Source organism: Eucalyptus grandis, chromosome 5 (genome assembly GCF_016545825.1).
Source record: "Eucalyptus grandis isolate ANBG69807.140 chromosome 5, ASM1654582v1, whole genome shotgun sequence".
NCBI lineage: Eukaryota > Viridiplantae > Streptophyta > Magnoliopsida > Myrtales > Myrtaceae > Eucalyptus > Eucalyptus grandis.
This window is the reverse complement of record NC_052616.1, coordinates 12,403,288-12,474,282: the sequence shown is the minus strand read 5'-3', so window position 1 is coordinate 12,474,282 and position 70,995 is coordinate 12,403,288. Positions and strand designations below refer to the sequence as shown.

General features: G+C 40.6%; 5 protein-coding genes across 7 annotated transcripts; 3 read left to right on the top strand and 2 right to left on the bottom strand.

Annotated features, from left to right (window-relative positions):
• The first annotated feature begins 30,821 nt into the window (after nt 1-30,821).
• LOC104444227 (60S ribosomal protein L13-1) lies at nt 30,822-33,731 on the top strand. Of its 2 annotated transcripts, none has more exons than XM_010057870.3 (5): nt 30,822-30,919; nt 31,920-32,035; nt 32,127-32,260; nt 32,939-33,097; nt 33,183-33,731. In XM_010057870.3, the coding sequence occupies exons 2-5, from the start codon at nt 31,927-31,929 to the stop codon at nt 33,402-33,404; spliced, it is 624 nt and encodes a 207-aa protein (XP_010056172.2). In that variant the 5' UTR covers nt 30,822-30,919; nt 31,920-31,926; the 3' UTR covers nt 33,405-33,731. The 2 variants fall into 2 exon arrangements, with proteins under 2 accessions (XP_010056172.2, XP_010056173.2); XM_010057871.3 differs by having other exon boundaries at nt 30,826-30,915.
• Nucleotides 33,732-36,509: 2,778 nt separating this feature from the next.
• On the top strand, nt 36,510-37,552 carry LOC104446225 (glycine-rich cell wall structural protein-like). Its single transcript, XM_039313328.1, has 2 exons — nt 36,510-36,589; nt 36,823-37,552. Exons 1-2 carry the CDS (start codon nt 36,510-36,512, stop codon nt 37,550-37,552), a joined length of 810 nt encoding a protein of 269 aa, XP_039169262.1.
• A 4,183-nt stretch (nt 37,553-41,735) lies between these two features.
• On the top strand, nt 41,736-59,302 carry LOC104444221 (acyl-CoA-binding protein). 2 transcript variants are annotated; one of them, XM_010057868.3, is made up of 4 exons: nt 41,736-41,890; nt 42,966-43,083; nt 43,203-43,265; nt 59,058-59,302. In XM_010057868.3, the coding sequence occupies exons 1-4, from the start codon at nt 41,879-41,881 to the stop codon at nt 59,135-59,137; spliced, it is 273 nt and encodes a 90-aa protein (XP_010056170.1). In that variant the 5' UTR covers nt 41,736-41,878; the 3' UTR covers nt 59,138-59,302. The 2 variants fall into 2 exon arrangements, with proteins under 2 accessions (XP_010056170.1, XP_010056169.2); XM_010057867.3 differs by lacking the exon at nt 59,058-59,302 and adding an exon at nt 43,375-43,719.
• LOC104444222 (urea-proton symporter DUR3) lies at nt 44,793-48,890 on the bottom strand. The gene is given in 11 exon segments (XM_010057869.3): nt 44,793-45,314; nt 45,414-46,063; nt 46,219-46,457; nt 46,557-46,819; nt 46,908-47,036; nt 47,039-47,127; nt 47,229-47,262; nt 47,265-47,310; nt 47,420-47,515; nt 47,600-47,707; nt 48,655-48,890. Coding segments are annotated over 11 exon segments (2,136 nt in total). The 5' UTR covers nt 48,847-48,890; the 3' UTR covers nt 44,793-45,024.
• A 1,130-nt stretch (nt 59,303-60,432) lies between the features above and the next one.
• LOC104444219 (urea-proton symporter DUR3) lies at nt 60,433-64,887 on the bottom strand. The gene is made up of 9 exons (XM_010057866.3): nt 64,423-64,887; nt 63,283-63,390; nt 63,103-63,198; nt 62,911-62,993; nt 62,590-62,810; nt 62,240-62,502; nt 61,907-62,145; nt 61,102-61,751; nt 60,433-61,000 (listed from the first exon to the last, which is right to left on the bottom strand). The coding sequence occupies exons 1-9, from the start codon at nt 64,609-64,611 to the stop codon at nt 60,711-60,713; spliced, it is 2,139 nt and encodes a 712-aa protein (XP_010056168.2). The 5' UTR covers nt 64,612-64,887; the 3' UTR covers nt 60,433-60,710.
• Nucleotides 64,888-70,995: the final 6,108 nt, after the last annotated feature.

Here is a 70,995-nt window from a genome sequence, read left to right as displayed (position 1 = left end):
CTCCTTCGCGTGGTCTAGCCCTCTTCCTTTCCTTTCCACGCGTGGCCCAGCCCAACTTTCTTTTTCCTTTTTTTGCTTCACGCAGCCCATACCTGGCTGTCTTCCTCCTTCGCATGCAGACCTTCAAAAGAGAATAAAAACAGGGGCAGCGATAGAGGAGCAGGCGGATCAGGGTGGCAGGCAAGCGACGCAATCCGTGGGTCGGGGGCAGTCCGGCCGGCAAGCTAGCAGCTACGAAGCCATTCGCACCGGCTGGTTGCTCAAAAATGGGAGGAGAGAAAGAGGAAAGGAGGGGGCGATTTTAAAACCAAAGAGCGAGAGAAGGAGAGGGGAGAGAAGAGAGCACACAAAGAGAGAAACACAGAGCGAACCAAAGGGAGGAAGGAAGCTCGAGGGAGTAGCTAACCGTTGCCAGAGGCCCGTTCGGCCGCCGTTGTCCGTTGCAGCTCTTCCCCCCAAACGAGAACAGAAGGGGAATAGGGAGAGCTCCGGGGAGGGGAAGAAGCTCGAATCTGGCGGAGAGAGCAGACGAACGAAGAGAGCGATATGAGCAACCGAGAGCGGCTTAGTCACGCACGGGCTTGTTCGAAGACCTTCCCGGCGACGTCCTCAAGCTGACCAGGTAGGTTCGTGATGGAATTCTAGTCGGCAGAAGACGACTTACCTGATTCCGATACGCAAACTACAATTAACCCCAGAACAAACGTTGAATTGCGGATGAATCACGAACAAAACTATCTCACATTTGTCTTGATGCAAACACGAGGAAAGCACCCGATTTCCATGGCGTAAATGCCGATTGTTCTTGTAAAATTGAAATGGAATGCCTTCTTCTTCTTTGATGGAAATGGAGAGAAATTTGGTGCGTATGTTCAGCCAACCGTTCCAACGGTTGTGTTCGAGAGACTCTTATATGTCTCCGTTCGTACCCTTTCAAGAGATATATTTCCATTGTAACGTATCAAGTCAATACAATATGATTCAATCGCACCCCATCATGGACGTACTAGCTAAAGTACAACATCTCCCACTCGGACATGATGGGTTTGATAGCGCTCTATCAAGAGTATAAGGCATTCAACATTCATCAACTTTACAAAACAATTCATACTGGCAAGTAAGCCGTGCGACTAGTGAGTACACCTACACTTGGGAGCTCAAATTATGCACTTGTTAGGGATGACATAATTGCTACAACCCCGAAAAGAAATAAACAATCGATGTCTCACAGTGCCCCAGACATATTTTGTTACATCAATCCGAGTGTACCTATCCCTTAAAGGCTATACTTGACTATCCTAAAAAACATACCATGTATTTACAATTATATCAGCAACCACATAAGGCGATATAATTGGTCGACCAGTAAATACATGTGATAGATGTAAAACAACAATAGTCTTCCTTCGCACTCATGTCTCTATCCATTTCAGAACAATTGCTTTCCTAGACACGTTCCATAAGGCCATATCTATTCATGACCGCCGATAACATGCTAAAATAGCAACATTGATCTTTCACTTCAAAAACATAGTCAGAAGTAACATAGGGCACATAATGAGGTAAATTATTAATTACCTCAAGGGCTCACATGATAAGTAAATAGGGATAATTTTACTCATCTTCCCTTATTGGTCGTATAATGCACATGTAGTATGAATTACATACTATAGTGGATTACTCTTTCTATAAGAGCGTATGTCATTTATCAAAAATATCCACGATATGGATCTTAGCCTAAACATAGTCACGTGCTTCTCACGTACTCATGTTTAGCCCGAGTGCTATATCAACTCGCTTTCTATAGCACCTAATTAAGTACTCGCATCCAACATCTTTCAGGCATACGTGATTGTGAGACTATCATGTTCGGTCTTGTTATAAACAAATCACGGACCTCATCTTGACTCCAATCAATGCGACATATTTTATATACCAGACTTGCTTCTCAGCATTTATTTGTACATAACGTCTCATCTTAATGTGCTATCTATAGCACTTGAGGCGATTGCTCGTGTGAGTGAGCCAATCATTGCCTGCTGACATACTTTTCAATAATATATGTGTGTAGTGCTAGTCTCATATTGTATTCGTACTTATTGATAAAATATCAAGTCACTAATAAACAAACAAGTATAATACATATGTTCACAAATATATAAACCAATAATCATTTACAATAACACATATCACATTCTACGCAATCTTAGTGACATCCTGTGGGTCAAAAATATGTCTCTAGGAATAGCCTTCGTAAATGGATCAGCAACCATTCTATTGGTTGAAATGTATTGTAGGATCACTTCTTTCTGCGCTATTATATCTCTTATGAAGTCGTTCTTTATGTCAATGTACTTTGTTCTTCCATGATACTTGGGATCCTTCACATAGGCAATGGCTGCTTGACTATCGCAATAAACTATCACTGATCTTGGAACCTTAGTGACAGTGGCTAAATTTTCTAAGAAACGTTTTAGCCATACTGCTTCTTGCACTACGACAGAGCATGCAATAAATTCTGCCTCCATCGTAGATAAGGCAATGCATGTTTGTTTCTTGCTATTCCAAGAAATCGCACCTCCATTGAGCAAGAACGCATATCCAGAAGTTGATTTACGCTCATCCAGCTCTCCACCTCAATCGGCATCTGAATAACCCAATAGGCGTAAATCATTCCCTTGGTAACAAAGTCGATAGTCCATGGTGCCCTTTAAGTATCTCAAGATCCTCTTCACTGCTTTCCAGTGTGCTTGACCGAGATTTGATTGATATCGGCTCACCAATCCCACGACATAACATATGTCGGGTCGAGTACATATCATAGCATACATCAAACTTCCGACCGCACTAGTGTAAGAAACAGTTTCCATCACTTTGATTTCTTTTGAAGTCTTAGGACACATCTCAGTACTTAGGCCTTCATCTTGCATGACAGGGGTATCAATGGGATTACAATGCTGCATATTGAAACGCTCAAGAATCTTCATAATATAAGACTCTTGTGATAAAGTAAGGAGTTTCCTTAATCGATCTCTTTCGATCTTAACTCTTAATATATAAGCAGCTTCTCCCATGTCCTTCATTTCAAAATTAAAGGAGAATCATTCTTTTATAATGATTACCAAAACCTTGTCATTTCCAGTCAATAGAATATTATCCACATAAAGTGATAAAATCACAAATTTATCTTCGGACCGCTTGACATATACACAATGATCTTCCTCGATCATCATGAAACCAAAAGTAGTTATGGCTCGATGAAAACGAAGATACCACTGTCTAGATGATTGTTTAAGGCCATATATTGAGCGATGAAGTTTGCAAACTTTATGCTCTTGACCTTTAGCTACAAAACCTATTGGCTGCTTCATATAAATTTCCCCATCTAGTTCTCTATTGAAAAATGCCACATTTACATCCATTTGATGTAATTCAAGGTCCAAATGTGCAACGATGGCTAGGATAAGGCGTATTAAGGCAAACCTTACAACTGGTGAAAAAGTTTCCTCATAGTCTATACCCTCTTGTTGAGTATAACCTTTCGCCACAAAGCAAGCATTATACTTTTCAATAGATCCATCCACCCTTCACTTAATCTTGAAGACCCATTTGTTTCCAATGGCCTTACGATTAGATGGTAGATCAACCAAGTCACAGACATGGTTTGCCCTCATTGACTCAATTTTATCTTCCAAAACTTTTCTCCATTCTTCCTTATCTGAGCAATCATAAATGCTTCCCCTTCAATCTCAAAACGACGACGGGGAATACTTTTACGCAATTGAATTTCTCTTGAATTCAATTCGTCAGGCGATGTAACACTTCCACTAGTTCTTGTATGTTGAGGTAAATCTTCATTTCCCTCTATAACATTAGTGGGTGTGTTATTAGGATATTCTATCTCATATAATTGGAAGTCCTTATTAATCTCATCTCTACTAGGAGAATCGTTCTCCAAGAACGTGACATCTCGTGACTCAATTTCAGTCACACTTCCATCAGCTTGTTCACCTATGAACACATACCCTTTAGAGTGTTTAGAATATCTTATAAAGATATATTTCTTCCTTCTAGGACCTAATTTGTCATATTTGTGGGAAGAATCATGAACATAAGCTGCACATCCCCATGGACATAGACTACTTAAGTCTGGTTTCCTACCAGTCCATAATTCATAAGGGGTGGAAGTGATCGATTTTGAGGGCACTCGATTAAGTACATAGGCAGCAATCAATAACGCATCTCCCCAATAGGAGATAGGTAAATTTGCTTGCGCCATCATAGACTTAACAATTTCCAATATGGTTATATTTCTTCTCTCAGCTACCCCATTTTGTTGTGGAATACCAGGAATAGTCAATTAACGTACAATTCCCTTTTCATCACAAAGAGCCTTGAATTACTCCGATAGATACTCACGTCTGCGATCGGTTCTCAATGCCTTTATTATTTTGTTCAACTAATTCTCTACCATCACTATATATCGTCTAAGGCAGTCTAATGCTTCTGACTTATGGGAGATCAGAAAAACATAACCGAAACGCGTGACGTCATTTATGAAAGTGCTGAAATATGAGGCTCTATGCCTCGCCCTCACATTCAAAGGACCACAAATGTCAGAATGTATGAGTTGCAATGGAAATTCGGCTCTAGTCCCTTTACCGAATGGTTTTTTAGTTGCTTTTCCCACTAGACAATGTTCACATACGAGTAGATCAACATTAGTGAGTGATCCTAAAAGCATTCTCTAGCTAATCTTTGCATTCTTTGCAACCCAATGTGACCTAATCTAGCATGCCAAGTACTTGCATCAATTTCAACATTACTAGAAGATGCAATTAAAGAAAAACAACCATCGACATTAATTTTGTACTGATCATAGTCAATATCTAACACCATAAAACCATTCAATACATGACCTGACCAATAATAAACTATTCCATACAAAATGTCAACATAATCACCATGAAAATTCAATACATAACCTAAGCTAAGAAGAACAACTACGGAGACCAAGTTTCGTCAAATATCTAGAGCATAAAGGACATCATGTAAGAATAGGTTTTGACCACCACGTAAGATTAATTTACATGTGCCGATACCATTCACTTCAACTCTTGAGTTATTCCCAACATATATCCATCTTCTTCTAGGTTGTATCCGACGATACTCCACAAATGCTTCTCGGTCTCTAGCTACGTGGTCTATTGCTCATGAGTCTACAGTTCACATTGGATGAGATTCAACAAGTATTACAGTGCTAGAAACGAAAGCATTACTTAAAGTAATGGAGTAATAGGATACCTCTTGTTGGAGAAATCTTTCTGGAATATTTTGAAGCTGACAAAATGTTTCCATCAGTCTAGTCTGAAGATTTGCAGACTCTACTTTTTAAAGTCTGAAGACCTCCGGACTGCTAGACTCAAGACTCAAAGTTTATTCTCAGTGATAGTTTCTAATCCGTTGCTAAAATGCTATCTAGAACTAAGTGCTTCATTAAGGATTTGGCCTTATCGACTGGAGAAGATCTCTTGGCTGGATATGACATAACGGATTCATTTATTCAAATCAAGATTGATTAAGGATCCGATGATTGTCGAAGTATTCTTGGAAGGTTCTACTTATGGAAACCAAGATCCTGATTGTATGGGCGAGCAGGATTGATGGGCTATCGACATGTTCCTTTAATAGCTCGAATAATCTTCCTAATTGATTCTGTCCAACGGGAAGATTGGAAGAATTCCTTTGGTAAGTGCCAACGGGTATGATGGCACAAAGGAGTATAAAAGGAAGACGTTCCAGTTATTCGAAGGAGTGCACGATAGAAGAATTCCAAAGTCTGAAGCTCTTTGATTCTTAGTCAATTCATTTACTGAGCGAAATCTTGTACGCAAAAGAGAGTCTATATTTTGAGATACCTTGAGGAAGTGTGGTAGAATATCTACACTTTGTGGAATCAAGGGAAAGCATCGCTGTAACATCTCTTTTGTTCATAGTGAAATCCAACCGGTGGGTTGTCAATGCAGAAGAGTGGACGTAGGCTTGGAACAAGCCGAACCACTATAAACCTTGTGTTCAATTTTCTCTTCCCTACTCTCTGTTTTACCTTGATCATAGCTCGTTTTGTTAACTAAAGAAAAGCTCCCTTTCTATTGTCTGCCTAGTATTGCTTTCATATCTTGAGAAATTATTTTTACACCTATTCACCCCATTCTAGGTGCTTATACTAGCTATATCAATTGGTATAAGAACTTGTGTACTCACTTTGTTTGAAGTGTTTTACTTCAGAGTTAAAGATCCATGGCTAGTATGCTAGCTCCAGGGGCCGTGGAAGGGCAAAGCAATACTGCACCACCTTACTTTGATGGAAAGGATTACAACATCTGGAAAAACAAGATGAAAGCGTTCCTACGATCAAAGGATCCTCTGGAATGGGACGTTGTAAAAAAAGGAATCACTACTAAAGCTGCATCTGTCTTAGAGAGAGGAAAAGAAAATGTTGAGTCAAGTGAAATGACTCAGGAAGAGATAATCAAGAGACAAGCTCTTGATGCAAAATCAATTTATTCTTTATATTGTGCTTTGTCACCTACTGAATATAACATAATATCTTATTGTGTTACAGCAAAAGAAGTCTGGGATAGATTACATATCACCTATGAAGGAACATATCGAGTGAAAGAGACCAGAATCAACATTCTCCTCGGTCAATACGAAGCCTTCAAAATGAAATCAGGAGAATCTATAACTGACATGTTTAGTCGTTTTACAGAAATCGTGAATGGTCTTGAAAATCAAGGTCAACCAATTTCTGATCCCATGAAGGTAAACAAGTTTCTGCGTGGACTCTACAAGGATTGGAATCACATAAAGACCTCAATAAGAGAGACACAAAGAATCATGCCACTATCTGATGAGTTGGTTGGAACTCTTCGCCTTATGAAGTGGAGCGAATCAATGAAGACGAAGATCCTAAAGGTAAGAAATCCATTGCATTAAAATCCAATGATGATTCCGATGTCACGCATTCTCAAGACGATATGGACGATGAGGAGCTTGTTCTCATGATAAGAAGATTCAAAGCTGAAAGAAAAAAGAAAGAAGATTCAATCCAAAGAAGCAAAGTTTTCAAAAGTAACAAACCAAGTCTGTTAATGATGATGAATCAAACAAAGATTTAGTCTATTTTGAATGTAAGAAAAAAGGGACACATCAGACCCAACTGTCCTCTTCTGAGGAAGTAGAAAGGAAAAGCTGAAAAGTATCGAAAGGCTCTTAAAGCAGAAACCTGGAGTGATACATGTTGGAGAAATCCTCGTGAAGAGTTTTGAAGTTGACAAAACGTTTCCGTCGGGCCTAGTCTCGAAGGTCCTGCAGACTCGTTAGTTAAAGTCTCAAGACTTCGGGACAGCCGGACTCAAGACTCAAAGTCTATCCTCATTGACAGATCTCTAATCCGTTGAAGAAAGGTTATCCAGAACTGGATGTTCTGTTCAGGATTTGACCTTATCATTTGGAGAAGATCTCGTGGTTGGAGAAGACGTATCAAAATCCTTTGATTGATCAAGTTTGATTCAATGACTGAAGATTCGATGATTGTCTAAATATTATTGGAAGGTTCTACTTATGGAAACCGAGATCCTGATTGTATGGGCGAACATGATTGATGGGCTATCAACACGTTCCTTTAATAGCTCGAACAATCTTCCTAATTGATTCCGTCCAACGGGTAGATTGGAGGAATTCCTTTGGTAAGTGCCAACGGGTATGATGGCATAAAGGAGTATATAAGGAAGACGTTCTTGGTTGTTCGAGGTGTGCGCGATAGAAGAATTCCAAAGTCTAAAGCTCCTATTTGTTTAGATAAATCCTTTGAGTGAATACTTGTATACAAAAGAGAGTCTATATTTGTGAGAGACCTTGAGGAGGTGTGGTAGTACATCTACACTGTGGAATCAAGGCAAAGCTGTGCTGTAACTACTCTTTTGATCATAGTGAAATCCAGCCAGTGGGCTGTTAGTGCGGAAGAGTGGACGTAGGCTTGGAAAAGCTGAACCACTATAAATCCTGTGTTCAAATTTCTCTCTCTCTACCTTGATCGTATTTCAATTTGTTAAGAATTGCTTCCGTATATCGATAAATTGTTTGTGCGCCTATTCACCCCCCCTCTAGGTGTTTATACTAGCAATATCAATTGGTATCAGAGCCTGTGTACTTACTTTATTTGAAGTGTTTTACTTCATAGTAAAAGATCCATGGCTAGTATGTTGGCACCTGGGGCCGATGGAAGGGCAAAGCAATACTGCACACCCTACTTTGATGGAAAGGATTACAACATCCGGAAGAACAAGATGAAAGCTTTCCTACGATCAAAGGATCCTCCGGAATGGGACGTTGTAGAAAAAGGAATTACTCCTACCACCGCATCGCCTCGAAAGAGGAAAAGAAACCGAAGAATCCAAATGAATGTCTCGGGAAGAAATAACCAAGAGACAAACACTCGATGCAAAAGTAATTTACTCCTTATATTGTGCTTTATCACCAACTAAATATAATAGAATATCTTCTTGTGGTACAAAGAAAAGAAGTTTGGGACAGATTGCATATTACCTATGAAGGAATAGATCGAGTGAAGGAAACAAGAATCAACATTCTTCTCGGTCAATACGAAGCCTTCGAATGAAACCAGAGAATCAATATCCGACATGTTTAGTCGTTTTACGATATTGTGAATGGTCTTGAAAATCAAGGTCAACCAACTTCCGATCCCATGAAGGTAAACAAGCTACTGCGTGGACTCTCCGGATTGGAATCACATAAAGACTTCGATAAGATGCACGCAGAGAATTATGCCTCTATCTCGTTGATGAGCTTATTGGAACTCTTCAGTCCTATGAAGTGGAAAGGATCAATGAAGATGAAGATCCAAAAGGTAAGAAATCCATTGCATTAAAATCAAATGATGATTCCGATGATACTGATTCTCAAGATGATATGGACGATGAGGAGCTTGCTCTTATGATAAGAAGATTCATAAAACTAAACAAAAGGAAGAAGGTTCAACTCAAAGAAACAAAGCTTTCAAAGACAGCAGACTAAGTCTCGTTGATGATGAGGAACCAAATAAAGATGTAGTCCGCTTTGAATGCAAGAAAAAGGGACACATCGTACCTAACCGTCCTCTTCGAAGAAGAAGAAAGGAAAAGCTGAAAAATTTCGAAAAGCTCTCAAAGCTGAAACCCTGAGTGATACCGAGTGTGAAGAAAGTGATAATGAATATGCCAATCTATGTCCGATGGCACAATCGGACTCGGACTGGATCGACTTAGGATCGACTCGATAGTGAATTTGAGGCAAGTAATTTTAAAATTCCTGTTAAAGTTTCTAAATATATTGATGAACTATGCTTTAGTCTTAAGACTTCTCTCAAAAGAATTTCCAAACTGAAAAAGAAAACTCAGCTCTAAAATAAAAAGAAATTGTTTTAGAAGAAAGAGTTAAAAGTCTAGGCGTGTCTGTTTCCAATCTTAAAGAGAATGAAGAAAATATTTTAAAAGAAAATGCTTTTTTAAAAACAGATTTATCAAATATATCAAAGAAATTTTCTATAGGGTCTGAAAAACTTGAGAAAATTCTTTCAACACAAAGACCTTACTTCAATAAGTCTAGTCTAGGTATGACAAGAAACAATTCCCTTGATTGATTTTCCTAAGGTAAAAGAAAGAATTAAGAAAAGGCTTTCAAGTGAGGTTTACAAAAATCACTTCAAGAAAGTTTTTGTAAAACCCGTAGGAAGAAATGCTCTCGATGTTCTAAGTGCAACAAGCGGATCACTTTGAGAAAGAGTGTCCTATGATATGGAAACCTCGTTAAGAAAGTATGGGCTAATACCGTTTATCTTACTAACACCAAAGGACCCAAGAAAATTTGGGTACCAAAGAAAGCTTGAGACTTTATTTTAAATGCAGGTCTCCGTCAAGAAACAAAAAGTGGTATCTTGACAAAGGGATGCTCAAGACACATGACAGAGATTCAAATTGCTTTATAAAGCTTGCTCAAGTAAATGGTGGAAAAGTTTCATTTGGAGGAAACAACAAAGGAAGTATTGTGGGATTTGGAACCGTGAAAATTGGTACTCTCACAATAAGTAATGTCTCCTTAGTGGAAGGACTCAATTACAATCTTCTCAAAGATTAGTCAATTGTGTGATACTGGTTTCAAGATCTTCTTTCAAGAAGGGACATGTTCTGGAATCAAAAGACTCTACTCGCCTTTCATGGGTCGAAGACATGGAAATATCTATCTTCTGGATGTGAAACCAAATGAATCGCAATGCCTTATCTCAATTCAAGACGAAGCAAGCTTATGGCACAAAAAGCTTGGTCATGTCAACATGAAGCAATTAGCTAAAATCTCATCAAAACAGCTTGTTCGTGGTCTACCAAAATTGCCATACCAAAAGACTGATTCATGCACTCCATGTATTCGGGAAAGCAGGTAAGAAATTCTTTTAAGCCAATAAATCATGTCTCTACTAATCATGTACTACGATCGCATATGGATCTCTTCGGACCAACCGAACTCGAGTATTGGGGTAAGAAGTATTGCCTAGTAATTGTTGATGATTACTCTCGTTTTACTTGGGTATATTTCCTTGCAAGTAAGTCCGAAACCTTTTCGTATTTTGAAAAATTTGCTAAAAAGGTTCAAAATGAAAAAGGATGTGTTATCTCTAGTATAAGAACAGATCATGGAGGTGAATTTGAAAATCAAGATTTTACAAAATTCTGTGATGAATCGCTTTAAGCATGTGTTCTCCTCTCCATATACTCCTCAAGAAATGGAGTTATGGAAAGAAAGAACAGATCTCTTCAAGAAATGGCTAGAACTCTTTTAATTGAAAGTAAAATTTCTTCTCGATTTTGGGCTGAAGTCTGTTTCAACAGCTTGCTATATCATCAATAGAGTCTTCTTAAGATCTATTCTTCGAAAACCCCTTATGAGTTATTCAAAGAAAAGAAGCCTATTGTTTCATACTTTCATGTATTTGGTTGTAAATGTTTTATATTGAAAAATGCAAAAGATCGAGTTGGTAAGTTTGAAGAAAGATCGATGAAGGTATCTTCCTTGGATATTCTACATCAAGCAAAGTTTACAGAGTCTATAACAAGAAGAGCCGACCAGAGGAGTCAATGAATGTCAAATTTCAAGACTCAACGCAAGATGAATCAAGTCGACTCATCAAGAAGAGTCCGAACCTCCGCCTCCGCACCCTCTAAAGTCTACAACTCAAGAAGCATCTCGACTGAAAACCAGCATCGTGTTGTTAGTGAAGATCCAAATAAAGAAAGAGATCATCAACTGGACAAATCAACAAGTAACCGGAAGCATAAGTCCACTCATCCTAAAGATCTTATAATTGGCGAAATTAATGAAGGAATTCGCACTGCATCCAAAAGGCGAGAAGAGTCTAGTGCTTGGGCACTCGTTTCGAAATTGAACCAAAGAGCATAGAAGAAGCTTTATCTCGATGAAAGCTGGATTGAAGCTATGCAAGAAGAGTTCGGACAGTTCAAAGATAAATGATGTCCGGGAATTGACATCCCAACCAAAAGGTAAACTGTTATTGGAGCCAAATGGGTGTTCAAAACAAGATGAACGAGAAAGGAAAAGTCGTACGAAATAAAGCAAGACTCGTGGCCAAGGGATATACGCAAGAAGAAGGAATAGACTATGATGAGACTTACGCTCCAAAGGGCAAGGTTAGAAGCTATTCGACTATTACTTGCGTTTGCTGTTATAAGAATTTCAGTTATTCCAAATGGACGTCAAAAGCGCCTTCCTAAATGGATTTATCCATGAGGAAGTATATGTGGAACAACCACCGGGGTTTGAAGATCCAAAGAAGCCGACTCGCCTTCGGACCGAAAATGGCTTTGTATGGTTTAAAGCAAGCACCTCGGGCTTGGTACGACATATTAAGTAAGTTCCTAATTCAAAATGGTTTTGTCAAAGGTAAAGTAGATACGACTTTATTTATCAAGAAGGAAAACAAAAGTTTCTTACTTGTTCAAATATATGTGGATGATATTATTTTTGGATCCTCTAATGAAAGTCTCGTGCAAGAAATTTTCAAAGTCTATGCGGGATGAGTTTGAAATGAGTATGATGGGAGAGTTAACATTCTTTCTTGGTCTTCAAATAAAACAATTGAAGGAAGGAACTTTTATTTATCAAGAAAAATATGTTAATGATCTTGTCAAAAGGTTTGGACTGAGAATTGCAAAAAGACCGATATACCGATGTCAAGTTCTTTAAAGATAGACAAAGATGAAGAAGGGAAGAAAGTTGATCAAAAGCTGTCACAGAGCATCATTGGATCACTTCTTTATCTTACCGCCTCTAGACCTGATATTTTGTTGAGTGTTTGCATCTCGTGCTAGGTTTCAATCGATCCTAGAGAATCCCATCTCGTCGCCAAACGCATCATTAAATACGTCGCTTCATCATCAAGCATCGGTCTTTGGTATCCTAAGAATGGAGACTTTAAACTTCTGGGTTATTCAGACGCAGATCTGGCCGGTTGCAGAGTTGATAGAAAGAGCACTTCAGGAACTTGCCAGTTGCTTGGAAGCAAAACAGTGTGCTGGTTTTCTAGGAAACAAAGCACTGTGTCTCTTTCAACAACAGAAGCAGAGTATGTAGCTCTTGGAAGCTGCTGTTCGCAAATTCTATGGATAAAACAACAGCTAAGAGATTTTGAAATTGAAGACTCATGCACGGAGATTTATTGTGACAACACCAGCGCTATCAACCTCACCAAAAATCCAATTCTCCACTCAAGAGCGAAGCATATAGAAATTCGACATCACTTTATTAGAGATCATGTTCAAAATGGAGATGTTTCAATTCAATTTGTTGACTCAAAGAATCAACTGGCTGATATACTCACAAAGCCTTTGGAGAAAAATCAATTTGAGTCTATACGGACCAGACTCAACATTTTGAGGTATGAGGATATCAAAGTCTAAAGACTTTCGGACTCGAAGCTTACAAGACTTTATCTACGCCTTGTCTCGACCTTCGATTGTAAGTCTTTCTCTCTCCAATCTTATCTTGAAAAGGTACGATCATCGACTTGTTTAAATTGTTGCTATATTTAATTGACGTAAATATTGCATCGATTCATTTTCAAAAGGGAAGTTATTTTTGAAATAGCTATTTTTGTGGATAAAGACAATTATTTTGAAAAGGCATATTTTTATTTCCTTTGTGACGGTTCGTTTACTCTTCTTTTAACCGAACGATCACTGTCGATTTCTCTTCACTTTTCTACTCACTTTCCTCTCAAAAAACCCTAGAAAGCATCGATCCTCCATTCCCGTTTGTCTTCTTCGCTCAATCTTCAAAAAGTTGTCATCTTTTCTGGGAAAGTCAAGCAAAGGAATCTTCCAAACACTGAGAAAGTTGTCTTCTTCGCGAAAGTCCTCAAGAATCGCAAGCAGGGGACCACAGAGAATGAGTGAGGGGCCTACGCACTTCGATCTTACTGAAGATGAAGTTACTCTAGATCAGCAACCGAGCCCACAACATTCTCAGCAGCGTCATTCTCCACCATCTAGTCCTCAAGGAGTTGTTGATCAAGATCGAAGAAATCATCGAGGATGCAGACCCCGTAAGAGTTCAAAAGCCCGCTTTTATTTACAAGCTATATCGTGCTTTAAAAGGAATTCGTACTCCTTTGAACTATGTTGATGATTTCGTTAAAGAAAAGGATATAGGAACGAATATATCTTTCTTCAAAAATGGAAAGTTTGGGAATCGCTCGTAAAGGGGTGGGCCGAGGAAACCCTTGCGAATATCCCAAGTGATCCTCGTGACTCGGGGCCAAATCCTAGATGGGAATGACGATGACAATCTGTTCAATCTATTTCAACCGAAGATGGGTATTGCGGCTGAAATTCAAGGAAAAAGGGGAGATTTGTTCAGATCAAAGGAACAAAAAGATATGTACTCGAAATTGCTGAAGCGTGGGGTAATAAACCCTAGGAGTGTGGACTTTGATTTTCGGATGCCGTGAAAGTGAACTTGAGGGAAAAGTTCAGTTATCTTCAACTTGAAAAGTTATGCTCTGACTCAACAGAGGCTTATGCTGAATTGACTGCATATTTCTATTCAAATCTTAGCTTTTTAGATGCGAATAGATTTTCCTTCAGTGTTAAAGAACAAGACTTTGTTGTGGATATGAATATGCTGGCAGACGTGTTAGAAGTTGAGAGAGGCAGATATCAACCAATCAAAGTTTCCATTGCTCGGGCCACACTTGAACTGGTGAAGGACAGGAGAACGGATGAGAAGATTATCTACTCAAGGATGAATGCATTCAACATCTTGCTTCACAAGACCGTGATTAATTGCCTTCGGCCGAAATCAACTTCCAAAACCGATGTTTCAAGCTCGAGGCAAAGTTGATGTATGCCATCCTCTCGTGGAAAGAAGTTCTCTCTCCCTCATACCGTTATGTTTCACATGTATAGAGCAGTGATGAAGGACAGAGGTCAACTTCCTTACCCAAGCCTTGTTACGAAGTTATTCGGACATCTCGAATATTCAGCCTCCGCAAATCTTTTGTGTTCGACCATGCGATCATATGGTGGTAGGACTGAAAATGGTGACCAAAATGCGTCTCAAGGAACCGAGCAAGGAATTGGAGAAATTCAAGGAGAAGACTCCCGCCAAATCTCATCAACTCTCTTCGCTGCTAAGAGAAAAGGGAAGGAGCCCATGGTTGCTCCATCAAAGAGAAGAAGAGCTCTCCTTGTTGAGGATGAAGATGATGATGATGACATCACTATCTCTGCAATGGCTTTGAAGAACTTAAGTCGTCCTGTTCCACAGAAAGAATCGGAACAAAAGACGAAAGAAGCAAAGGAGAAGGAAGAAGAAGAAAGAGAAGCAGAGCAAGAAGCAGAGAAAGAAAGACCTGAAGAAGAAAGAAGAGAAGAAGGAGAACCTGAGGAAATCTCTTCTCCACCGTAGGCATGGAAACAGGGGGAGATCATGAGAAAGGAGTGACATCTTCATTTCCTGATGCAAGTGAAGGAGTCAGTCGCTCACCTACAGACCCAGAAGATGTTTATGCATCTCAATTTCCAGAGGAAGGTCATGAAGCTTCATCGCCAAACCTGCGAGATTATGCCGATCCACCATCGTCGCTTTTACTCATCGAGCCGAAGCAAGTACTCGGACCGATAATGGAGCAGATTTTCGCGAATCATGGATATTCTCTTGGAGATGAAAGGTCATATTTATGCCTTGGGATGCGAAGTTCAAAGCTTGAAGAATGAAGGTCAAGCTTCTTCCTGTTCATTGAATGAAAAGATGCAAGCCCTCTCTATTCGAATCGTGCTAATGCCAAGAGTGAGGAGGTTGTACAAATTGAAGGAAGATTTTAAAAGGCCGGAAGGCATCGTTCGCCTATGGAAGATTTCCAGCTTGTCCGCGTTCCCAAGCAATCTTAACTTCATCTCATCCTTTTTAATGATGACAAAAAGGGGGAGAGATGCGGCAAGATTTGAGATTCAAAACTTTTTATTGATTAAACTTTTTGGATTGTTTTGAGGTTTATGGTTTGAACCTCGTTTGACTTTGTTTTGTGTCCGGATAAGAACCGCCTAGACTTGGACTTGACTTTACTTGCTTCTATTAATCAATATTGATATCTTATGAATGGCTTAATCATATACCGGGACTAACCTATTTTCTGTGGTTGCAGATTCTAGTGTTATTCTATTAGCCATTTATTTCTATAAGAAATGCATATGTGGTTGAGAAATGTTTTGCGGGTCAAAGTTATCCAAATCTACATAGAAGGTTTTGTCACCATCAAAAAGGGGGAGATTGTTGGAGAAATCCTCGTGAAGAGTTTTGAAGTTGACAAAACGTTTCCGTCGCCTAGTCCGAAGGTCTCGCAGACTCGTTAGTTAAAGTCCAAGACTTCCGGACAGCCGACTCAAGACTCAAAGTCTATCTTCATTGACAGTCTCTAATCCGTTGAAGAAAGGTTATCCAAACCGGATGTTCTTCAGGATTTGACCTTATCATTTGGAGAAGATCTCGTGGCCGGAGAAGACGTATCGTAATCCTTTGATTGATCAAGTTTGATTCAATGACTCAAGATTCGATGATTGTCTAAATATTATTGGAAGGTTCTACTTATGGAAACCGAGATCCCGATTGTATGGGCAAACAGATTGATGGGCTATCAACACGTTCCTTTAATAGCTCGAACAATCTTCCTAATTGATTCCGTCCAACGGGTAGATTGGAGGAATTCCTTTGGTAAGTGCCAACGGGTATGATGGCATAAAGGAGTATATAAGGAAGACGTTCTTGGTTGTTCGAGGTGTGCGCGATAGAAGAATTCCAAAGTCTCGAAGCTCCTATTTGTTTAGATAAATCCTTTGAGCGAATACTTGTATACAAAAGAGAGTCTATATTTGTGAGAGACCTTGAGGAGGTGTGGTAGTACATCTACACTCGTGGAATCAAGGCAAAACCGTGCTGTAACTACTCTTTGATCATAGTGAAATCCAGCCAAAGGGGCTCAAGTGCGGAAGAGTGGACATAGGCTTGGAAAAGCCGAACCACTATAAATCATGTGTTCAAATTTCTCTCTCTCTACCTTGATCGTATTTCAATTTGTTAAGAATTGCTTCCGTATATCGATAAATTGTTTGTGCGCCTATTCACCCCCCCTCTAGGTGTTTATACTAGCAATATCAATACAGAGTGTGAAGAAAGTGATGATGATTATGCCAATATATGTCTAATGGCACAATCGGATTTAGATTCAAACTCTGAAACAAACTCAGACTCAGACAGTGAATTTGAGGTAAGTAACTTTAAAATCCCTGTTAAAGTTTCTAAATACATTGATGAGCTGTGTTTTAGTCTTAAGACTTCTTAAAAGGATTTCCGAACTTAAAAAGGAAAACTCGCACTAAAACAATAGGAAAATGTTTTGAAAGAAAAGCTGAAATGTTTAGACATGAATGTTTCCACTATTAAAGAAAGTGAAGACAATCTTTTAAAAGAAAATACATTTTTAAAAAATGACTTATCAAATGTTTCAAAAAGATTTTCAATAGGATCTGAGAAACTTGAGAAAATTCTTTCAGCACAAAGACCTTGTTTCAATAAATCTAGTTTAGGAATGACAAAGTAGAAACCATTCATTTAATTGATTTTCCAAAAGTGAAGGAAAGAATTAAGCAAAGACCTACAAGAAATGCTTACAAAAATCATTTCAAAAAGATTTTTGTAAAACCAATAAGTTGAAATGCTCTCAGATGTTCAAAGTGTAATAGTGCAGATCATTTTGAAAAAGAGTGTCCTATGGTTTGGAAACCCGTTAAGAAAGTATGGGCAAAAATCGCATATCATACTAACACCAATGGACCCAAGAAAATATGGGTACCAAAGAAAGCTTGAGTCTCTTTTTTTAAATGCAGTCACTATCAAGAAAAAAGTAAAATGGTATATGGATAGTGGATGCTCAAGACATATGACAGAGATTCAAATTGCTTCATAAAGCTTGTTCAAGTAAATGGTGGAAAAGTCTCATTTGGAGGAAACAAAGAAAAGGAAGAATTGTAGGATTTGGAACTGTAAAGATTGAAAACCTCACAATAAGCAATGTTTCCCTAGTGGAAGGACTCAACTACAATCTACTCAGTATTAGTCAGCTATGTGATACTGATTTCAAAATCAATTTTCAAGAGGGAATATGTTCAGGAACCAGTAAAGATTCTACTCAGTCATTCATGGGTCGAAGACATGGAAATATCTACCTCTTCGATGCGAAACCAGATGAATCGCAATGTCTAATCTCAATTCAAGACGAAACAAGCTTATGGCACAGAAAGCTTGGGCACATCAATATGAAGCAGATAGCCAAAATTTCAGCAAAGAAGCTTGTTCGTGGCATACCCAATTTATCTTACCAAAAGTCTGATCTATGCACACCATGCGTATTGGGAAAGCAGGTAAGAAATTCCTTTAAATCAATAAATCAAATTTCCACTAATCGTGTACCGCAGCCTTTCGCATATGGATCTCTTTGGACCAACCAACTCAAAGCATTGGAGGTAAGAAATATTGCCTAGTAATTGTGGATGACTACTCTCAATTTACTTAGGTATATTTCCTGGCAAGTAAGTCTGAAACCTTCTCTTATTTTGAAAAGTTTGCTAAAAAGATTCAAAATGAAAAAGGGTATGTTATTTCAAGTATAAGAACAGACCATGGAGGTGAATTTGAAAATCAAGATTTTACAAAATTCTGTGATGAATCTAGTTTTCAGCATGTGTTCTCCTCTCCATATACTCCAGAGCAAAATGGAGTTGTGGAAAGAAAGAATAGATCGCTTCAAGAAATGGCTAGAACTCTTTTAATTGAAAGTAACATCTCTTCACGGTTTTGGGCTGAAGCGGTTTCAACAGCATGTTATATTATCAATAGAGTTTTTCTAAGGCCTATTCTGGAAAAAAAAAAAACCCCCCTATGAGTTATTCAAAGGAAAGAAGCCTATTATTTCATATTTTCATGTGTTTGGATGCAAATGCTTTATATTGAAAAATGCAAATGATCGAGTTGGTAAGTTTGAAGAAAAATCAGACGAAGGCATCTTCCTTGGATATTCTACCTCAAGCAAAGCCTACAGAGTCTGTAACAAGAAGAGTCAATCTGTGGAAGAACCAATGAATGTCAAATTCCAGGATTCTATTCAAAATGAATCTATTCAGACTCATCTTGAAGAAACTGAACCTGCTCTAGACTCTACAAAGTTTAAATCTCAAGAAGCAGCTCAGACTCTGAAAGACCAGCAACAAGTGGTTATTGAAGATTCAAATGAATGAAGTGATCATCAACCTAACAAATCAACCAGTAACCGGAAGCATAAGTCCAGTCATCCCAAAGATCTCATTATTGGCGACATTAATAAAGGAATTCGCACAAGATCCAAAAGGCGCGAAGAGTCTAGTGTTATGGCTCTTATTTCTGAAGTAGAACCCAAAAGCGTAGAAGAAGCTTTATCTGATGAAAGCTGGATTGAAGCTATGCAAGAAGAACTCAGACAATTCAGCATTAATGATGTATGGGAGTTAACTCCTAAACCAAAAGGTAAATCTATTGTTGGAGCTAAATGGGTTTTTCAGGAACAAGATGAACGAGAAAGGAAAAGTCGTAAGAAACAAAGCAAGACTCGTGGCCAAGGGATATACGCAAGAAGAAGGGATAGACTATGACGAGACTTACGCACAGTAGCAAGGTTAGAAGCAATTCGGTTATTACTTGCTTTTGCTTGTTATAAGAATTTCAGGTTATTCCAAATGGACATCAAAAATGCTTTCCTAAATGGATTTATCCATGAGGAAGTCTATGTGGAACAACCACCCGGGTTTGAAGACCCAAGGAAGCCAGACTCAGTATTCAGACTGAAAAAGGCCTTGTATGGTTTAAAGCAAGCACCTCGAGCTTGGTACGATAGGCTAAGTAATTTTTTAATACAAAATGACTTTGTCAAAGGTAAAGTAGATACCACTCTGTTTATCAAAAGAGAAAGCAAAAGTTTTTTGCTTGTTCAAATATATGTTGATGATATTATATTTGGATCCTCTAATGAAAGTTTGTGCAAGAAATTCTTTAAGTCTATGCATGATGAATTTGAAATGAGCATGATGGGAGAACTAACCTTCTTTCTTGGACTTCAAGTGAAACAATTGAAGGAAGGGACTTTTATTCATCAAGAAAAATATGCTAATGATCTTGTCAAAAAGTTTGGACTGGAAAATTGCAAAAAGACTGATATACCAATGTCAAGTTCCTTGAAGATAGACAAAGATGAAGGAGGAAAGAAAGTTGACTAGAAGCTATACAGGAGTATCATCGGTTCACTTCTTTATCGTACTGCTTCTAGACCTGACATTTTGTTTAGTGTTTACATTTGTGCTAGATTTCAAGCAGACCCTAAAGAATCTCATCTAAGTGCTGCAAAGCGTATTATCAAATACATTGCTTCAACTTCAAGCATCGGCCTTTGGTATCCTAAAAGGGGAGACTTTACTCTTCTTGGATACTCAGACGCAGATCTAGCCGGTTGCAGAGTTGATAGAAAGAGCACCTCGTGTACTGTCGCTTACTTGGAAGGTGACGGTATCTTGGTTTTCAAGGAAGCAAAGTACGGAGCTCTTTCTACAAGGAAGCGAGTATGTAGCTCTTGGAAGTTGTTGTTCACAAATTCTGTGGATAAAACAACAGCTAAGAGACTTTGGAATTGAAGATTCGTGCACGGAGATTAACCGTGACAAAACCAAAGCAATCAATCTTACCAAAAATCCAATTCTTCACTCAAGAGCAAAGCATATAGAGATTCGACATCACTTCATTAGAGATCATGTTCAAAATGGAGAAGTTTCGATTCAGTTTGTTGACTCAAAGAACCAACTGGCGAATATATTTACAAAGCTTTTGGAGAAAAATCAATTTGAAATCATCCATTCTAGACTCAACATCTTGAAGCTTGAAGAAGTTAAAGTCTAGAGACTCTCGCACTGCATAATCATGGGTCATGACCGTAAGTTATTTTATTTTCTCTTATATTAAATCTCGGAAAGGTACAATCATTTATAATTGATTTATGCTATCTTCAATCTCCGTGAAAAGTGCAATTTTACCTTTTCAAAAAGAGTTAATTTTTCTTTAAAAATGGCAGTTATTCATTTTTTTAAAAGGCAGTTATTGTTAAAAGAGGCATCTTTTCACTTTCCTTTACGACGTTTAGTATTTCCCTTTCGACCGGGCTATATACGCGGTTCCTCTCCGTTTAACTCCAAAACCCTAAAAAACATCGATCTTCCATTCCTGTCTTCCTCTCTTGTTTAATCTTCGAAAAAGTTGTCATCTTTCTCGGGAAAGTCAAGCAAGAAATCTTTCAAAAACTAAGAAAGATGTCGTCTTCAAGAAAGTCTTTGAGGATCGTAAGTAGGGGACCACGGCGAATGAGTGAGGGGCCTACTCACTTTGATCTCACCGAGGAAGAGGAGTCACCAAGTTAGCAGCAGAGCTCACAACATTCTCAACAGCGTCATTCTCCACCACCTAGTCCACAAGGTGTGGGTCATCAGCAAAAGGAAGAAATCGTTGAAGACGCAGATCCTGTAAGAATTCAAATGCCCTCTTTTATTTATAAGCTTTACCGTGCTTTAAAGAGGACTGGTACTCCATTGAACTACGTCGATGAGTTTCTTAAGGACAAGGGTTATGGGAATGAGTACATCTTTTTGCGAAAAATGGAGCGTTTGGGAATTGCTCCTAAGGGGTTGGTAGAAGAAGCCCTTGCAAATATCCCAAGTGATCCGCGTGTTGGGGGATTTAATCCGACAGATGGAAATGATGATGACAAATTGTACAGCCAATTTCAACCGAGAATGGGTGTTGCGGCAGAAATTCGAGGAAAAAGGACAGAGTTGTTTCGAGCGAAGGAACAGAAGGATCTATACTCCAAATTGTTGAAGCGTGGGGTGATAAACCCTAGGAGTGTGGATTTTGATTTCCCGGATGCTATGAATGTCAATTTGAGGGAAAAGTTCAGTTTTCTTCAACTAGAATAGTTCTGTTCTGACACCACAGAGGCCTATGCTCAATTAACTGCATATTTCTATTCAAATCTTAGTTTCTTGGATGCGAATAGAATATCTTTTAGTGTCCGAGATCAGGACTTTGTGGTTGATGCGGATATGCTGGCGGATGTGATTGGGGTTGAGAGAGGAAGATATCAACACATCAATGTCTCTATTGCTCATGCCACATTGGAACTTGTTAAAGAAAGAAGGACAGAGGGAAAGATTTCCTACTTAAGAATGCGTGCGAACAACATTCTGCTTCACAAGATTGTGATCAATTGCCTCAGACCGAAATCAACTTCCAAGACTGATGTTTCAAACTCAGAGGCAAAGTTGATGTACGCCATCAATGTTGGGAAAAAGTTTTCTCTTCCTCATACTATTCTCTTCCACATGTATAGAGCAATGGTGAAGGACAAGGGCCAACTTCTTTAGCCAGGTCTTGTGTCAAAGATATTTAGACATTTGAATATTCAGCCTCCACAAATTCTTTGTGATCGACCGTGTGACAAAATGGTGGTAGGACTGAAAATGGTGTCCAAAATGCGTCTGAAAGAACTTGACAAGGCGTTGGAGAAATTTAAGGAGAAAACCCTTGTCAAAACTCATCAAGTCTCTTCTGCAGCGAAACGAAAAGGGAATGAGCCCATGGTTGCTCCATCCAAAAAGAGAAGAGTTCTCATCATTGAGGATGAAGATGATGAGGATGACCTCACCATTTCTGCTATAGCATTGAAGAAGCTAAGTCGTTATGTTCCAGAATCAATGGAACGACAGGAAAAAGAAGCAGAGGAGAGAGAAGGACAGGAGAAAGAAGAAGAAGAGAAAGAAGAAGAAGAGAGAGAAGCAGAGGAAATAGAAGCAGAGGAGAAGGAAGAAGAGGAAAGAGAAGCTGAAGAAAAAGAAGCAGAGGAGGAAAGGTTTGAAGAAGAAGAAGAAGAAGAAGAAGAAAGAGAAAATCAAGAGGAAGGAGAGCATGAGAAACACTCTTCTCCACCCGAAGCCATAGAAACAGGGGGAGATGGGGGAGCAAAGAGGAATATCCTCTTATCCTGTTACCAGTGAAGGAGTCAGCCGCTCTCCAGCAGATCCAGAGGATATTCATGCCTCTCAATTTCCTGAGGAAGGACATGATGCTTCATCGCCAAATCTGTGTGATTATGCTGATATACCATCGTCTGCCTTTACTCCATCAGATCATGCCAAAGCCAAAAGACGCAAACCGATAATACAAATGGATTTTCGCGAATCCTTGATGTTCTCTTGGAAATGCGGGATCAAATATATGCTTTAAAGTGCGAGGTTCAGAACTTGAAGAATGCTAGACAAGATTCTTCAGTTTCCTTGTCTAATCAAATCCAAGCCCTTGCTCTTCAAATTCAAGCCAATGCTAAAGGTGAAGAGGTGGCTCAACGAGGAAGACTTGAAAAAGCCGGAAGGCATCGTTCGCCTATGGGAGATTTCCAACTTGTTCGCGTTCCCAAGCAAACTTGACTCCATTCTATTCCCATCTCAACCTTTTTTATGATGATAAAAAAGGGGGAGAGATGCGAGATTTGATCTTTGAACTTAACTTGTTGAATTTTTAGTTTGTTTTGATGTTTGACTTGTGTGTCTGGATGAGAACTGAATGTGGATTTGGATTGATTTGACTGCTGCTTTTATATTAAGTATTATTGATATCTTATGAATGACTTTACTCTCATGCAAGACTAACCTATTTTCGTGGTTGCAGATTCTAGTGTTATCATTAAGCCATTAATCTTTATGAGATATCCATATTTGCTTGAGTAATGTTTTGCGAGTCAAAGTTATTCAAATCTGCAGGAAAGTTTTGTCACCATCAAAAAGAGGGAGATTGTTGGAGAAATCTTTCTAGAATATTTTGAAGCTGATAAAACGTTTCCATCAGTCTAGTCTGAAGATTTGCAAACTCTACTTTTTAAAGTCTGAAGACCTCCGCACTGCCAAACTCAAGACTCAAAGTCTATTCTCAGTGATAGTTTCTAATTCGTTGATGAAAGGCTATCCAGAACTAAGTGCTTCATTAAGGATATGGCCTTATCGACTGGAGAAGATCTCTTGGCTGGATATGACATAACGGATTCCTTTATTCAAATCAAGATTGATTAAGGATCCGATGATTGGCGAAGTATTCTTGGAAGGTTCTACTTATGGAAACCAAGATCCTGATTGTATGGGCGAGCAGGATTGATGGGCTATCGACATGTTCCTTTAATAGCTCGAATAATCTTTCTAATTGATTCTGTCCAACGGGAAGATTGGAAGAATTCCTTTGGTAAGTGCCAACGGGTATGATGGCACAAAGGAGTATAAAAGGAAGACGTTCCAGTTGTTCGAAAGAGTGCACGATAGAAGAATTTCAAAGTCTGAAGCTCTTTGATTCTTAGTCAATTCATTTACTAAGCGAAATCTTGTACGCAAAGAGTCTATATTTTGAGATACCTTGAGGAAGTGTGGTAGAATATCTACACTGTGGAATCAAGGGAAAGCATCGCTGTAACATCTCTTTTGTTCATAGTGAAATCCAGCCGGTGGGCTATCGCTGCGAAAGAGTGGACGTAGGCTTGGAACAAGCCGAACCACTATAAACCTTGTGTTCAATTTTCTCTTCCCTACTGCTGTTTTACTTTGATCATAGTTCGTTTTGTTAACTAAAGAAGAGCTTCCTTTCTATTGTCTGCCTAGTATTGCTTTCATATCTTGAGAAATTATTTTTACACCTATTCACCCCCTCTAGGTGCTTATACTAGCTATATCACCTCTTTCGACTCAATGCATTTACGAGCAAAGTGACCCATCTTGCCACAATTGTAGCACTTCATCTTGGCCTTGTCTTTCTTCCCACCACGCTTCTTGCGTTGGAAGATCTTAGCCCTCTTAGGTGCCTGATCAATGTTCTTCCCTTTGTTATCGAATTGAGAATTCCTTTTGTCCTTGAAACCCGAAGTCTTGTGCGAACTTGATTCAGTAACATAAGCATGGGTAGAGGATCTCGCAGCCTCTAGGCGCTCATCCTCTAATTCCAAATGACGCGCTATATCATCAAAAGTGACAATATTCTCATTATGCGTCATATTGATTTTCATATCCTCCCAATTGTCAGGAAGAGACCTTATAACAGCTTGAACTTACTGTTCATCAGTAAGTGAGTGACCTGCCGACTTCAGCTCATGAATTATGTTTGACATCTCCTGAAGATGCTGTCTCATTATTACATTTGGGCGCTTTCGGAATGTGTCAAACTTGATGGTGAGTCTCCTCAACTTAGTGGCCGATGTACCCCCAAACTTATCTTTCAAGGCAACCCATATAGCTTGAGCTTTATCATAACTTTCAAACTCACACATGAGATCATCTTGCATACAACTCAGCAACGTGATGTGAGCAATGCTATTTTTCTTTTTCCAAGCTTGATAAGATTCTAGATCTCTCCTGTGTTGAGCTGAAGTTCCATGCTCAAGTTCATCCATGGTGTGGTTGAGGGTTTCCAAAACCTCTTACTTCTCAAGGATGTACTGAACCTTTCGATGCCAAATATCATAATTGTCACCGTTCAGCTTCTCACCCTTATTAAGGTCAGCCACAATGGTCTTGGATGCCGAAGCCATAATCAATTGCTAAAACATATTGACATAATAAACGCAGAATCAATACTAGCACACTTTTCAAAGTAACACACATTTAATTTGCAGCAAAAACAAACTAAATTAATGATAATTCAACAAAAGACACAGAAACAAAAGTTCACTATGTTCCCAATCAACTTCTATGTACGATTGTTCTATTATCATTAATTAGTTTAATTTGCGCAAATTTTAAGTTCTAGGTGAGAACTCCTTCGAATTCTACCAACCTACGAACTCCCACTAGGAAAAATAATTACAAGACCTCATGTAATTTCTATATTTTTCCATTAACTCAAAAACATAGCATGATGTGAACCAACTTACAAACAACAATCATGCTATAACTATAATCATAAACGCAATTCAACATGTAACAGAAAAACAAAGATATCCTACCATTGTCCAAATTGTAAGTATATTAAACTATATACATGCTATCATCGAACCAAACTCTACACAATATATATGACATCATTTTCATACAGGCTAGCTACTGTATTTCCTAAAACATAAGAAAATACCAGCTGCAAATGAATAAACTATGCATTAAAACCCAAAAATACGCATACTTAGGGTTTCATAAGCATTTTCATACATTTATAAAATTCAAATATCAAAAATAAATATACCACAATGTAGAGGACACTCATACGAACCAAACGCAGCTGACCACGCTCCAATTGGAGCTCCCACACACCTACACGCGTCGCCTGAGTGCGCGGCGCATGTGGCGCACACGCCAGCAAGCCAAACGGCTCCTGGCCGATTCGACCAATCCGACCAGTCCAACCGGTAACCGGGCCCGACTCAGCTGACCGGTTGATCGGTCCGACCCGTTGACCGGTCAACATTGGGTCGGGTCGGATCGCCGATCGGCCAACCGCCGCCGGCGCGTGACGTCATCCGGCGATCGACCGTTGGATGACGTCACAATAACGTCATCACGTGCCGGTTTGCCGATCGGCGCAAGTCGCGTAAGTGCCGGTTCGCCGACCGGCGCGTGTTGTGCACGCGCTGGCTTTCTCAACACTTAGGCGCGTGACGCCCATGCGCAGCGCTTCTGGCCGTGCGTGTGGGCGTGTCCGGCGACCTCCGGCGGCACTCGACCCATCGCTGGACTTGTCTCGACGAGTACTTGCACCCTGTATGTTTAAAAAATGAATTTGGCTGAAAAAATATTTCCAAATTGGCCATAACCGCACGGATGCACGCGATCCCGAACCCGTTCTTCGCTTTGATTCGATTTCGAGTTTTCACATGGCAATTCCGACCATTAAACATCCAAACAGTGTAGATTTCATACTCTTGATTTCGATATCAAATGGTAAACGAAAAAATTCAATGAAAAACAAGGTAGAAATCATGACCTGGCTCTGATACTAATGATGGAATTCTAGTTGGCGGAAGACGATTTACCTGATTCCGATGCGCAAACTACAATTAACCCCGGAACGAACGTTGAATTACAGATGAATCACGAACAAAACTATCTCACGTTGGTCTGGATGCGATCGCGAGGAAAGCACTCGATTTCCATGGCGTAAATGCCGATTGTTTTTGTAAAACTGAAATGGAATGCCTTCTTCTTCTTTGATGGAAATGGAGAGAAATTTGGTGCGTATGTTCTGCCAACTGTTCTAACGGTTGTGTTCGAGAGACTCTTATATGTCTCCGTTCGTACCCTTTCAAGAGATATATTTCCATTGTAACGTATAAGTTGATACGATGCGATCCAATCGCACCCCATCATGAACATATTAGCTAAAGTACAACAGCTCGGCTCCCTCTTTGCTCCATTTCAGGTGTACCGGGCCGGAGCTCGCGGCCATTTGGCTTGCGCAAGCTCCGGCCCTCATCGCTCTCGTGTTCATTCCCATGTCCCTTGTATGTTTGAGATCCCAATGTACGTTCGAGGCTCGGTTGAGCAGGAAACCTTTAAATTTGGTAGTGCACCCCAACTGTTTGACAAAATGCCTCAAAGAGATCCGAAAAGTCAATTTGTGTTTTAGCTTAGAATTGATCCGTGCTTGCATACGTAGCTGCTGAATCATGTTTTTTTGTTCACATGGTCACTGTGTTTTGGCGTGGTCTTCACAAAATAATCGCACGTCGTCGGGAGAGTGAGGGTTTTCTTTGTTCGGGTGAACGGATTATTGGTCATCGGAAAAGTGGCCAGCGGCGGTCGCCGCCGAACGAGCGTCATGACCAACGGGCGATGGTGGTCCAAGCACCGGTGAACTTTCGCTAGAGATGACGTTCGTTAGCGCTGGTTCGGTGGAGGAAATCGTCGAACAAAAGGGGTTGCACGAAGACGTCGTGGGGGGCTGCACGAAGACCAGAAGAAGAAGACCATAAATAAAAAAAGATTAAAAGAAAATGAAGAAAAAGAGAAACGCAAAAAAAGGATAAAAAAAGAATAAAAAAGAAAAAGAAAAATATAGAAATAGAAAACGGGCTGTGTTCGACCAAAAAAAAAAAAAAAAAAAAAAAAAAGAAAATGGGCTATGATTTTAGTTTGGTTAGTGGAGGTTAGGAGCTGAAATGAAAAGTTGGGCTGAGAACAAAAATTGGGAATGGGTTGTTTCTATGAAAAGATTTTCGTGGGCCTTATTTTTTTTTAGTAGGCCTTGAGGCCGGCCCGTTTGTTTTCAAAACGACCAGGACCGATAGGGTCCAGGCCGATTTAGCAAGGCTGGGTCTTTTGACCCAGTCCAAATTGTTTTTCATATATCAAAAAAAAAAATCCAAAAATTCAGAAAATATTAAAAATATTAAAAATATCAAAAAAATTCAAAAATCCCAAAAATTCTGAGTTTGTTTTAGACTTCCCCGAAAAACTTTAAAATAATTATTGGACAATTTTCTCTTAAAAGATGTAGGGAAATCATCGGCTTAAGATTGTGCTTAAAATTGAACAAGCCCGCACAGCTTCACCTTAGGGTTCTAATTATCCTCGGATACAATTGCCCTTGATTGCACGCTTACGACGTGATGATTATGGTTCCCCTTGGTCTAATTAGGATTGTCATTTATTTATCTCTTAATGCTAGATGTTTATTTCTCTTGCAATTCATTTAATGTTTACTTTAGTTGCTGATTGTTATTTTGATGATTGCGTACACGTATGATCACTTCATATGTTAGTGGATAGGTATAAAATCAATTCAAACTACCTGACAAAAATCATTTCTCTTAAAATAAACAATATTAGGTACCGAAAGGGCACTAATTGATCAATTAGTGTAATCAAGTCTCCGTTCCTAGATTCTCTAGTTGCGTAGGAAGTGAGGTACACTCTCATGCCTCACTTAGTTTCTAGCCGACCCCAATAGGTTAGTGGCGACTTTTTTTCGCAAAATTCCTAAAACATATCCTAATGTCACGCGGGGTATGAACTTGGAAGAGCTCTCGCCTAATCATAGGCCTTAGGCCCATCCTTTAGACAATACTCCTAAACTTGTTCCCTCCCCCAGAGGGTAGGTCGCAACATTCGTTAACTAATATTTGGGAAAAAGTGCGAGAAAATTTATAATATTCATGGTAAGTATTTATAGTCTACTAACAAAAGTTCCATATATGCAGTTAGTACTTCTAATTACAAATATTGGAACCGTCATGTGGTCCTGTGGTGTTGAAATTGACACATTTTGCTTGTCTTCGGATTCCAAAACTTAAGCAAAATCTGCAATTGACAAATCATCAATGATCAATGTAGATTATTTAGCACCTATTAAATCAACCACCTTGTTCACAAATGACCTACTGAATAGTCAACCAAACTTATTACTTGTCAATAATAAAATTAGTCATTTCTTGGTGTAACACATGCTTTTCTAATCCAATGCATCATGTCAACAAGAGATTAGCCTTGATACGGCTCAAGAGGAATCTTGGAATCAACTGATCAGGTCCTCGTTGCGTTTATCCAAAGCACGAATCATAATCATCACTAGGTGAGAACATAGATTACTACTCATGGGAAGGTGGTGGAGTGCAACGAATTCAGTGTTCATATTGCCAACCTCGACCTCAGTAGCACTTGTCCCTCCGGTACCATACAATATTGGTCTTTTCATAAATCTAATCTGTTAGGATCTTGCAATTCGAATTTAACGCTAGAAGAAGATATTATAGGATGCTAAGTCCGAATCATTCCCAATGGCCAAATCTTTGACCAATCATCTTTTCTTAAACATATTTAATTCTCTCTCTCGAGTTCTCGAATGTACTAATAAAGGGAAAAATCCCAGCCGCACCACCTTATCGGGCCTTGGGCTTTTGGTCCATGACGCCAGTCCAAAAGAGCTAAAAAGAATCGGGTCAGGCCCAAGGCCCATTTTTCTTCTTCTTCTTCGGATCCAAGGTGCGTTTGGGAAAACTTTTGGAGAAAGTCTTTAAAAAAATGCAAACACCTTTGAGTTAAAGGTGTTTTCCAAAATGCAACCATATTTGGTAAATTGTACTTTGAAAGCCTTTTGTGAAGCACTTTGAGCAAAATAGTGTTTGAGAAATTATATTTACAAAGCATCTTTATGGGAAAAAAAAAATTATCAAAAGAAAAATTAAAAAAAAATTGACCGGCAAGGGCAAATAACTCCGCGACCTCCAAAGAAACCTCTGGCGACCTCGGATTTGGGGGCGAGGTCGCGCGACGCCGTCGCGACCTCCGCGACCCGGATCTGGGCGGCAAGGCTCGCCGACCTCCAAGAAACCTCCGGCGACCTCGGATTTGGGGGCGAGGTCGCGCGACGCCGTCGCGACCTCCGGCGACCCCGGATCTGGGGCGGCAAGGCTCGGCGACCTCGGATTTGGGTCGTGGCGACATCGCGCGACCTCCGCAACCCCGGATCGGGAGGCGGCGAGGTCGCGCGACGCCGCCTCGACCTCTGGCGACCTAGATTCGGGGCGTCGAGGTCGTGGGAGGACCTCGTCGCCCGAATCTGGGTCGCCGCAGGTCGTGCGACCTCGCCGCCCGGATGCGGGCGGCGAGGTCGCCAACACCGCCGTGACCCGGATCGGGGCGGGAAGGTCCTCCCGCGACCCTATCGCCCATCCGGGTCCCGCGACCTGCACTCTCCGCGACCCACCCTCGGCGTCGATTGCGTCACCCCCGACAACGGTCGTCTGGGCGACGGCCGCCGGCAAATCGCCCGCGCCTTTCGCCGACAACGGGTCGCGGATGAAGAAGCTCGCGCGGAAGAAGAAGAAGCTCGTGGAAGAAGACGATGAATAGTAAGGGCGAAACGAACAAACGAAAATTGAATAAGGGTAATTTGGGAAGAAATTTTTTTAATCCTTAAGCTTAACATTTTCGGTAAGCTGAAAGCCCAAGGCAGCCCCCACCCTACCTTGGGCTTTCAGCTTTGTGAAAGCACGCATTTGGGGAATGCTGACCCAAAACGAATGCCAAACGGGCTGACATTTGCCCAAAGGATGTTTAAGCCTCCAAAGGGCTTTGGGAAGGGGTTCCCAAACGGAATAAGCCCTAGGGTTTTGTGTACGAAGCGATATAAAGCTCTCCCAGTCAAACCAGCTTCCCTCCGTCGGACTATAGCACCGCTCGGTTCCCAAGGCCTGAGGCAGGTACCGTTTGAGCTCGATTCTCTGAAATTTTCGGTGCTGATTGTTGTGTGATCGTGTGTGTTTCTCTTCCGTGTCGATCTACGGCCTCTTAGCCGCTCCCTTTCTCCGGTTGATTCGCGTTGGATTCGCTTCGCTCTGTTTCTATCCGCTTAGTCGGTTGAAAGTTTCGGCATCATTCGCAACTCGTTCGTTCCGGATTTGCCGACCTCGAGCTTAATCTGTAGATGGTCTTCGCCCAATCTAATCGGGCCATTAGATGTTGTTGATTCGCGGGTGTTTGTTTTCCTGCCGAATGTATTGTGTTGAAAATGCTGTGCTTTGTTTTCGCTCGATTGGATTATTTTTTATGGGGGTTGGTAAAAGGTGTCTGGTGATGCATTGTGCGAAGTAGCTGTTTCCTTTTTCTGGGCTGAGAAGGTAGGAATCGAGTCTCGATGGTTCTGCTTGTCGAGATTATTTGCAACGTAGCATTTTGTTGTCTAGTGTGCAGTGGGAGTGTGGAGGTTCAAGAATGCCAATGCCCTGAATGGGGATTTTAATTCTAAATTCAGACATGGTTCTTGTACTGTGAATGAGATTTACTTGGATTTCTGCAGTGTAGGAATATATCCTGATTTGAGCTCAGCATGTTTCAGCTTGTTTAAGCTGTTGGTCGACAAAACTTAAAAGTGATGTCATCTAACACGATATTGTTTGGTTTACTCCCTTATTATGTCATTCTTTCTCTTTTGCGAAAATGGTTATTCCGAATTGAAATTATCACGTCGGCAATGTGGCAGATTGTGTGCCCCTGATATTTAGTTTTCTGAATTTCTATCTAGGCACTGAAAACCACTTTTAAAATTTCAGAGTGAAATAACAAATTTGCTGTACTTTTCGTTAATGTGTTTGGATCATAATCTGCCAAGTATTGACTGTCCGATAGCTTTTGCTGATAAGATATATCCACATCTCAGAGCCATCTTAACCTTAACAAGCTTTGTCTTTTTTTCCTTTTTAGGTAAGTCATGGTTAAACATAACAATGTCGTGCCAAGTGGGCACTTCAGAAAGCACTGGCAAAATTACGTCAAGACCTGGTTTAACCAGCCTGCGAGAAAGGCTAGAAGACGCCTAGGTAGTTGAACTACTTACCTAGTTATTGAAGTGAAATCATTGGTTTCCATTTTTATTATCAGAGCATTCTGATGTTCTTTATTTCATGCCAGCTCGGCAAAAGAAGGCTGTGCGGATTTTCCCACGGCCAACAGCAGGTCCCCTCAGACCAGTCGTCCATGGTCAAACCGTGAAATATAATATGAAGGTCAGGGCTGGGAAGGGATTTTCTCTCGAAGAGCTTAAGGTATAGCGACAATGAGTAATTTGTTTAAATGGGTTCTTTTGTCATGAAGAATCTTCTTATCTTGTCAAAATAATATGTCTCAGTGTTGATAGAAGTAATATGAATAGATTGGGTCCTCCAGCTTGTTCAAACTCTGTGCCAATAAGATTTAACTATCATTTCACTTGCTGCTCAACTTATATTTCTGTCAGCTAGAAAACTGTGCTCTGTTCCTTTCAGATTTTTCTATCCCAAATTACAATGCATCATGAGGAGATTAGCTATATACACTAAACCGGCATTATTTTCACCACTTTTTTGTATATGAAGCATTGTTAATGCCCGTGTTGTTTTACTAGTATATTACTCCTACCTGTGGTCAAAGTCGCATTCGGCTATTGGAGTGGCAGGTTCCAAGTAGACTTGTGTCCCTCGTTTCATTTAGCTCTTTAAATGGAACGTGGCACTTTTTTTTTTTAAGCCTTTTTATTGTTTGATCCAGGTTCTGCCTGTTAAGTTTGCGTGCTTTCATTTTTACTAAACATGCTTTTTTCCACAGAGGTTTGGAATTGCTATAGCCAGTATTTTTATGATGACAAAAACGTCTTCCGTGATTGCTCTCTCCTTCAAGGATATCCTTTTACAGTTTTCAGCATCTGGTGCGAGCCTTGTGCTTAACTTGCATTTTGCATGTCTCAGGCAGCAGGTATCCCGAAGAAATTAGCTCCAACAATTGGAATTGCAGTTGATCATCGCCGCAAGAATCGGTCACTGGAAGGTCTACAAGCTAATATGCAGAGGCTGAAGACATACAGGGCGAAGCTAGTTGTCTTCCCGAGACGCGCACGGAAATTCAAGGTAAATTGAGTACTTACAAAATTTGTACCAATATTGTCCGATCCCTGTTCTTGTTGAAAGCATCTCATCTTCCTTCTCCATGCAGGCTGGTGATTCTACTCCAGAAGAGCTTGCAAATGCAACTCAAGTGCAAGGAACCTACCTGCCCATTGTAAGAGAAAAGCCAGCCGTGGAACTTGTGAAGGTCACGGATGAGATGAAATCATTCAATGCATACGCCAAGCTGCGAGTGGAGCGCATGAACATACGTCACGTGGGCGCGAGGATGAAAAAGGCCGCTGAGGCTGAGAAGGAAGATAAGAAGTAGCGAAGCCGGTTCATTTTTTAGTTAAAAGCATGTTTTTAATGAGTATTTAACGCGGTCAATTTTCTCTGCGGGTAGTAAACATTTTAGCCAGCCGGGAAGTTGAAAATTGAATGAGTGTCGTTTTGCTTTACAGTTTCATGCTTTTTTGGTACCATGTTGAGCAAGATTTTCAGACGACCTCGGTTTTTGAGAGTTCCGTCTGTATTTTGACATTCTTTTTCTTTTTTTTCTGCAAGTTCTAATTTTTTTTTCCCCTGGCGTCTCTCCCCATGCAGATATTAGACTGCGGTTGGAAATGAAATTTGTGGAAATTTTCATTGAGACTCATCACTTTGATAATGTGGAAGACTACAGTATAATTTAGCTATGTTTCGTGTGTGCATTTCGACTGGCATTACAAACGTATCATAACCTACCTCTAAGCATAAACCCCAACATTCAAATGGCCAAATTCTCCTTCCTTGCAAATTTATTTCAGCATTTGCTTAAGGTTTAGGTGATTCATTTTTCGGATGCTTTTGAGTGTTTTTTTGTTGAAGTGAATTTTGGGTATTTGAGGATGGGGTTTTTTGGGAAGAAAATGGCATTTTCATGAAAAAGAATACTAAGATAATTGATGCAAAGGTGTAAAATGGTCTTCAAAGGTTAAACTCGGAGATGTGTTTGGTAATTTACGTATATATAGTAATTTCAATTGATAAAATCTACTGATCTTACTCTCGCATGGTGGGATTCGTTCATATTTCTCCGCTCCTGCTAACCAAACGAGCCTTTAATCTAACAGTAAAAAGTCGGCTCCTCCTTTTAATTAGGCCTGTAAACATCTAACTAAAAAGCCTATGCAAATCGTTCGTCTCTAATCCCAAAAGCTTCACTGCCCGCGGCTGAACAAGGCTTTTTCTTCTTCTTTTCAAAATTAGCCAGAGAAGCCTAATGCTCGGTCTTCGTTGGTTGATCTTATCTTCGCATGTTCAGCACATATACATTTCCTTGGATTATAACCTAGAAATTTGGCACTGAGCGTTTTCTCCAGGAGAGATCACGTATCCTGGCATTCAAACTTGTGTTTGTGGACCATGGTAAGGGAAGCTGCCATCAGTTTCCCTAGGAATGTCGAGTGAACAATGAACAGAACTGGCGCTTGCTCGAAGGGTCGAATTGGATCGCCTCGTCGCGCAGTTGCCTCTTCCCCCACGGCCCGGCCGCCTCTCCCTCTCTCCCTCTTCCACCCCTTTCACTTGCTGAATCATCGCCTCCCTCCGAGGATTAGCCCCGCCGATCTCTTCTTGTCCTGCCCACCCCCTTCCTCCTCACATCACCGAGTGGTCCTCCATCCTCAGCCATTCTCCCCATCGGCGGCTCCTTGGCCACTGACTCGGCCTGCAAGGTTGTGGCGATGCACAAGGGCCAAATTCCCCCGTGTACCGCAACCTGGAGACCGGAGAGGAGGAAGACTTGGACTCAGAATCGACCCCATGTGAATCTCGGCCGACATCGGCTGCTTGAATTGGACGCTATAATTCCCATTTCGTAGCTCTACTGCTTTCCTTTTGATTTGCGTCATTCTAACGAGCTAAAGTTTATGCGATTCTTTGATAATTTTATAAGAATTTGGTATTTCTTGAGTCTCATGGCATTTGAATGTGTGGTGGAATCTCTGGAGATAAGGAAGAACTTTGTTGCATCACAATGTTCCTTCGTAACGTCTTATGCTCATTTGCCTTTTGAAAAACCAAAAAAAAGATGCAAAGCATCTCAAGCTAAACATCCTAGTTTCGATTCTTTTGAATCAGCACGGGCTATAAGAAGTCCATTTAGATTTGATATTCTCCGGTTTTCTAGAAAGGTTTATGTTAGACTCGTGATTATTTTGATGGACCTTGCCAACAAATGACCCCGAGTGTTAATTAAGTTAACTAAAAGTGAAAATAATACTCTTCAGGGCGCTTTAAAAGTCAATGGATTATATATTTTAATATAATCATTACTGTGGATAGAAAAATTTACATTTTCAAAATATTTTCAATAAGACTTAACGAGCAGCTTGAGAGAACCTCTTAAAATATTTTTTATACGCATATATCGTGGTCACCTTTAAAAAATTTGCATTTTTCGTATGCTTTTCACTTAGACGCCGAAACCATCCACAATTCTCCCCTTTTGGCGAGCTGGACTTTTTAGCCATCTTATAGCTCTCACTTATCAAGAAAAAAAAAAAAAAAAAAATTCACTTTTATTGCTGTCATTCATTTTCATAAGGCACAACTTATTATATGGAAAATGTTTTCAAGAAAATCATTTTTCAGAAAAATAACAATATTTTTCCCATATTTGGCTAAAATTTGAAAAAGAATCTGAAATTTTTTTAATTATTTTTTTAAAAAATGAAAATCTAATTTAATTTTCTTTAATACACATGCATTATTAGAGCGCTAATGAGTTGCAAATGGGTAGCCAAGCGTAGGCACTAGGATCCCAAATCCAGCCTCGATGGACCCCAACCCATGGGTCAAGGACCCAAGCAGGGCATAAGCACTAGGTTTCTAGGCTCGACCTCGATGGATCCAAGCTCAAGCACAAGGGATCCGAACATGGGCACTAGGGGCCTAAGCCTAAGCACCATAGACCCAAGTCTAAGTGTCGAGGACTTGGGCATGACCTTTGTGGACTTTGGCCCAAGTGCCAGGGATTTGTGCTCGGCCTTTATGGAATTGACACTTGGCGTCAAGGCCTCGAGCCTAACCTTGATGGACCAAGGCTCATGTGCTAGTGCACTAAAGTCCCGAGCTTGACCTCTATGGACTTAGGCGTAGGCACTAGGGTCCAATCCTGGCCTCAATGGATAGGGAAAAACAAAAGTGTTAGGGTTCACATGGTCTTATCTAAGCCTCATTATCTAGTAATATATTAAAAAGACTTTTGATTCTTTTGACTAGGAAAATATTTTAGTCGATTTATTTTTTTGAAAAATGAGAAAAATATTTATTGGAGAAATGTTATCCCTAAGCAAGGATCCATTTTCCAATAGCTTTAAGTTGATCGATTGTCAACCTTTGGAGCCTCCCAAGATCCTAAATCTGAAAATACAAATATTGGAAGCCGTTAATGGTGACCGAGCTCGACATGGTGTACTTCATAAGTTTTTCATATATGTCAATCAAACAGATGTCACCAAATTGCACAAGGTGAATTAGTAATCGAATTATATTTTCCAAGGCGAATGATCACACGATTATGTTTATGAATATTTTGTTTGAGACAGAGGCATCCTGTCCAAAATATTTAATTAAGTCTACTAATACTGCTGCGCTGAAAAACAACTAAAAGCAAATTCTTTTTATTACTCTAAAAAGGTAGACGAAACAGAAAAGGTCGGTACTGAATCTGAATCCAGTAAAGACTAAGCCAAAAATCCTAGCAAATTTCACTTGGCTGGTGCTGGCGCCAGCATAAGTGCCGATTACGGGTTTGGCGTCGGCGTTGGTTCCTCTATTGGCAATATTGGTGTCAGCCCCGGCACTGGCTCCTCCGCCGGAGGTGTCGGCCCCTCACTTGGGCTCAGTGGTGTTGGTCCAGGGGCTGGCTCATCTATTGGCAGTGTCGGCTCCGGTGCTGGCTCCTCAATCGGGGGTGGCATTGGCCCCAATGCGGGCCCCTCAATTGGCGGTGTCGGCCCCAATGCAGGCCCCTCAATTGGGGTAGTTGGTGTCGGTCCTGGTGCCGGACCTTCGATCGGGGTTGGTGGTGTTGGCGCTAGTGCTGGTCCCTCAATTGGCGGCTCCTCTGTCGGCGGTGTTGGTCCCAATGCAGGCCCCTCGATCGGGGTCGGTGGCGTCACTCCTGGCTCCGGCTCTTCAATTGGGGTCGATGGTGTTGGCCCCAGTGCCGGTCCCTCAACCGGGGTCGGTGGTGTCGCTCCTTCTCCCGGCTCCTCAGTTGGTGGTGTGGGCTCCAGTGCCGGCCCCTCAACTGGGGTCGGTGGTATCAATCCTACCGCTGGCCCTTCCGCCGGTGTCAAGGGTATCGGCTTTGGTCCTGCTGGCCCTTCTGCCGGCGGCGAGGGTATCGGCTTCGGTTTGGATGTCGGAGGCGGCATCTTCGGTGCTTGTGGCGGAGGAACAGGGCGAGGGAGCCACGGGAAAGGGTAAGGGTAAGGAGGACGCAAGAAGGGGGGGAGAGGAGGGACTATGGGGAAGTGGGGGCGGGGAAACCACCGCCAGCAATCGGTCCAGAACGATATGGCGCCGCTCGACCCGGTCGAGTCTTGGCTCTTCTCCTCGAGCTCTCTACCATTGCAAAGCTCGACAACCGAGCAGCAAACTAGGAAAACAATGAGAAATGTGGACGCGACGTTCTTGAGACTCGATTTCCCCATCTTTTTCCCCTTTCTCCTCTTTCTCTTCTTCTCTAGTTATAAGCTGGTCGTCGTGAGAAATCCTTATATAGAACCAAGGAGATGAGGATCGCGATCATGAACTCTAAATTTGAAATCGATATGAAAAAAACTGAACTTCTCCATTTTTTCGTGATTTCAAAGTGATTCCTTCTTCGAATTTTATCTTGAAACGAGTTCGTATTTAGATCCACATTCTTCTCATTTTATTGGATTTTGTTGGGGTTTAGATTTGAAAATGGTGCAGCCATCCTTGCACCCGAACAAGGTCGTCTTATGGATCAAATCATATCATGGTAGTTCTCAGAAAAGCTTGCAAAGAATAACATATGATGTTCGAAAACATTTTGGTTGTACAGAGGATACCTTAGTGAGCAAAAGATAAATTGCAACTGAAAATCTTCAAATTTCTGGGGGAGAGAGAGAGAGAAGAAAGAGATATGAACGAGATCATTTGTTTAGCTCAAATGATCTTTCCGAAATTTTTTCAGATATACGGATATGTTTATTGGTGTCTGACAACTATAATTTGAACTGTTATACTTAGTATTATTGACTTATAGGTTGTGATTACGGATTATCTTTGATTTCAATGGACCAATTAGGGATAATGTCCAGGTGTTGATCAGCTGGATAAAACAAAAATCAAATGTTTGATTCCTAATCATTAACGATTGTTATCTTATCCTAGATTTATTCGACTCTTCAGATAGAAATGCAAAAGAAAAGGACAAATGGAATCAAGGTGTCTCCATCTATAGTATGAGGCTGAAGTTGATCTTTGGAGTATTTGAACATGATGTTCACGTAATGCACATAGTACATGTGCGATACGAGGATTAATTGGGTTAAAGTTCCGATATCATGTGTTATAGAAAAGGTATATAATTAAATTAATAAAGCATTGTTGGGTCTCCTTTCGCATCAGTTTTAAAATCTAAAAACAAACTAAGTTCACCAAAAAGGAGAAAGAAAAACACTCATGAAGAATTTATGGCGATGTAAATAATTAGAACATTGATAAAATAGGAAAGCTGGAACAATGTGATGTTCATTAGGTAAAACAATGGCTATAAAAATTATTAAAGATCAATTGCACATGTCAATCTGTCGGTTTAAACTTTAAAGAAGTCAATCCATTAAGCATTACTTATGCAGTCAAAGGAAATTAGAAAATGTGGATATGGCGTCGGTAATTTCTTTAAGAATTTGAAATTAAAAGATTGGGAAAGTAATTTTGATTGTGAAAAACGAAGATTTTCTATTTTCAAACTAGTAAAATATTATTGGATTTCCACTTTTTGAGATAAGAACTTCCACTCATGAATCATGATAATCCAAAACATTGCCAAATACAGTTTTCCATCATGAAAACAAGATTGGTTCTTTTGTTTTCAAACGAAACTAAAATTCTTACCTTAGCACTCAAAATTAAATTATCTGCTTGGGGAGTAAAACCGACCAATAGGCCTAGGAGACCAATTTCGAGTTTTATGTAAATTGCTTCTCCGTTTCAATATACAAATTATAGATTAAACATAATATGAGAAAAAAATTGTGTATTAAACATTATGATTTTTTTCTCTAGCAAGTAAGGGTGCGCATGGATTTGTTTCTTTTTTTTTGTTCCTGAACAAAAAAAAAAAGTGTTTCGTTCCTAAACAGTTTTTGAACAAAAGAACACGTTTGGTAACGTTTGGTCCGGAATAAAAATGAACAGAAACACGTTTGGTAAATTTTATTATTTTTTGTTTCTTTTAATTTTTTAAACATTTTTTTTATTTTTTATTTTTCCTTTCTTTTTATTTTTCTTTTCTTCGGCCGGTCACCGGCCTCCGGCGACTCGGCCGACGGGCCGGCAGCCTCGCCCGGCCACGGCGAGGCTCGCCGGCCCACGGCGAGGCCGAGCCCGGCCGTGGTTGGGCGAGGCTCGGCCTCGCCTTGGCCGGGCGAGCTCGGGCTCGCCAGATCCGGCGGGGCCGAGTCGCCGGCCCGGGCGAGGCTCGGCCTCGCCCGCGCGGCGACGCCGAGCCTCGACGGCCGGTCGCCGGCCATGGCCGAGGCCGGCGACCGGCCAAAATGAAAAAAGAAGAAAAAAAGAAGAAAAGAAGAAGAGAAGAAGAAGAGAGAGAAGAGTGATTTTTGTTCTTTTGTTCCTTCCAAGAAGTGTTTCTTTCAGGAGAGATAACTTTTTTTGTTTCTTTTTCTGTTTCTATTTCGTTCCAAAACAAAAAAATAAAAAAAAGAATGTAAACGTAACCAAACGCGTTTCTGTTCCTTTTGTTCCTAACACTTTCCGTACGTGCAAGTGTGCCGGAAACACTTTTTTGAGTGTTTCCATGCACGCCCTAAGTGTCCATGCACGCTCCTTTTCTTTGGTTGCTTCATAGAAGTTTTCCTCAAACAATATAAATTACCCAAACTTATTTCTTTGTGCAGGATGCCTACGTTCTTATTTCTTTATCCGAGATGCGCTCTAATGAAAGAAAAACTCTATATTATGGAATTTATTCATGTATGGCTTTAATACCAAAACACGCTAGCAATACACAATAAAACGTACTTATTGGGATAGTTAACATGTTATACACATATAATTAAGTTATGTAAAACACTACAACTATTCAATCATCCAAGCCCTCTCACTTAAATACAATTCCTAGACGTATAATGTTCATTCGTTTTGCAATAGTGGTTGTGCTATTCAAGAGGAATCATTTACTTTATCATTTTATCAAAAGAGTATAAATAGCTATTGCCATGAAATAGTCATTCGATCAAAATCAGAAATAGTTATTTCATGAGGGCCAAAAGAACAGCTAATTCTATTCAGGTTGGAATAGTTTTTGTCTTCGTGGTTCTAATGGTTGTGCATTTTCAGTAATTGAAAATTTGCTAATAATTGAAGCTCAAATTGAGCAAAGTTAGGATCGAATATGGATCACTAAAATCATTTTACATAAGAAAATATTAATACATATTAAATGGATTACTTCAGATTTTTTTTTTTTTTTGTTGAACACCTACTCATTTGACAAACTTATTGTTTGTACTCGATTTTATTTTGGGAAAATGATACAAATCATCCTTGAATTTTGGCCAAATTTACAATGTTGCTTTTAAGTTTTTGATTTGTTCAACGTGACCCATGAACTTTAACTTAATAAATAGTGTTGTCCTTAAATTTTTTATTTGTTCAATTTAGACTTCGAACTTTTAGTATAGGTTCACTTCAACCCATGGACTATATGAAAATGCTTAATATTGTCATTTCATTAATTCAAGTGAACAATATTTATTGATTCGATTTCAAATCTAACATGTTTGAATGGTGGAACAAAGAAACATTACATGTGAATTATTCACGCAAGATATTCGACTTAAATTAGAATATAATAATCCCTTTATATGATTCAACTTACAAAATTGATTATCCTTGTTATGTGACAACATGAATTATTATATCTCGATTTGAGTTGAACTATATTACATGGGTAATTCACGCGTAATGTTGCACCATTCAAATTTGCGGAATAAAAATCTAAAATCAGCAAATTCCGTTAACTTGAATTAATAGTAAAATAACATTGGGTATCTTTATATAACCTGAAAAGTATAATGAATATTCACTAAAAAATTAGGGACCACATCAACATATTAACTCAAAGTCCAAAGGGATTATAAATGTAGCTACCCTTTTTATTTTCCAAGGAATAGTCATTTCTTTCTTAGCTTCTTTCATTTAGCAAATTAGGTGTGTTTGGCCCCAACAACCAACCGCCCAAATTACTCCACCTGTACAGCGGTCCCATGGAATATCCAAACTGGAAAATGGGAGCACTCATCTCTCTCTCTCTCTCTCTCTCTCTTACTTTTTTTTATTCTTTTTACATCCGAGATCCGAATTTTTCAAAGAAGGTACACCCCTAAGAAAGAACGCGAAGCCACAGTAGAATCCCTATTTAATTGCCACCCCATCCCCATCCACTTGTGCACATATCTGACGCTCCCCACGTTGTTAACGCTCCCCACATCGACGAATTCCCCCGGAGAAACAGAGGCAGCGGATCGAGCGAGCAAGATGGGTTTGAAGGTCGCCTTCTCGAATTCTTCTCTCTGGTCTTTTTTTCTTTTCTAAGTTGACGATGAGATCGTTCTTTGTCTCTGTCGTTGTTGAGCAATGGAATCTGCGTGCTCTGTCTTTGTGATGTGTTCGATTTACCTGAGCTGAATAAAGGGTCGGATCTTTCTTTCCCTTTTTTCTCTGCGCGTTGTTCTTTATTGGGTGCATCAGATCGGTTCTTGATTGAGCTAAAGTTTGGTTTTTTAACAGATCGCGTGTCCTTGATTCGACTTGCGGAGAAACCCATGATGTGCAGTTTTTAAATTTAGTTTCTTTACGGATTTTTCGGTTCATTATCCTGGATTTGCTCTTGTGGGTATCTGTTTTATCCACCATGCGATCAGTGTGATCTTTTCTTGACGTGAGTGAATCAGTAGCTTATGTCTGTTTGATTGTAAATAGCTGCTGCCAGAACTGCTCAATGGGCTCCACTAGTAAGCTACTAATGTGCGTGCAAGAGGGAGTAATCCTCTTTGTGCTTTAACGAAGATAATTGGCGTAGTCTTAAGTCTAAGGAAAGAAAATGAGGAGATTGAATTGAATTTTACTGGGCAGATCGGCCTTTTCGGTTATTGCCTTTTTTAAGTGCAACGTGTAAAGGTACATCCTGTTGCTAAGGTTGAGTTGGATGATCCTTATGTATCAGTCCAGGCTCCTCCAGTGATGAATCTGTACGTTTTACCCTTTTTAGATTTGCATTCAGAAGCAAATGATCTCTTGTATCTTTCCTTGCACTCTCTAAATTTCAATGGGAAAGCTGTTTCGCAAGTTATTTTGTGCACAGGCATCTCCGTTCCATGTGTTGCCTAAAATACCATTCTTCTTCAGAATATCATGCGCTTTTTATCTTCTTTTTCTTTTTTGTGGTGACCGCAGAAAAAACGTTTTACTTTATTTGATTCATGTTGGTTTTCGTACTTCTTTTATTAACTTTGCGGACTTGTTAGTTGTTCTCTTCTTGTGTGCTTTTATAGAGCTTTGAGGAAGTTGATGTGTACTTTTAGTGTCATCCTTGTTAACGTCATCACCTAGTTGGTTTATGCAGGAGGACTTTGAGGAATATGCTGAGAAAGCCAAGACCTTGCCAGAGAGTACAACCAATGAGAGCAAGCTCATCCTCTATGGGCTTTACAAGCAAGCCACAGTTGGACCGGTGAACACCAGTCAGTAACTCACCCTCATCTAATGGGTTTTGGATTTGCAACTTGTCATGCTTCAACGCTTTGTTTCTCAACCAAATCCATCTCCGAGATAACTAATGCCTGTTTCACATTACTTGCAGGTCGCCCTGGAATGTTCAACATGAAGGATCGGGCGAAGTGGGATGCATGGAAGGCTGTTGAAGGTAGAAACATAAAATAGTAGCACTTATCTTGCAACTTCCTTTTTTTTTTTTTTAATGATTTGTGTTGGACTTTGCTATTTCTAAGATTGATATTTTTGCTTGTTGGCAGGGAAATCGGCGGACGAAGCAATGAACGATTACATCACAAAGGTGAAGCAGCTGTTGGAAGAAGCTGGTGCCTCTGCTTGATGTCTGTGACTCTATCTATCCTCTAGGGGCTTCATTATTGCTGTGTTTGAAACTCGTACCCTATGAAAATTAAGAACACTATGTGATCGCCCTTTTTATTACTTTTCAGAATTTCATGTGTCCCGGCAACTTTCATTATATTCCTCGCACTTCACTTTTTGTGTGTCTTGCCTGTAGCAAGTTCTCGAAAATGGAAGGTCTATTCAGAAATTTCTGATCCGCAGATGTGAGCTATTTTCTGGAATGTGATGGATGTGTTGCCTGACGTATAGTGTTTGTAATGGTGAATGTTGCATAAAAGTAAAGTGGTAGCGCAAATGTAGCTCCATCTTTGAATATGGTGAATCTCTCGTTGCCAGCTTCACAGTTTTAGAGCAAGTGATGGAACAAATGTGACTCCATGTATGAATGTTTGGGTTGAGTCGTTCCAGTAGAATGACATTAGGAATGAGGCATAGCTTTATGGGCAAGTGATTTCGAACCCTCTTTGTTTCATACGATTAGGGAATGTGTTATTTACAATGGCAGAGGTTATAGCTGAGAGTATTTTCTTGGAAAGTGACTTTACACGATGACATCGATGGTTGCTTCATATCCTGCATATGTTTTTATTGCTCGAAGAAAGTTGGGAAGGTTGTTGGGAGATGATGAGAACTTTGATGATGGGTAGTTGTTGAATTCTTAAGTTGTCAATTCCCAGTGTACCAGCGCGAGGATGTATCTTTAATGTTTGCGTCCTTGGCTGTCTTGGAGGCTAATGGTTGGCAGTAGGTGGTCGGTCACAGCTCAGGAGTGAATGATATCGCGTGTTCTGGAAATGGACTTGTGATTGGTTTGGTGATTGCGAAAGCAAGTCGCTCTGTAGGAAAGCAGTGTCTTTTCCGCTTTGAAGGGACTAAGATAGTGTGAGGAAAAGACCCGGTTCACTATGAGCAAGAGGAAAAGATGGACTTTCATGGAAGGTTTCATGTTCTGTACATGTATAATCGTTAATAGGTATCGAGAGCGGGCTTCTGAGAAGGCCACACCCACGGGGTTATGTTTCTGAATTCCCGTCGCGAGTGTAGCTCTAGGTATACATGGCGCAAGCAGCCACCTACAATGTGAAAGAAACAGGCTTCAATTGCATTTACAGAATCGATTTGAGGCGGTCCATGGCATTTCCGTTCAGCAGGAGGAGGTCTTGAGAACCTCATCTATTATGGTTACGAGTGGTTAATGAGGGCAAGTTGAGTTATCTGTGATCAATTACTGTAGGGCCTAGTGCTGCAAAAGAGTTTCCCTGTATTCCTGAAAGTGAGAGGTAACTTGTAAAATGAAATGAATGTCGGCAGAGACTATCGACAACTTTAATTCCATTTCATTGAGATCACGAGCATTTACGTGGGGAAAATTACAGATTGTGGCCTCCGAGCCACTTGCCTTTCTTGCCCAAAGCATGCTCCTTTTCAAGCACGAAGAGTGACATGACATGACCAAAAAGAAAAAGAAAGTTTACCCTTCCCCTTCTTTTCTGCACAAATTTCACACCCCCTAAAGATTTTCACGTTGGCAACTCACGTCGAGCGAGCTAAGCAGGCAGGACTCCTTGCTCACCAGCATCCAGTTTCTTGGTCTTTTCCATCTCGAGGAGATACAATCTCTCTGCTTCAGGTATTGCGGATACGACCGCCTGTAACTTGATGTTGAGTTCTTGGATCTTTTCCATGAGCCGGTCGTTCGTGAACATGCCGACACAGACGCTCTGGATAGTCTGCCAGCTCTCAATCACCGGCAGGGCGATGATGACCGCAGAGCCGATGGTTCCCCACGCTATCGCAATGACAGCCCAGAATGTAAAATACCCTTTACTGAACTCCCCTGCAGACAAGCAAAGCAACAAGAAAGTTTCAGAAAAAGCAGACATAAAATGTTGCCTGCAATTTGTCAGGCAGTCTAAGGCTTAGGAATTTGACTTACTTGCTGGGAGCGAGAGAACTGGCCATAACACGACGATGACGAGGGTGAACCCAACGCCCCATCTCACGATCCATGCCTTCGCCCTCATCAGCTTCTCTTCCTTGAGCTCCTCCGACAGCAGGTCGGTCTTATCCTTTTCGACCATGGTGATCTCCTTGGTGGTTTCCCAATCATAGTTTTGAGGCCACAGGAAGCTACAGATGGCATGGATTGCCCCACCGGTAAGAATCGAGACGAGATTCCCCGCGAGCATCGGCGCATTCCTCCCTGTGGTGTCCAGATTTACCTGGCCATACTCAACGCTCGTGACCACCAACCAAGTTATGATTCCCAGGATGCACCCACAGATCGTCCCGAGAATCGCACCGAGCGCATTTGCTTTCCTCCAGAGGAGCATGAACGCAATGGGAATGACAGCCGAGCCAACGATCACTCCCGTCACAAGGTACATCCAGCCGAGTGAGACTCCAGCCTTGTTCAAGATCACCGCAAGCACTCCCATGAAGCACCCGAACCCAAGGATGATGCCCCTTGAAACCTGGAGGATTTTCTTCCCGCTTGCGTTTGGATTGATGTAAGTGCGGTAGATGTCATATGTGCACAATGAAGACACCGCTATTAGTTCGGAGGAACCAGCGGATGTCACGGCCCTGACACATAAGAACAGAGCAATTCTAAGTTCGCTGTTTGATCTTAGTTTGATGCCGATGTACCATTTTTCTGCCCAACAAATGCGAATCAAATGATAAAATCGTCCTGTTTAATTTGTGTCCCTTACAGGAGTATTGACAGACGCAGAACTTACATGAAGAGCATAGTGAGAAGGAGGACAGCTCCTCCTTTCCCCATCAAAGCAATAACTGTAGCTGGGGGAACAAGTCCATGGCTTGCTTCACTTGCTGTAATTGGCAAATCGAGTGCAAGTGCTCCTAGACCGAGGGACGTGGCTAACGAGAACGGCACAGCAAACCACACCAGTCCGCCTAACAAATAGCCCTTGTGTGTCGATGAGGGTCTCGCAGCTATGGCACTCACCCAGTATCCCTGCAATGTTCCAGTCAAAACGTGACATTGTGGTTAATGAAAGGGAAAAATTTATGCCCACATACGGCCGAACAGACCATTCTCAGTGATGAAACTCACATTGTCGACAAAGACGGTACCAAAGTTGCCAGCAATGTTGATAATACCGAACACGAGCCCTCCAGAGCTTAACATTGTCAAGTAAGATCCACCATAGTTCCCACTAACAGGACCGCAAGATTGCCCGCTGTGGGAAATTGGCTCCTGACATGATCTTGATTTACTCGCTACCTCCAAGAGATGTCTGTAAACGACGCTGGGGCTACCGAGCTCGTGGCTCGCTGTGTATACCAAGTAGACGAAGATTACTAAAACCACGTGCACTGTAAGTGAAAACATCAACCAGTTAGCGCTTGCATTCCACATCAATACAGCTTACATGAAAACTACGAAGCTTATGCAGCAAAATACCTATAACAGAATGTATGTAGCTCGCCAAGAAGGTGGCTTTTAGGCCTCCGGCCAATGTGTAGACAATCACTCCGAGGGGGATCAGGAAGCTAGCAGCATATATGTTCATTCCGGTCAGAGCATTTACACAGCAGAGCCACCGAGAAGCAACATGGCAGTGACGATTATGTTGGTCATGAAGCAGAAGACGAGGAACACAATATGCGCAGCAGTTCCCCAACTGAAATTCAAGCTTACTGATATTAGCATAAGAGAGTTCATTGCGACGCGAGTTAAACCAAAAAAATAGAAGTATTACGTCTTGGGCCAGTTGATACATACCGAGCTCTCACGATTTCACAGACAGTGTGCGCAGAGGAGCTTTTCTTTTGATCTCTATGGCCATTATACCAAATAAGAGTACCTATTTGTAAGCATTTAGTGATTCAGCTGTGAGAACTCCAGTGTCTATTTTCTTTTGGAAGTTAAAGTCAATAAACACGAATGAGCAATCAGATGGAAGTCTTGCGTACCTGGATCGTAGCACCGCTGGCGTACCAGAACGGCCCGCTAACTCCATATTCCCAGGCGACATTGGAACTTTGCAAGATTGTAGCGGCCCATGTCCACTTCAAGAGTTCAAACCGAGAAATATGAATTGTTTGAGCTGGTGTTCTGTCTAAGCTGCCTAACTAACCATGCAGAAGGATTACCTGAGAAACGATCACACTGGCTATTAGTCCAGTTTTGACATTTCTTCCTGCTGTGTTGAACCATTCAGAAGTGTGGCGCGATCCGACATAACGCTTCTCCAGCCAGACCTGGCATCACAGGAAATTACTAATCACAAATGAGGTTCCATACCATGCTGATTCATTCGATTCTGTAAGGAAAAGAATGAACAACTAGCGCCAGTTTGGGATGCTAGAGATGTAGAAATACAGTTTTCCGACTAGAATGAGGTAACAAAGCAATCCTACTGATTAAATTGATTGGCTGGTGTCTCATGGTTATTGGATAGTGAATACAGGCTTGTCTGAACGATTTTCGTGTCATCAATTTATGGTGTGGAATAGACCTGATTGCACTGATAGTTAAGTCGGAACATTCTGCAATTCACGAAAGGACTTAATCGTTGTCTCGTGGTATTAACCGAATGTTCAAATATCCAGTCCTATTGAATATGATGAGTAACTCCCATAACCTTGGAAAGAACATCGACAAGAAAACGACAACAAAAGAGAGAGACGTGATACATCTAAGACCCAGCTTGATCATCAGGTTAGATAGGATCATCGACTATCAAGAGAGACACTGCAGATTTCAAACTCTCCTTAAGAATCTTAGGTTATCTGCAGATAGTAGCAATTCTATGTCAAAGTGTGCAACAAGCTTCTTCAAAGATCAACTTAAGGTCCCTTCATCAAGCAACCAATGAAAACAATGGATCATAATGACCCACCCTTAATGAAAACCTTGTCATGAAAATCAGGAAATCATCATATAGTGCCGCAGAAAATTCTAGTCCGCCAACCGAAGAAAGAGCCACGGAGCTCTCTATGGCACTTTGCCTGAATTTCATATCTTGTCATGCATACCAAATGGTCAAAACCGAAACAACCTCGTATTGGTGAAGAGAAATGCTTTGTTGCAACCAAAAGCACCACGATTCATAGAGTGAAACGAAAAAAATAAAAAATAGAGGCCGAAAACCAACAAAATAAGAAGTCTGCGCAAGGGGAAAAGAGCAAATGAGCTGAATGAGTACCAGGAAAGAGGTGAAGACAGCGAAAAAGGCACCGAACCCAAGAACGACCGAATACCCAACACCCTGATTGAGCACAGCTTTGCCTCCGAAGAAGCTGCTCTGCCTCACGCAGCTTCCTCCATCCGCAGACACATGGTAGTACTTCCCGCCGAATCCCAACGGAGGACATTGCGTCAAAGAACTGGTGGCCATCAAGAATGATGGTGAGGAAGAAGATGAAGGAGGAGACGCAAGGACGCAGTTGCGTTCAGTAATATGGCATGGATCGATGAATCGCAGAGTATTTATAATTGATCTTCAAGGCTGACATCTTCTAAGCAGAGAGATGGGAGAGGGTACGGATTTACGGATGGGTTGAGTGTGCGTTTTTCGTCCCTCGTTGCTCTCGCTCACGACCAAAGGCCCCGATAGTCTCTAAAAGTCCACACGAGAGGGTATAGCTCTCTCAGTGAATGGGGAATCTCCACCAATCATCATCACTATCTCTGACTAAGCCACCACCATCTTCTCTCAAACTCATCTCACTAGATTCAGGGAAACTTGGGTAGATTCAAACATCACTGCTGGAGCAAGGAAACTGAATTTCTTGGACAAGGTCGGATCGAACTGCATGAACATGAATTGAAGGAACTTGCCTTGTGTTCGTAATCTTTGGGAAAGAAAAGAAATGATTTCGCAGGCAAAATGGATTGTCCATAAATACGTACAAACGTAGTGATCCACCTTACCAATCGTAATTTTACTCTTAATCAAGGATGGAGGTAATAAAAGCCCTCAGATTACTTCTAGTGATTCGAATCGAATTTCATCTCCTCTTCTTCTCCCTTCAGTTTTCTTTTACTCGTGTAAATGGTTAAAAAGTTAATCCATTATTTTCTCTTTTCTATCGTCTATGACTCTCCACAAATATGGTTTAAGGACTGAAATAGTGCATGTGAATCTTTGTGAGCCATTTAAAACTCCAGGATTGCAAAAGCTCAGCGCGTGTCCTATCATTAAAAAAATGCATGGAAAATCTTGTTCACAATAATGTTATCCTATAGTACAATTTATATTAAAATATGGAATATTCTCGTCAACGTAAGCCCGACACAATTGATAGCGACAAACAAGAAAATATTCATGGTTTCGAGGTGTGCCATTGGCCCCTTTGCATGGCTTCATTCGCCTCTCGTCATCTTGAAAAGTCTTTCTTGGAATGATCTATTTGACTTTTATACATCTCGAGAAAATAGCATAGCGGGCAATTAGAGGGCATTTAGGCTGCGCATGATAAAATTTTGGAAACAGAAATTGATTTTTGGCTAAATCAATTTCTTAATTTTTTATTCCCCGCATGTTTTTGAAGAAAAAACCCGTTTGATAACAATTCAAAATTTTTATTTCAAACAAACCGTTTGATAACAAAAAAAAAAATTATATTTCTAGGAATAGAAATTGATTAGATAACAACATAGGAAATTCTCAAATACAAAATAATAGTCGAAATAATACTAATACATTACAAAAGTTAAAAATACAATTTCATGGAATTTCCGGCATATTATTATCCTTTGCCATTTTATTAACAATTGTTTTCCTAGGCGTATTTATTTGGTTTCCCTCCTTGGTCAATATATCGTTTGCAAGCTCATTCTGCGTAGGTTAAGACAAGTACTGCGGAAACATGATATAGGTCCCATCAATGACGCATATACAACCTTGTTATTTTATCGAAAACTAGTATATATAAGATTATCAACAAAATAAAATTAATGGTGTAAATGAATATATGAGAATTCTACCTTAAAGTAACGTTTATGGTTAGGAACCAATCGGGGGAAGGTTGGTTTATTTTGATTCTTGAATTGAATCAGTCCAATTGCTCATCCCTAATTTCTTTATTGTTGCTCAATGAACCTTTAATAGCCCTTGCATAGCAAAGAGAGAGAATGTCTTGAATTTGCCTTCGAATTAAAATTCAAGATTGTGTAACAATTTAATTATTTTGATTTTGCAAGAATTTTGAATCCGTAAAAAATAACGTTAAATTTCTAGGCACGTTTTTTATTCATCTATTACGTAAGTACTTTTTCTTCAACTAGTCATACGTGTGCCTTTTCTAGGAGGGAAGAGCATCATTGTTTTTAAGTAAACATTTAAGAACTTTGGTCATTTTTTTGAAAATTGGCGACCCATTCGATTGCCTTTCATCCTAAAGAGGAAGTTATAAAAAAAATTGAAAAAAATGCAAAAAAAAAAAAAAAAAAAAACATGAGCAAAATAAGAAAAGAAAATTAGCAATAATTTATGAAGTTGTGGTTATGAGTGAATTAATTTAGCAAGAAAGCGCAAGGTTCTTTTATATGGTTTGATTTCGGTTTCATTTCTATTTCAAACCGAGAAGTTAAAAATTTCAGCTTCGATTTTTTTCAATTTCTCTATTTCGGAATAGAAATCTGTTTCAAAAATAGAGAAATCAAATCGCGTTACCAACGGATTTCTGTTCCAAACGTATTCGAGGAACAAAGAAATAGAGAAATTGATAAAAAAAAAAAAAAAATTTGTCATGCGCGCCCTTAATAACCATTTTATTCCCGAAAATAATTTGTGATTAGAGATGATTCCTTTTTATTTTGCTTCGAGAATAATTTCTAAGTATTTTAATGTGTTTGGTAATTTTCCAAAATTTCTATTTTTGGAATAGAATTGTGTTTGACACCTTCATCAAAATTTTTATTCCAAACCATTTTTTTTTAATTTTTTAATAATTTTATTACTTTTTCCTTTTTTTTTTTTCCTTTTTTTTTCTTTCCCTTCTCCTTCTTCTTCAAGCTCGCCGGCGACCTCGCTTGAGTGTTGTCAACCCTTGGCAAGGCCGCACCTCATCAACCAAGCCTCGCCAACAACTAGGCAAGGCTCGAGCGAGCCTTGGCTAGGCGAGGCTCGGGCTGGGTTAAGCCTTGCCCAGCCCAACTAGGGCTCGGCCGTGCCTTCACCAGCCAGGCGGGGCTAGCTGGGCGAGCCTTCAACAAGCTCGCCCTATTGGTCACTTGCGACCGGCAACGGCGGCGGCCAATGGCTGCAACGGTGGAAGAAGAAGAGAAAAGAAAAGAAAAAATTTTGGTTGGCTTAATTTTGGAATTGTTTTCCGAAACAAAGAATCAACTTTTTTGACTTTTTATTCTTGAGAATAAAAATTTACTAAATTGATTTCTATTCCAAATCTACTTCCGGGAACAAAAGAATAGAATTAAACACTATTTGGCCAGTTGCCAAACGCATTCTTATTCGACAAGAGATTAAAAAATTACTGAAAATTCATTTGTGCAACGTAGAGAGCAGGCTCTGATCAGCATTTTCTACGATGTGCGATGCAAGGCTACATTTGCCAACGAGAATCTTGAACTCAAAAAGCTTTTGACTTTTGGTTATGCTTAAGTAAAGGTTGAGGATTCTCGTTACTTCCATGACCTATTATTTTGCAAATTAATCTGACAAATTAATACTAATTCTACGACATATATGTGATCTTTTTTATATGGATACATGACATTAATCCGACGCGTGATGGATGGAAAAGAGCTTGAATTAAACCTTGAAAGTTAACGAGAGCTCTTGTTGATTAGCATGTCTCCCCAGCGAAGTTCGAGATACTCATACATAGATTTTTTCATTTCTTTCTTGCGCCGATGGGGACGAAGTATTATGAACTCATTCGCATGGAACTATTATTATATGTTAGAGCTAGTCGCGTACTTGCGTGTATGGGTGTCCGCCGCACGGTCGTGTTGCAAGAGCTGTCAGGGAGAGCATAAGCAAGAGCTGACCATGCACTTTGCTGCTTCACCTTCTTCCTTCTTCTAACGTAATCTAGCAAGTTGTGTAAAAGAGGGATGCTATAAGCAAGAAAGAACTTGCCAAACCCACTTAAATTAATGAGTGACGGATTCCCTTCTTTCATTTTTCTTAATTTTTCTAAGCAACATTTTGCAACATGATTCGGAGAAAAGAATACCCCAGTGCTGCTGCTGCTAGCATCAGTACGGACATCACACCCTCCATTTCTTGAAGCTACCTTTTCAGCATCATATCAAGGTAGTTGTGAAATTTTCATGAGGATCAATACCAATTTTTTCTAAAAGTTTAAGTTGTTAGATAAAAAAATAATTTACGTTTAGTCTAGTCTTTTTGCTTAGTACTAAGCGTTGACATATTTAATTAGAAGGAAACAAATGGGATCAAGAAATATTTGAACTTAGGATCTCCTACTCTAATACTATATGAGATTTGTGTGAAAATCACTGTCAATTATTCTAAAAACTTAATGCATGATTTATTTTTTAAATATTTTAATATTAGTTTTGTATTCTTGAAACCAAATGGAAAAAAAAAATCCAATCAAGAGCCGGCCGAGCGCGTATGCCGTGTGCACGAACACTTTTGAGCGCCCACAATCGACGGCTAAAACCTCATCTGTGATTTTTTTTTTCGTTGGTGATTGCATAATTCACCTATGTTTTTACATCGTGGTCCTAAAAGGATTTTAACTATCGATGCATTTTGAATCTTAATAGATTACTTTGATTACGATATTGTGCAAGCATTGTAGAGATTAGCATAGGGGCTTGACTCAAATGTGCAGTGAAGTGCCTACATTCACTAGGCAAATCATCAAGAATGAGCTTAAATCCAAGATCACACATATCCATTTAGATTTATCTTCACTCAAAAGTTTAAGTTAATGAGTAATTTGCTAGCTAGGATTATCAATCGCTCCACGTCACACCAATTCTCGAACGTAAGACTTTTCTAATAAAATCCATACGTGCATCTCAACATACTTCATGACAGTCGATCACACTTCGTGTGATAATAAGTAGGAAGCAAGGATAAAATGCTGTTGTATCAAGTGGCCAAGAGTAAAGAAAAAGAACGCTCTGTTGTATTGAAGTATACGAGAGGGAAATACTTCCTTGAATGGATCTTTGACTCAGCCCCCGCGGAAGAGGTGAACGGCGCAGTTCATCGTCCCTAAGGCTCATTCACATGGCCTCTTTGCACTGCCCTAAAGGCCGTCTCTTGGCCATTATTTTTGAAAACGATGATGTTTATATAGCTGACTTTTGCGATTCCTGCCTCTGTTCTACTAATCTTGAATTCAACTCTCTAAACTATCCATTGAATATTCCCAATTTGCATTGCAGAAAGAGATCTTCATCATCTTACAGTTTCAATCCCCATCCGACAATATGTAACTTATTGACTTCGTTCAGTATTCATTTAGAATGGGTGGAGTTTTCGCAGTTCAATTTGGCTCAAATTTGAAACCTCGAATGGAAGGAGATATTTTCAATTTGGAAACTTTAGGAGAGCTCATATATATTGATTGGGAGACCTTACGTTACCTTGCAAAATTCTTGTTTGGTGAACACATCATCTTGTACAACTTCTGTTAAGATTTCCAATCATAACATCAACAAATTAATATATGAGTGTAGTATATCTACTAGGGCGAGCACCGGTTCTAGGATCTATAGGAGTTCTTGCACTTTTGGAATGGTGCTTATTTGTCCTACAATTCGAAAGTCAGAATCACTTCCCTGACTAAATGATGTGCACTACAACTTTTTGCGGTGACCAATCTATCTCTGACTAGGTGAAAGCCAACACATTGGACAAACTTTTCCATGACATGTACCCCTACAACTTTTTGCGGTGTCCAATCTGTCTCTGACTTGGTGAAAGCCAACACATTGGACAAACTTTTCCACGACATGTACCATTTGATCTCCACCTCCTTTAAAGAATTCAATTCTTTCAAGTCGTCAATAGCTCTCAACACTTCACAATAACATAGCTAAAGACATTGTATTTTTTTCATCTTTTATGGATTGCTGCTTTTGGCTGCTTTTGGCGAATGAGAATTTCTATTGTTGTTTTAACATTAATTTTGCTTGACTAAGGATGAGCTGAACTTCCCAATCGTATTATATTTTTGTTTGTTTTGTACTGTATTCCTTGGCATTTTGTGATTCTACTATTTTGATGTAACCATTATTTGTCTCGATTGTAAATTATAGGATGTTTTACTAAAGTTTGTCTTTTCAAAAATAAAAATAAAAATGAAACCCCCAAAAAAAAAAAAAGAGGAAATTGGCCGCTTCTCCAATAGACTTGGAACTAGACCGAACTGATAGAGTCAGTTCCTAGATCTACAAGGTAAGTTTTTTATTCTAAAAATAGGGAATTGATCCCAACAAGGTAAATTTTAAGTTATAAGTCTAGATCCTATTCACCCCAGCACAGTCCATCCATATATATATTAATCTAAACTGACATGAACCATTGGAAACGCTATATCCATATGGCTCCCATTGAGAGGAGATTAAGGGGTAGGCAAACCACTTAGCCCCCCAAGTTCGCGAGTAAATGGGCGAGCTTGTACTTGGGCAAGGTTCTTACATAAGCAAGCACGACCCCTCCAACTTTACAAACTCAGGCGAAGCTCGAGAATTTCTATGGCAATTTCATATTATAGACAGGCGAAGGCAACAAATTAGGCCCAATCTAACCGGAGCTTGCTTGGTGCTCACCTTTAGTCCCACTAGACGTGACTTATTAAATTCTATTCAATACATGTATGCACCATATTCACTAAATAATTTATCGATAGCCTCACTCAACTATGTCAAAAATCTTGTTAGTAGTTAAAGGAGTATTCTTTCACAAGCATACCCATAATTTCAAAGTTTAAAAGCTAATTTCACCATTTTTTGGAAAATTTAAAAACAATCTATAGCAAAAAAGGGGGAAAAATCATGTTGGATAATACTATTCTATTATAGTTGTGCCTAAGAATACTTTTTCCTTCAACGTGTTTTCCTCCGTCTCGCTATAGGAGATTTCTTTGATCAAGACATTGCTTATTGAAGTACAAATATATATCATCATCTGTATTCATTTTTAGTCAAGTTTGCATGTGGCTGATATTCATATTTATACACTCATCACAAAAGTCTAGAGCAATATATGGCTTTTTCCAAAAATACCCTAATCGTGTCAAGGACTACACTCAAATCTCGTGAAAGTCCATATTCCACATACGCAACCTGGTTCCTATACCCTCCACTCCAAAATAATGGTGAGCCCTACGAAGGCTCGGAGCTTTTGGTGTTCACATTATCTTATGGCAAAGACATATCATCTCCATGACCTACAAAAGCCACTCATTCAAGTGGTCAGAAGCGAAGCCGGATGACGTCCTCGAAACTTTTGGATTGGGCTTTCTCTAACATGATGTTGACCCAGTTAAAACAATAAGTGATCGATCGATTCAGTTCCTTCATTTCTCGATTTTTCTACGCAAGATTATGCAACATAATTCGGAGAAAAGAATTCCCAGTCGCTGCTGCTGCTGACAAGATGGGAAAGGTTCTTGCATGGATCTTTGACTGGCCCACGAGGAAGCGGCGATCGGTAGAGCATGTTGTCCCTAAGGCTCGTTCGCAAGGGCTCTTTGCTCTGCCCTAGAGACCTTCCACCATTATGTTCGAACACAATGATGTTATGTAGCTGACTATTGTGACGCCTGGCTCTATCATTCTAATCTTCAGTTCAACCTTCCAAGCGGCGAATGTTATGTGCTTTCTCATCTTTGACAACTCGCAACCCCATCTGACGACATCTAAATTATGCTTTTCTTACTTATTCATCGTTGACATCTGGTGGAGTTTTCGTAGTTTAATTTGGCTCATATTTGGAACTTCCAATCAAACTTGGGCCACGTTCTTTCACGAGTAAGCCCAGCACCTCCAACTCTACAGGCTTGGCCCAGCCCGAGAATTTGTGGGTAAGTTTTTTATTATAGACAGGCTCAGGCATCAAATTCGGCGTAACCTTTGGGCCCAACCTATGGAGCCAACCCGGTGCTTACATTTAGGTAGCGTAAACGTTTCGTTACGTTTTTTTCGTAAATGTTCTTTCTATTTCTCTAACAATTTCTGAACCCGTTGATAACGACACAAAATTTCTACAAAATGAAAAAGAATAGAAATGCGTTTGATAACGCAAAATTTCTTTTTTTGTATTTATTCATTTTTTAATCTTGCCGATTTTAATGCCGCCGCCTCCGCCGGTCGCTGCCACCCGCCGAGTCCCACGACAAGGCGGCCGTGGTGATGGGCAACGAGGTGGCGGGCAAGGGCGGAGGCGGCGGGCGATGGCGGCGGTGCCGAGGCCGGAGATTTGCCCGCCGCCGGCGGCGATGGGTGGGCTTGGACTTGGGCCACGTTCTTTCGACGGCGACGGCAGCGTGGCGTCGGCGACCGGCGGCGGCGGGCGTCCGGCGACAGCGGCGGGAGGCGTCCCGGCCGGCGGCGGAGGCGGCCTCGGCGGGCGGAGGCGTCCGGCGACCGGCGGCGGCGACCGGGCGGGCTTGGCCCAGCCCGAGAATTTGTGGTGGTCGCGGCAAGAAAAGAAAAAAAGAAAATTAGCTTGTTTCTAGCAATTGTAACAAGAAGCAACTTTTTTGCTTCTTGTTTCTCAAACCATTCTGCCAAGTTTTTATTCCTGAAACAAAAACAATGCATAGAAAACGGCCTTTTTTGTTCCCAAAAGAACTAAACCAAGAGAAACCAAACGTTTGCATGCACACCCTTAGTCACACTAGAAATGATGATCCAGGATCAATTGGATACATGCTTGCACCATATTCATTAAATAGTTTCTCACAGCCTCACTACACTGCAGCCGGAAACCTTGTCTGAAGTTGGTTTAATGAAATATGTATACCCATGATTTCAAAGTCTAGGGGCTAATTTCACCGTCTTTATATAGGATGTCCCGGTAAATATACTATAGATATATCTTGTTTCATGGAAGGACAATTTAAAAAAAAATACAATGAAAAAAAAAACATATCAATTAATAGTTCTTTATCACGGTTCATGCCTAAGAGTACTTCTTTCTTTAGCGTGTTTTCCCCCTTCTCTTCATAGGAGACCTTTTTCAATCGAGACTCTTATTAGTGGAGTGCAAACAAGGACCATTGTTCACTCAATTTTGCATACAAGCAATATTCATTTTTCGCACGCACGATGACGTCGTTTTCATTCCCTCAGCTCCAAGTAATGGCAAGTCATATTATGGTCAAGCTATATAATCAATTTTATGTTCGCATTATCTTATGGAAAAGTCCAAAGGATGACTTTTTGAGTGTTCACATTCAAGTGGGTAAGGCGAAGCAGGTTGACCTACTTGAAGCAGCTTCCTCACACGTCCTCCTGTTCCTAATCCCACCATAAATTAACATTTAGAACTATTAATGACTGCTTAATCAATCATGCGCCTAATTATGTCTACAAATGCTGACAAAAATCTAACGTCTTTGAATGGATGAAATCGTGGCGAAACATTCTAGAAATCACAAATAAATTTTCTAGGGATCGTGTAGAAACCCCTTCATGAATTTAGAATTGCTCTGAGATCGTTCTAGAGAGATGACATTTATATCGTCACTTGGATATTATTATGCTAGATGATGAACAAGGTATTCTCCAAGGTCCCAATGACTATAGAGCGGCAAAAATTCAAAGAATGGATCTTTCGTAAACTGATCTCATCAGGATCGGATCAATCCCGGCCGATAGCTAGAGTAGAAACGCCGGCTACACAAAACTCATTCTCAAGAGAAAAACTAGGGAAACTAGGGAAAGCAGATTCGCTGATGTCGGGTCAAAGCAGGACGCTGACTATTCAAACTAAATTCTCGTTTCAATCTTCTCGTCTCCGCCTCTGCTCTTTCCTTTGACTATCGCAGGATGGAAAGACAATCGACCAGAGCCGTCTAGCATCTGCACAGGCATCTCTGTTCCGTGTGTTGCCTAAAATACCATTCTTCTTCAGAATATCATGCGCTTTTTATCTTCTTCTTTTTCTTTTTTGTGGTGACAGCATAGTAAACGTTTTACTTTATTTAATACATGTTGGTTTTCGTACTTCTTTTATTAACTTTGCGGACTTGTTAGTTGTTCTCTTCTTGTGTGCTTTTATAGAGCTTTGAGGAAGTTGATGCGTACTTTTAGTGTCATCCTTGTTAACGTCATCACCTAGTTGGTTTATGCAGGAGGACTTTGAGGAATATGCTGAGAAAGCCAAGACCTTGCCGGAGAGTACAACCAATGAGAGCAAGCTCATCCTCTATGGGCTTTACAAGCAAGCCACTGTTGGACCAGTGAACACCAGTCAGTAACTCACCCTCATCTGATGGGTTTTGGATTTGCAACTTGTCATGCTTCAACGCTTTGTGTCTCAACCAGGTCCATCTCCGAGATAAATAAGGCCTGTTTCCTTTTCTTTTCTTTTTTTAATGATTTGTGTTGGACTTTGCTATTTCTAAGATTGATATTTTTGCTTGTTCGCTGGGAAATCGGCGGACGAAGCAATGAACGATTACATCACAAAGGTGAAGCAGCTGTTGGAAGAAGCTGGTGCCTCTGCTTGATGTCTGCGACTCTATCTATCCTCTAGGGGCCTCATTATGGCTGTGTTTGAAACTCGTACCCTATGAGAATTAAGAACACTATGTGATCGCTCTCTTTATTACTTTTCAGAATTTCATGTGTCCTGGCAACTTTCGTTATATTCCTCGCACTTCACTTTTTGTGTGTCTTGCCTATAGGAAGTTCTCGAAACTGGAAGGTCTACTCAGAAATTTCTGATCCGCAGATGTGAGCTATTTTCTGGGATGTGATGGATGTGTTGCCTGATGTATATAGTGTTTGTGATGGTGAATGTCGCATAAAAGTAAAGTGGTAGCGCAAATGTAGCTCCATGTTTGAACATGGTGAATCTCTCGTTGCCAGCTTCACAGTTTTAGAGCAAGTGATGGAACAAATGTGACTCCATGTATGAATGTTTGGGTTGAGTCGTTCCAGTAGAATGACATTAGGAATGAGGCATAGCTTTATGGGCAAGTGATTTTGAACCCTCTTTGTTTCATTCGATTAGGGAATGTGTTATTCACAATGGCAGAGGTTATAGCTGAGAGTATTTTCTTGGAAAGTGACTTTACAAGCTGACATCGATGGTTGCTTCATATCCTGCATATGTTTTTATTGCTCGAAGAAAGTTGGGAAGGTTGTTGGGAGATGATGAGAACTTTGATGATGGGTAGTTGTTGAATTCTTAAGTTGTCAATTCCCAGTGTACCAGCGCGAGGATGTATCTTTAATGTTTGCGTCCTTGGCTGTCTTGGAGGCTAATGGGTGGCAGTAGGTGGTTGGTCACGGCTCAGGAGTGAATGATATCGCGTGTTCTGGAAATGGACTTGTGATTGGTTTGGTGATTGCGAAAGCAAGTCGCTCCGTAGGAAAGCAATGTCTTTTCTGCTTTGAAGGGACTAAGATAGTGTGAGGAAAAGACCCGGTTCACTATGAGCATGAGGAAAATATGGACTTTTATGGAAGGTTTCATGTTCTGTACATGTATAATCGTTAATAGGTATCGAGAGCAGGCTTCTGAGAAGGCCACACCCACGGGGTTATGTTTCTGAATTCCCGTCGTGAGTATAGCTCTTAGGCTTACACGGCGCAAGTAGCCACCTACAATGTGAAAGAAACAGGCTTCAATTGCATTCACAGAATCGATTTGAGGCAGTCCATGGCATTGGCGTTCAGCAGGAGGAGGCTCTTGAGAACCTCATCTATTATGGTTAAGAGTGGTTAATGAGGGCAAGTTGAGTTATCTGTGATCAATGACTGTAGGGCCTAATGCTGCAAAAAAGTTTCCCTGTATTCCTGAAAGTGAGTGGTAACGTGTAAAATGAAATGAATGTCAGCAGAGACTATCGACAACTTTAATTCCATTTCATTGAGATCGGGAACATTTACGTGGGGAAAATTACAGATTGTGGCCTCCAAGCCACTTGCTTTTCTTGCCCAAAGCATGCTCCTTTTCAAGCACGAAGAGTGACAAGACATGACCAAAAAGAAAAGGCAAGTTCACCCTTCCCTTCTTTTCTGCACAAATTTCACACCCCCTAAAGATTTTCACGTTGGCAACTCACGTCGAGCGAGCTAAGCAGGCAGGACTTGTTGTTCACCAGCATCCAGTTTCTTGGTCTTTTCCACCTCGAGGAGATACAATCTCTCTGCTTCTGGTATCGCTGATACGACTGCCTGTAACTTGATGTTGAGCTCTTGGATCTTTTCCATGAGCCGGTCATTCGTGAACATACCAACACAGACGCTCTGGATAGTCTGCCAGCTCTCGATCACCGGCAGGGCGATGATGACTGCAGAGCCGATGGTTCCCCACGCTATCGCGATGGCTGCCCAGAATGTAAAATACCCTTTACCGAATTCCCCTGTTGACAAGCAAAGCAACAGGAAAGTTTCAGAAAAAGCAGACATAAAATGTAGCCTGCAATATGTTAAGCAGTCTCAAGGCGTTAGGAATTTAACTTACTTGCTGGGAGCGAGAGAACTGGCCACAACACGACAATGACGAGAGTGAACCCGACGCCCCATCTCACGATCCATGCCTTCGCCCTCATCAGCTTCTCTTCCTTGAACTCCTCCGACGGCAGGTCGGTCTGATCCTTTTCGACCATTGTGATCTCCTTGGTGGTTTCCCAATCATAGTTTTGTGGCCACAGGAAGCTACAGATCGCATGGATTGCCCCGCCAGTAAGAATCGAGACAAGATTCCCTGCGAGCATCGGTGCGTTCCTCCCAGTGGTGTCCAGATTTACCCGGCCATACTCGACGCTCGTGACCACCAACCAAGTTATGATTCCCAGGATGCACCCGCAGATCGTCCCCAGAATTGCACCGAACGCGTTTGCCTTCCTCCAGAGGAGCATAAACGCAATGGGAATGACAGCCGATCCGACGATCACTCCCATCGCGAGGTACATCCAGCCGAGTGAGACTCCAGCCTTGTTCAAGATCACCGCAAGCACTCCCATGAAGCACCCGAACCCGAGGATGATGCCCCTTGAAACCTGGAGGATTTTCTTCCCGCTTGCGTTTGGATTGATGTAAGTGCGGTAGATGTCATATGTGCACAGTGAAGACACCGCTATCAGTTCAGAGGAACCGGCGGACGTCACAGCCCTGACACATAAGAACAGAGCAATGCTAAGTACGCTATTTGATCTTAGTTCGATGCCGATGCACCATTTTTCGGCCCGACAAATGCGCATCAAATGATAAAATCGTGCTGTTTAATTTGTGTCGATTACAGTAGTATTGACAGATGCAGAACTTACATGAAGAGCATAGTGAGAAGGAGGACAGCTCCTCCTTTCCCCATCAAAGCAATAGCTGTAGCTGGAGGAACAAGTCCATGGCTTGCTTCGCTCGCTGTAATCGGCAAATCGAGCGCAAGTGCTCCTAGACCAAGGGACGTGGCCAGTGAGAATGGCACCGCGAACCACACCAGTCCGCCTAACAAATAGCCCTTGTGTGTCGATGAGGGTCTCGCTGCTATGGCGCTCACCCAGTATCCCTGCAATGTTTCAGTCAAAAAATCGCGATTAATGAAAGGTAAAAATTTATGCTCGCATCTGGGCAAGTAGACCACTCTCGGTGATGAAACTTACATTGTCAACAAAGACGGTACCAAAGTTGCCGACAATGTTGATGATACCGAACACGAGCCCTCCAGAGCTTAACATTGTCAAGTAAGATCCATCGTAGTTGCCACTGACAGGACCGCAAGATTGCCCGCTGTGGGAAATCGGCTCCTGACATGATCTTGATTTGCTCGCTACCTCCAACAGACGTCTGTAAACAACGCCAGGGCTACCGAGCTCGTGGCTCGCTGTGTATACTAAGTAGACGAAGATTACTAAAACCACATGCACTGTACGCAAAAACATCAGCCAGTTAGCGCTTGCATTCCAAATCAGTAGAGCTTAGATGAAAACTAAAAGCTTATGCAGTTAAATACCTATAACAGAATGTATGTAGCTTGCCAAGAAGGTGGCTTTTAGGCCTCCGGCCAAAGTGTAGACAATCACTCCGAGGGGTATCAGGAAGCTAGCGGCATATATGTTCATTCCGGTCAGAGCATTGACGACAGCAGAACCACCGAGAAGCAACATCGCAGTGACGATTATGTTCGTCATGAAGCAGAAGACGAGGAAAACAATATGCGCAGCAGTTCCCCAACTGAAATTCGAACTTACTGAAATCAGCATAAGAGAAATCCTTGTGACACGGGTTAAGCCGAAAAATACGAGTGTTACGTCTAGGGCCAGGTGATACATACCGAGCTCTCACGATTTCACAAACTGTGTGCGCGTGAGGAGCTTTTCTTTTTATCTCTATGGCCATTATACCGAACAAGAGTACCTATTTGCAAGCATTTAGCGACTTAGCTGTGAGAACTCCAATGTCGACTTTCTCTTGGAAGTTAAGGTCAATAAACACGAATGAGCAATCAGATGGAAGTTGCGTGTACCTGGATTGTAGCACCGCTCGCATACCAGAATGGCCCGCTAACTCCATATTGCCAGGCGACATTGGAGCTTTGCAAGATTGTAGCGGCCCACGTCCACTTCAAGAGTTCAACCCGAGAAATATGAGTTGTTTGCGCTGGAATTCGGTCTAAGCTGCCTAACTAACAATGCAGAAGGAATACCTGAGAAACGATCACACTAGCTATTAGTCCAGTTTTGACATTCCTTCCTGCAGTGTTGAACCATTCAGAAGTGTGGCGCGATCCCACATAACGCTTCTCCAGCCAGACCTGGCATCACAGGAAATTACTAATCACAATTGAGGTTCCATACCATGCTGATTCATTCGATTCTGTAAGGAAAAGAATGGGCAGCTAGTGCCAGTCTGGTATGCTAGAGAAGTAAAAATACAGTTCTTCAACTAGAACGAGATAGCAAAGACAATTACATTTTTCTCTCAAAGACAAGAATATTGGCTCTCTTATGTTTATGTTTGACATGATATATCTGATAAGTGGATGAAAAGAAGTAGTGATTCAGCTATGTTGCAGAAGCAAAATGTTCTTTTCTCAATAAAAACAGAGGGAAAGAAGCGAAGCAATCCTACTTATTCAATTGATTGTCTAGTATCTCACGATTATTGTGTAGTGAATACAGGCTTGTCTGCACAATTTTTGTTTAGTCAATTTATGGTACGGAATAGACCTGATTGCAGTGATAGGTAAGTCAGAACAGTCAGCAATTCATGAAAGGACTTATCGTTCTTTGCGGTATTAACCGAATGTTCAAATACCCAGTCCTCTTGACTCTATGATGAGTTTCTCCTATAACTTCGGAAAGAAAATCAACAAGAAAATGACAACAAAAGAGAAACACGTGATACGCTGCAGATTTCAAACTCTCCTTAAAAACCTGAGGTTATCTGCAGATAGTAGCAATCCTATGTCAGAGTATGCAACAAGTTATTCAAAGATCAACTTAAGGTCCTTCATCAAGCAACCAATGAAAACAATGGATCATAGCAACCCGCACTTAATGAAAACCTTGTTATGAAAATCAGGAAATCATCAAATAGTGCCACAGAAAATTCTACTCCCCCAACCGAAGAAAGAGACCTGGAGCAGCTGTCTATGCGCTTTGCCTGAATTTCATATCTTATCATGCATACCAATTGGTCAAAACCGAAACAACCTCATCATCAGTGAAGAGAAATGCTTTCTTCCAACCAAAAGTACCATGATTCATAGATTGAAACGAAAGAAACAGAGGCCAAAACCAACAGAAGAAGAAGTCTACGCGAGAGGAGAAGAGCGAAGGAGTACCAGGAAAGAGGTGAAGACAGCGAAGAAGGCACCGAACCCAAGAACGACCGAATACCCAACACCCTGATTGAGCACAGCTTGGCCCCCGAAGAAGCTGCTCTGCCTCACGCAGCTTCCTCCATCTGCAGACACGTGGTAGTACTTCCCTCCGAATCCCAACGGAGGACACTGCGTCAAAGAAGTGGTCATCAAGAATGACGGCGAGGAAGAAGGAGGAGGAGGAGGAGGAGGAGACGGGAGACGCAAGGACGCAGTTGCGTTTCAGTACTATGGCATGGATCGATGAATCACTCGGTATTTATAAGGGATCCTCAAGGCTGACATCTCCCAAGCAGAGAGATGGAAGAGGTTACGGATTTACAGAGGAGTCGAGCGTGCGTTTTTCGTTCCTTGTGGCTCTCGCTCACGACCGAAGGCCCCCGATAGTATCCTAAAAGTCAACACAAGAGGGTGTCTCTCTCAGTGAAAGAGAATCTCCACCAATCATCGTCACTCTGTCTGACCAACCCACCACCATCTTCTCTCGATTCAAACATCGCTGCCGGAAAAAGGAAACTGAATTTCTTGGATAAGGCCAGATCGAACCGCATGAACATGAATTGAAAGGAACTCGCCTTGTGTTCGTAATCTTTGGGAAAGAAAAGGAATGATTTCACGGGGTGAAATGGATTGTCCATAAATGTGTGCAAACATAGTGATCCAATAGTACTTTCATTCTTCATCATCAGGGATAGAGGTGTTAAAAATTCTTGATTACTACTAGTGATTCGAATCAATTTTCATCGCTTCTCTTCTTTACCCCTTTGATTTTCTTCCACTCATTTGAACGATTGAAAAGTTAATTTTCACTTGTTCATGGTCTATGGACTATCCACATCGTGGGTTATGGACTAAAATAGTGCATGTGAATCTTTGTGAGCCAGTAGAAACTCCAGGATTAGACCTACTTTGCAAAAGCTCTGCCCATGTCAATGCCATCAATAAAGAAACGCATGGAAAATCTTTTTCACAATAATGTTTTTCTATAGTACAATTCATATTTTAAAAAAAATGGAATATTCTCGTCAATGTAAGCCTGACGTAATTGACAGCTACAAACAAGAAAATATTTTTGGTTTCGAGGTGTGCCATTGGCCCACTTGCATAGTTTCATTCGCCTCTCGTCATCTTGAAAAGTCTAGCTTGGCGTGATCAATTTGACTTTTATATATCCCGAGGTAATAACAGAGCGGCCAATTATTCGACAATAGATTAAAAAATTACTGAAAATTCATTTGTGCAACGCAGAGATACAGTAAGGAGCTTAAACAGGCTCTGATCAGCATTCTCTGCGACGTGCAATGCAAGGCTACATTGCCAACGAGAAACTTGAACTGAAAAAAGGCTTTTGGCTTTCGGTCATGCTTAATTAGTGGTTGAGGATGTTTTACATGATCACATCTATGAACCATTTGTTTGCAAATTAATCTAACAGATTAGTACTAATTCTACGATATGTGTGTGATCTGTTTCATATGGATACGTGACATTTATTTGCCGCACGATAGATAGAATAGAGCTTGAATTGAACCTAATGAGAGCTCTTGTCAACAAGCGTGTCTTCTTAGCGAAGTTCAAGATTCTCATAATTAGGTTTTTTCGTTTCTTTCATTTTGCTGATGGCAACAAATTCTTATAGAGAAAAGTGTCAAAAAAATCATAAATCTATTATATTTGTATTATGAGTGTGCATAAGAACCCGGACTTGCCCTTGATCGTCGATGTGGACCGGAACTACCCGGAACCGGTGGTTCTTAAGGGAACCGATCTGATTCCCGATTCCAATTTATGGGAACCGGTGGGTAGCGGTCCGGCTCCCGGTTCCATGGACGGATCCACCCACCCGCCCACCCGGACCGAATCGGTTATATTATAATAATATATTAATTTTTAATATTAAAAAATTTGAAATTCGCGAATCTAAAATTTAGGACTCCGATGACTATTTTGTCTTAATTCACTACTCTCCTACTCCATCTCGTCTCTCTTTAGTTCAAAACTCCCCAAGCTTCCTCTTCATCTTCAATTCACCTGGATCTACTCATCTTCCTTCGAGTCCTAATCCGAACTCGACAAAATAGTGAGTTGATTCTCTTTTCCCCTCAAATTTGAACTCTCTCTCCACATCGTCACCATCCTCGTCGCCACCTCCGCATTCACTATCACTGTCGTCCTCTTCGTTGTGGAGCTCGTCCCGCTTCTACCTCCCCTCTTCCTCCTCCCCCTCCTCAAGCCTCCCCCCATCATCCTCATTTTTGGGGACAAGGGTGAACTCCAAGTCTAAGAATGGCTCATCGTCCCCATTGTCAGTCTTGAGGGAAGAGCAGGAGATGGCGGAGGTGGTGGTTGGGACGGAAGTGGTGCAAGAGTCGCCACCGCCGCCACCACCGCCGCGCTACTACTTAAGGAGAATAAAGCTACTATGGTCGGGAGAGACAGAAAGTAGATGTGAGGAGGGCGAAAAAGGGGAAGGCGCAGAGGTTGGACCGGTTCTTTGGATCCACCCGGGAACCGAACCGAGCACCTGGTTCGATTCTCGGTGGATCCATGCAATTAACGGCGATTCCCGGTTTCAATTTTTCGAAACCAATTCTTAGCGAGCGGTATCCGATTCTAGGTCAAGAATTGCCCACCTGCACCATGCTCACCTTTAATTTGTATTAATTTAATTCTAAACATTTTAATAGTGCTAATTTAGTTTCAAAACTTTTGACCCGATGCCAATTAGTTATTCGGACTAATTTTGGTAGGATATTACTAATGTAAATGCCAGCTAGCTTATGTGGCATCATTGACTGTGACTTGGATAATTTTTAATAACATTTAAATATATTTTTTCTCTCATTCCTTCTTCCTTTTTGCTTGTGACCAACCACTGGCTATGACCATGGCAAGGCCAAGACCCAACAAGGGTCGGCCTCATCAAATTTGGTGAGAGGAGCCCTTGTTGGGGCTCGATCTCAGCATGGCTAGGCGAGGCTAGCCCACCCAAACATGGCCAATGGCTGACCATTGGCAAAAGGAAGAAGAAACAAAATAATAATAATAATAATAAATAAAAATATCAAAATGTCATTTAAAATTGTCCATAGCGCCGACGATACAATATAAGCCGACTAGCATCCACATCAAGCAATGTCCAAAAAGAGGATTGTATCATGACGTAAGCAAGGAGATCAAATGGCTGAATAGATTTTAGACTAAATTGATACCAATATAATAGATTTATGACATTTTTTATACTTTTCCCAATTATTATGAACTCATTTGCATCAAACTATTATTATTTGTTAGGGCTAGTTGCGTACTTGCTTGTGTGCGCGCCGCACAGTCATGTTGTGAGAGCTGTTGTATAGAGCATAAGCAGAAGTTGACAATGTACTTCGTGTACAAGAGTGATGCTATAGGCAAGAAAGAACTTGGCAAAACCCAGTCAAATTAATGAGTGATGGAGTCCCTTCTTTCATTTTTCTTAATTTTTCTACGCAAAATTCTGCAACTTGATTAGGAGAAATGAATACCCTGTTGCTGCTGCTGCTGCTAGCATCAGTACGGACATCACACCTTCCATTTCTTGAAGCCACCTTTTCAGCATCATATAGAGTCTTGCTAGTTTTGCGTTCTTAAAACGAAACGATGGAAAAAAAAATCCAATCAAGAGCCAGTCGAGCGCGACTATCACGTGCAGAAACACTTCTGAGCGCCCACAGTCGACAGCCAAAATTTCGTATCATGATTTTTTTTTTCATCCTTGACTGCATAAATCACCTGTGTTTTTACATTACGGGCCTAAAAGGAATTTAACTCTTCAATGCATATTGAATCTTAAATGATTACTTTGATTACGTTATTGTGCAAGCACCATAGAGATTAGCATAGGGGCTTTACTCACATGTGCACTGACGCGCCTAGAGATCATCAGGAATGAGTCCAAATCCAAAAATGCACATATTCATTTAGGTCTATCTTCACACAAGAGTTTAAGTCAATGAGTAATTGGCCAGGTAGGATTGTTAATCGCTCCATGCCACACTAATTTTCAGATGTGAGACTTCTCTAATATAATCCATATGTTCGTCTCAACATACCTCATGACAGTCAATCACACTTCGTGTTTTAAGTAGGAAGTATAAAATGTTGTTGTATCAAGTGGCCAAGAGAAAAGAAAAAGAATGTTCAGTTGTATTGAAGTACACAAGAGGGGAATACTTTCTTGAATCGATCTTTTGACTTAGCCCACGTGGAAGCGGCGAACGGCGTTCATCGTCCCTAAGGCTCATTCATATGGCCTCTTTGCACTGCCCTAAAGGCCGTCTCTTGGCCATTATTTTTTAAAACGATGATGTTGATATAGCTTACTTTTGCGATTCCTGTCTCTGTTCTACTAATCTTAAATTCAACTCTCTAAACTATCCATTGAATATTCCCAATTTGCATTGCAGGAAAGGTTCTTACTCATCTTTGACAGCTTGAATCCCCATCCGACAATATGTAACTTCTTGCCTTTGTTCATTATTCATTGAGGACGGGTGGACTTTTCGTAGTTCAATTTGTCTAGCATTTGAAACTTTGAATGGAACTTGACATTTTGAATTTGGGAATTACAGGAGAGCTCATATATATCGATTGGGAGATCTAAGGGTGCCTTGCAAAATTGGCCTTTGGTGAACACATACTCTTGTGCAACTTCTGTTAAGATTTCCAATCATATCGTCGACAAATTAATAGATGAGCGTAGTATATATACTAGGGGGAGCACCAATTCTCGGGTCTACAAGGTAAATTCCAGATTCCCAAAATTGGGAACCGGTCTCAAGAAGGTAAATTCCAACCTTCCCGATCATCCCTTGCACCTATCATACTAGTCCAATAGAAGTTCTTGCGCTTTCAAATGATGTTTATTTGTCATACAGTATCGAAAGTCACAATCGCTTCCTTGGCTAAATGGTGTGTGCTACAGCTTCTGACAATGTCCAAGTTATCTCCAACTTAGTGAATGCCGACACATTGGACAAACTTTTTGGGGACATGTATTATTTGATCTCCACCTTCTTCAAAGAATTCAATCCTTTCAAGTCATCAGTGGCTCTTAACACTCCACAATAACGTAGCCTGAAGATGCCATACTTTTTTCGTGCTTTTGGCCAAAGGGAATTTCTATTGTTGATTTTCTTTCATTTTGCTTGACTAAGGATGAATTAGACTTCCCAACTATTTTAAATTTTTGTTTGTTTTGTACCGAACTCTTTGCCATTTTGTGATTCTACTATTTTGATGTAGCTGTTATTTGTCTCAATTGTAAATTATGAGATGTTTTACTAAAGCTTATCCTTTCAATGAATAAAAAAAATGAAATCCAAAATGAACAAAAGGAATTGGTTGGTTCTTCGAAAACCTTACAACCAAATCGAACCAATAGGGTCAGTTCCAAGATATATAAATTAAGTTTCAAATTCCAAAAATCAAGAACCAATCCCGACAAGGTAAATTTCAAGTTGTATATTTAGAACCTATCCACCCTAGAATTTTTTTTTTTTTTTTTTTTTGCGGAGGAACCGGCTGTGTACCGACAACGCCATAAACCCCAAGTGACACTTACCCGTAAGGCCGACCCACCACCCCGAGTCACACTTAATACACCTAGCCGCATCCCCCTGGGTTTTGAACCCTTCACCTCCGGGAAATTCAGGATCAACAGCCTTATCCACGGAGCCACCGCGACTGCTGGTAAAAAAAAAAAAAACAATTCTAGGGTGGATAGGTTCTAGATATACAACTTGAAACTTACCTTGTCGGGATTGGTTCTTGAATTTTGGAATTTGAAACTTAATTTATATATCTTGGAACTGACCCTAGAATTGTCCATCCCTGATATATATATACTAAATTTGGACTGAACATGAACCATAGGAAACGTTGGGCCCATATGGGTCCCATCAAGAGGATATTAACGGGCAGGCAACCCGCTCAGCTTGTACTTGGGCAAGGTTTCTACATAAGTAAGCTCGACACCTCGAACTTTACAAGCTCAGCCCAGCTCGAGAATTTTTATGTAAATTTTATATTATAGACGGGGTTAGGCAACAAATTAGGCCCAACCTAGCCGGAGCTTGCTTGGTGCTCACCTTTAATCCCACCAAATATGACGATCCAAATTCATTTTAATACATGCATGCATATTCACTAAATAATTTCTCAATAGCATCACCCAATTATGTCAAAAATCTTGTCAGACGTTAGTTAGATGAGTATCCTTTCTCATGTATACCCTTGAATTCAAAATATAGAAGTTAATTTCACCATCTTTAAATATGATGTCCTAATAATATATTATAGATATATCGTTTCGTGGAAGAAAAAATCAAAAAAAAAAAAAAAGTAAAAGCCCGTTGGGTAATACTTCTCATTGCAACCATGTCTAAGAATGTTTTTTCCTTCAGCATGTTTTCCTCCATCTTGGTATAGGAAATTCTTTTGATCGATACTCTAATTAGTGAAATACAAATATGGACCATCATATGCATTCACTTTTAG

Excerpts from the sequence above, each read along its gene's own strand:
- LOC104446225 (XM_039313328.1), top strand. The coding sequence starts at position 36,510 with ATGGTGACCGAGCTCGACATGGTGTACTTCATAAGTTTTTCATATATG. Across the intron at positions 36,590-36,822 it reads ATGTCACCAAATTGCACAAG|CAAATTTCACTTGGCTGGTG; the intron begins GTGAATTAGTAA and ends CAAAAATCCTAG.
- LOC104444219 (XM_010057866.3), bottom strand. The coding sequence starts at position 64,611 with ATGACCACTTCTTTGACGCAGTGTCCTCCGTTGGGATTCGGAGGGAAG. Across the intron at positions 62,994-63,102 it reads CGAGCGGTGCTACAATCCAG|GTACTCTTGTTCGGTATAAT; the intron begins GTACACGCAACT and ends GCTTGCAAATAG. Across the intron at positions 61,752-61,906 it reads CTTCTCACTATGCTCTTCAT|GGCTGTGACGTCCGCCGGTT; the intron begins GTAAGTTCTGCA and ends CTTATGTGTCAG.
- LOC104444221 (XM_010057868.3), top strand. Across the intron at positions 43,084-43,202 it reads AGTTGGACCGGTGAACACCA|GTCGCCCTGGAATGTTCAAC; the intron begins GTCAGTAACTCA and ends CATTACTTGCAG. Across the intron at positions 43,266-59,057 it reads TGCATGGAAGGCTGTTGAAG|GGAAATCGGCGGACGAAGCA; the intron begins GTAGAAACATAA and ends GCTTGTTCGCTG.
- LOC104444227 (XM_010057870.3), top strand. The coding sequence starts at position 31,927 with ATGGTTAAACATAACAATGTCGTGCCAAGTGGGCACTTCAGAAAGCAC. Across the intron at positions 32,036-32,126 it reads AAAGGCTAGAAGACGCCTAG|CTCGGCAAAAGAAGGCTGTG; the intron begins GTAGTTGAACTA and ends ATTTCATGCCAG. Across the intron at positions 33,098-33,182 it reads GACGCGCACGGAAATTCAAG|GCTGGTGATTCTACTCCAGA; the intron begins GTAAATTGAGTA and ends TTCTCCATGCAG.